This window comes from Triticum urartu, chromosome 6 (genome assembly GCF_003073215.2).
Source record: "Triticum urartu cultivar G1812 chromosome 6, Tu2.1, whole genome shotgun sequence".
Taxonomy (NCBI): domain Eukaryota; kingdom Viridiplantae; phylum Streptophyta; class Magnoliopsida; order Poales; family Poaceae; genus Triticum; species Triticum urartu.
The window spans coordinates 83,767,730-83,839,818 of NC_053027.1; the positions used below are offsets into that span (position 1 = coordinate 83,767,730).

The 72,089-nt window shown below is 45.2% G+C and overlaps 2 protein-coding genes and 1 pseudogene across 4 annotated transcripts in view; all 3 read left to right on the forward strand.

Annotated features, from left to right (window-relative positions):
- The first annotated feature begins 23,242 nt into the window (after positions 1-23,242).
- Positions 23,243-59,672, forward strand: LOC125516588 (annotated as a pseudogene).
- A 3,774-nt stretch (positions 59,673-63,446) lies between these two features.
- On the forward strand, positions 63,447-69,170 carry LOC125514265 (splicing factor 3B subunit 1-like). Of its 3 annotated transcripts, none has more exons than XM_048679569.1 (4): positions 63,447-67,393; positions 68,132-68,187; positions 68,556-68,628; positions 68,719-69,170. In XM_048679569.1, the coding sequence occupies exon 1, from the start codon at positions 63,540-63,542 to the stop codon at positions 67,386-67,388; it is 3,849 nt and encodes a 1,282-aa protein (XP_048535526.1). In that variant the 5' UTR covers positions 63,447-63,539; the 3' UTR covers positions 67,389-67,393; positions 68,132-68,187; positions 68,556-68,628; positions 68,719-69,170. The 3 variants fall into 3 exon arrangements, with proteins under 3 accessions (XP_048535526.1, XP_048535525.1, XP_048535524.1); XM_048679568.1 differs by having other exon boundaries at positions 68,556-68,625; XM_048679567.1 differs by lacking the exon at positions 68,556-68,628 and having other exon boundaries at positions 63,448-67,393; positions 68,845-69,170.
- Positions 69,171-69,585: 415 nt separating this feature from the next.
- Positions 69,586-72,089, forward strand: part of LOC125516589 (dolichol kinase EVAN-like) — a gene marked incomplete at its 3' end in the record, with an annotated part of 2,833 nt that continues 329 nt past the window's right edge. The window contains exons 1-7 of the mRNA XM_048681973.1: positions 69,586-69,936; positions 70,534-70,646; positions 70,801-70,989; positions 71,105-71,209; positions 71,521-71,591; positions 71,679-71,753; positions 71,916-72,089. The exon at positions 71,916-72,089 is cut by the window's right edge and continues 53 nt beyond it. Of these exons, the coding sequence (XP_048537930.1) occupies positions 69,743-69,936; positions 70,534-70,646; positions 70,801-70,989; positions 71,105-71,209; positions 71,521-71,591; positions 71,679-71,753; positions 71,916-72,089 (921 nt within the window). The remainder of the gene's footprint in view (positions 69,937-70,533; positions 70,647-70,800; positions 70,990-71,104; positions 71,210-71,520; positions 71,592-71,678; positions 71,754-71,915) is intronic.

The window sequence follows — 72,089 nt, forward strand, 5'->3', positions numbered from 1 at the left end:
ATAAGGATCAATTACGACACCACTCCGGTTGGAAATGGAAGGCATAGAATATGCACTTGGCAAAATTAAAGTAGTTGGATGAGACTCCGGTTAGAAGAGGAATGATAGACACAACACACCGGTTAAAACAAGATAGAGAAGGAATAAGAATGATATAATTTGGGCAGCACTCCGACTGAAAATGGAAGGAATTGAACATGAACTTGACAAGATGAGAAGATACTTGATGAAATCAACAAAACACTACCTCTGGAACTATTGGAAGGAAGGCACAAGGGGTGAGAAAGATTTTAGACAGCACTCCGGTTGAGAAGGGAGGCAAAAGTTGATAAAATGGGAAGAACTTGAATGGAGGACACGACACTCCGGTTGAATGGATTATCAAAGGAAAGAACATGATCTTTGACAAAAATGGCATGATGGGTCGAAGAGTGAAACATCACAAAGCCTCCGGAAGAAATAAAAGAATGGAGAAGAAAACAACATCTTCTACCTCAAATGACCTTGAAAAAGCATCTTTAGGAGAAGGTTTGAATGGAGTTGTTGGAAAACCAACAACGAAAAGAGTAAGCTTACCGTGGGCTTATGGGAAACATCTCAAAACTATGAGGTGAAATTCTGCCACTATGGAAACAAAAGATTGGATTGATATCCCCAAGGAGACGGCAGACTATTTCACCAGGAGGATAAATGAAGAACTTGGATCATTTATAAGCACCATAGATAGCAACAATCCTTAGGGAAAGCTTTAGGTGAAATATAACCCAAGATGACTCCAATGAAGAGATTGATGGGTTAAGAAGGGCTCATGCTCGAAGAAATTGATGGGTTTAACTATCTCATTCTTGATAACTGTTGAAACATGACACACGAAGGAAAATTGTCAAGAGTGACATCGCACCACCTCAAAAGATAAGGTAGAAAGAATTGCACTTCGGAACGCAAGATGAAGAAAGCTTGAGCTCCTCAAACAAAACATTTGTTGGGCACCATGTTTATTTTAGATTATATCTTGGCGGATCTTAGCTCCGAGAGAAATCTTGAAGAACAATTGAAGAATGAAAAAAATCCTTGATGGACCACCATGTAGTCTCCATGAAGAACTCCGGTAATAAAAGAATGAACAAAAGAAGTGAAGGATGAAAAGAATAAGATTTGAAGCCTTGCAATGATTGGATGGATCTTTGCGATGAGATAAAGTGGAAACTTGGAACTCCGGAAGAAAAGATAAAGCATCTTGAACCGAGAATGTGAAATGATGAACCACTCCGGAAAGAAGAGATTAGATCACTTGGGTGAAACAAGAATAAGAATTATGTTATGTGTATCCTTCACCAATTAAATTGATGACAAGCAACGGATTGCATACAACTTATTCTTGTAGAAAGGATTAAGATAGATATAGCGCAAACTTGAGAAGGTCTTCAACGATCCACCGGTAGGATTTGGAAAGAACAAATGAATAGCTACAATTACAACGAAAGAGAATTCTTGAATGAACCACCATAAGAATTGAAAAATGAACGAAGAAAAGATAAAGAAACACCGGGAAGAATTAGCAAATGAACAAAGATGCTTGCTAGGATTTAGATACATGAGAACGGAGAGATCATGAACTGATTAGAGGATATTTAAATGATGCACCGGTAAGATTTAGAGAAAGAGAGCTGAAAGCTGAGAATGAATAATTCTGAGATGATGGCCTCCGGATAATCAAACTGAAAAATACTCCTGAATTGCTCCGGATGGGTGAAAAAAATTATCACAATTGAAAACAATTATGAGAGGATGGCATAAAGCTAGCACCATGAATCTTGAAGAGAATGGAGAAAGATTTAGGGGAAACAGTTCTTCTTTGGTCTTCAAATGCAGATAATGACGGTGAGAAAGACCACCATGAATTGTTGAGATATTTCGGGATGAAAATTAGAAAGGTTGAACTAAAGATGAAAAGAATGTGACAGATCTTGGAGAAGGCATTTGACTGATGATAACTCATTCTTATGTCAAACTTGGAAAAGAATTTGAGAAGCTTTGGGAAAATTAGAAGAGTCAGGTAAGATCCTGGGAAAAGACCTGTGGGTTAGGGCCCACTCAAAAGAAACACCGTTGAACAATTTAAAAGAGAGATTGCGCCGGTTGAAATAAATGGCTTGAATGAGGTAACATCCTCGCAAAAGTTGAAAGCAGAGTGGAAACACGAATCTTCGAGATATCTTGAGCACTCCGGAACAATTGAATAGCGAGAAGTGGATGATTACGAGGTGCACCAGCATGAGAAAGCATTAGAAACAAGGAAAAGGGATATGATCAACACCAAAAGCTTGATTTGAATCCACCGAAAAAGAAAAGGAACGGAGAATGACAACTTGAAGCTCCGTTAGGATCTTCCTAAGAATCACCGGATAAGAACATTGACGGAACTGAATGGAGAGACTTCCCATCAATAAAAGGATACTTGATTAAGAAATCCGAGTCCTCGAAGAAAAAGGGTGGGAGGGTGGAAAAAACAAAGACAACTTGGGATGGATGAAACAAACACCGATGAGAATTGAGGGAGTCCTGGATTAGGGGGTGTTCGGGTAGCCGGACTATACCTTCAGCCGGACTCCAGGACTATGAAGATACAAGATTGAAGACTTCGTCCCGTGTTCGGATGGGACTTTCCTTGGCATGGAAGGCAAGCTTGGCGATGCGGATATTCAATATCTCCTACCATTGTAACTGACTCTATGTAACCCTAACCCTATCCGGTGTCTATATAAACCGGAGGGTTGTAGTCCGTAGGCAATCAACTCCATATGCAACAATCATACCATAGGCTAGCTTCTAGGGTTTAACCTCCTTGATCTCGTGGTAGATCTACTCTTGTACTACCCATATCATCAATATTAATCAAGCAGGACGTAGGGTTTTACCTCCATCAAGAGGGCCCAAACCTGGATAAAACATCATGTTCCCTGCCTCCTGTTACCATCCGGCCTAGACGCACAGTTCGGGACCCACTACCCGAGATCCGCCGGTTTTGACACCGACAAGAATACTTAGAGTTGAACTTGCAGATGTTGAAAATGATCGGATCCACTTGAAGAGAAACAAGCCGGTTGAAAAGGATTGACATGACAATCTCGATTATCATGAGGATTAGTATTCACATAGGAACATGAGAACACCGCTTAGGAAAGGTATGGAATCAACACTTGACTTCGAAGCAAACTCGAATACCACAACTGAAAACAAAACAAAGGATTGGCTTGCAGAATAAGCCGGAACAAACATATGATAGAGATTTCGTCCGAAGTTTTCGTGGTGAGGCCCACACGGGCTCGATCGTACAACACCATCATGTACAAGGCAGTGCACATGACATACGAAGCGTCCCCGAGTCAGCATAGCCAAGGACTTTTTAAGACACAACGAGACCACAGCAAAACCAACCGTGGAATAGGCGGACCAATAGACGTCGAACCCCAATCTCATATCATGCATCTATCGGAAAGATATCCTAAGAGCTACTTGAATTCCCACTCATAAACTCCTGAAACTTTCCGGTTATGCAATCAGGTGTTGGGGATACAGGGGAAGCATAATATCTCACCCAAAACTAACAAATCCTACATCCAGTTGTATCCATCCTTCAACACATTACCAAGAAATCTTCAGAAATCATTTACCTCAACCTTCGAAAAGCATCCGTTATACGAGGCATGGCAGTACTCCCGAACTCCCGCCCCAGTACTGGTGGCATCGAGGTTATCTCACCAACAACTGCATAAAGGAGATTTTCGATGTCGGCGAAACTCAGGTATTCCAGAATTGCAACGATAAAATTGTGATGACAACACCTCGGAGCTCAACTCCCCGGGACACTGCCACAACCCCTAAATGTCAGGAGGCACCAAGAACAATGTTCTCGTCACAAAACCATCGGAACGATTCCAAGATACCCGCGTGATCCTAAAAAAAGATTTAGTGAAATTTGAGAAGAGAAAAGTCAAAACTCTACGTCAGGATGCCTCACCAGAGCGACGAAGGGACTGAGGAGTAAAAAGAATCCTACTCTCCAATATATATAATCCTAAATGACTCAAAACATTTTTCTAGACTCAACAACGCGAACGATTCGATCAAGCAGGGGGCTCCTAAGTCAGGGAAGGCTCTGATTACCAACTTGTAACACCCACGATGCGGCTATATCTCCCACATGTTGGAGCACGACTTAGAGGCATAACCGCATTGTAGGCATGTCGCAAGAATGGTAATCTTTACACATCCCATGTACTGAATAAGAAAGAGGTACAGAGTTGGCTTACAATCGCCACTTCAAACAATACATAAATATAGCATTACATCAACCAAATACAATCAAGGTCTGACTACGGAACCAAAATAAAAGAAGACTACCCCTAATGCAAAAGATCCCCGATTTCCCCGACTGGGCTCCACTACTGATCAACTGAAACGAAACAACACGATGAACAAGATCTTCATCGAGCTCCTTCTTGAGCTCGGTTGAGTCACCTGCACGGTATCATCGTCACCTGCAAACTGGTTTTGGAAGTAATTTGTGAGTTACGGGGACTCAGCAATCTCACACCCTCGCGATCAAGAGTATTTCAGCTTATGGGTAGGTAAAAGGTATGTGAGGTGGAGCTGCAGCAAGCACTAGCATATATGGTGGCTAACTTACGCAAATGAGAGCGAGAAGAGAAGGCAAAGCACGTTCGAGAATCTATGATCAAGAAGTGATCCTGAAACTACTTACGTTCAAGCATAACTCCAACACCGTGTTCACTTCCCGGACTCCGCCGGAAAGAGACCATCACGGCTACACACGCGATTAATGCATTTTAATTAAGTTAAGTTTCAAGTTCTCTACAACCAGACATTAACAAATTCCCATCTGCCCATAGCTGCGGGCACGGCTTTCGAAAGTTCAAAACCCTGCATGGGTGTCCCAACTTAGCCCATCACAAGCTCTCACAGTCAATGAAGGATATTCCTTCTCCCAGGAAGACCCGATCAGGCTCGGAATCCCGGTTACAAGATATTTCGACAATGGTAAAAGAAGAGCAGCAAAGCCGCCCGATGTGCCGACAAATCCCGATAGGAGTCGCACGTATCTCGTTCTCAGGGCACACCGGATAGGTCAAGCTACAAGTAAAACCAACCCTCGAGTTGCCCCGAGGTGGCCCCGCAGGCTGCCCGTTTCGGACCAACACTCAGAGGAGCACTGGCCCGGGGGGGTTAAAATAAAGATGACCCTCGGGAGCGCGACTCCCAAGGGAAAAGTAGGTGGTGGTGAGGCAAATGGTAAAACCAAGGTTGGGCCTTGCTGGAGGAGTTTTATTCAAAGCGAACTGTCAAGGGGTCCCCATAACACCCAACCGTGTAAGGAACGCAAAATCAAGGAACATAAGGCCGGTATGACGGAAACTAGGGCGGCAAGAGTGGAACAAAACACCAGGCATAAGGCCCCTTTACCAAGTATATAGATGCATTAATTAAAATAAGAGATATTGTGATATCCCAACAAATATCCATGTTCCAACATGGAACAAACTCCATCTTCACCTGCAACTAGCAACACTATAAGAGGGGCTGAGCAAAGCGGTAACATAGCCAGATAACGGTTTGCTAGGACAAGGTGGGTTAGAGGTTTGACATGTCAATATGGGAGGCATGATAAAGCATGTGGTAGGTATCACGGCATAGGCATAGCAATATAGCGGGCAACTAGCAAGCAAAGATAGAAGTGATTTCGAGGGTATGGTCATCTTGCCTGAGATCCCGCAAGGAAGAAGAACGAGTCCATGAAGAAGACAAACGGACGAAGTCGAACGAATCCTCACAAACACGACATTATCGGAACCAACCCGGAGAAGCAACACCGGAAAGAAGCAAACAACATAGTAAACAACCACCACATGAACATGGCATGATGCACAACCAAGTATGATGCATGTCCGGTTTAATGAGGCATGGCATGGCAAAGTGCACAAGCAATTCTACAAATTAAGTGGAGATCAATATGCAACGAGTTGCATATTAACGAAACACCACAACAAGTTATTTAGTTCGATCTCGTTTATGTACCCAACAATATTAAATGTTGATTAACATGGCAAGGGGTGAAGCAAAAGAAAACTACCTATCTAGGCAAGTTTAAATGAGGTCGGATCAACAAGCAACAAGTCCGGAAACTCCTCATGTGCAAATTTTAAGGTTTGGTACTGTTCTGCCCTAAACACAATTTTAAAGTTGTTAAACATGCAAAGTAAGGTCACCATGACAAACTAGGCATTTTTCTACCCCATTTACATATAAAGTTTGTTAGGTTTGGAGCTACGGTTAATTAGTTATGAAATAAAGCATTTTAACGAGTTGTTTAAGCAAATTTAAACAAACAACATTTTAAACATAGATGAAAGTGGCAAATTATTAATCTACACAAAATTCTAAGCAAGTTTCATATTTAAAGTTTTTACATATGATGCACCGTTTGTGAGTAATGAAATGCATGAAGTTTAGGGGCTGATCTGCAAAAGTGCAATTCCCTGGAAATTGATAAAATAGCAGCTAAGGAAAAAAACCGATGCAGGCTGAAAACGTTGGGCGATGGGCTTTGGGTGGCTCACCATGGGCTTTGGCCCAGCTGGAGAGGGGGGAGGCCAAGCAGGCCGGATCTGGCGCGACTGGGCCTTGCGCGGCACTGGCCCACGTGCGTGCGAGCAGAGGAGGGGCCGGCAGGGGAGCTGGGCCTGCGGGGCACAGTCATCAGAGGCGAGGCGCTGGGCCTGGAATCGGGATGAGGCCGGCAAGGTCTACGCGAGAAGTCAACGCGGGGAGCGCGAGCTGCTCTGCTCGTTCTGAAGGAAAATGCAGCGACAGGTTCAGGGACTTGGCGAGGCGAAGGAGGCAGGGCTTGCCGGCGGCATGGCCTGCGGAGGTCCGCCTGCTGCGGTGGATCGAGGAAGAGATGACGGAGGGGTGCGGCTCCAGGAGCAGGACGGCGAGGCGAGGGACTTGGCGAGGCGGCGACCTGCGGGATTCACCGGCGTCTGCACTCGCGGCAACAGGGCGACGCAGGCGCGGCAACAGGGAGGCCGGCGGGACTTGCCGCAGCAGGACCGGCCGGAGGAGGGACTTGGCGCATCAGGGCTTCACGGGAGGGCGGAGGAGGACCGGACCCGTGGCCGGGGATGCAGTATCCGGTGAAGAACAACGGCGAACGGCAACGACCGAGGAAGGTGGTGCGACGCTCCACTTCTCCTGTGCTCGTGAACAGAGAGAGAGATATGAGAAAGAGTAGGGGAAAACGAACATCAGCGGACGGGAGGGAAGCAGGGCGCGAGGAGCTGGTGTTGCTGAACGGCCCAGCCGTTTGGCAATGGCGACTAGGTGCTCAGGGACGCGGGGTGATGGCGGCGCAGGAACAACGGGGAGGCGAAGGTTGAGGCAGGGGGCTGCGCTGGTGTTGCTGCTGCGGCCGGCTCAAGGAGAGATGCTGATCTCAGGCGCGTGAGGAGGGAGGAGGGAGGGCGTGGAATGGATCGAGGGGAAGGTGGAGGTTGGTTGGGGGGAACTGGCAGGGGAGATCCCAAGGGGGGATTTTGTGTAGTGGCGGCGGCGGCGATGGGTGGATGGGACATGAGGCCTAAAATTTAGGGTTAGGTCCTAAATTAGACTAGGGAGTCTATATATATAGGGAAAGATGGGAGTTTGGATCATCTGATTGAAATCCGACGGTCAAGAATAAATGGGTTAGGAAATCCAAATGAGAAAATGGTGATGTTTTGTAGATGTTTGGGGATGTTCTGAGTCCAACGGTGACAACTCCCCGGGTCGGGTTCGGGACAACTTCCGGACACGCGCAAGGGGTTCGATGCACTGCGCAGAGAGGGTTTTTTCGGACCGTGCGATCGCATCGGACGACTCCGGACGCGAAGAGGGGTAGGTGGATGGACTAGGTGGGCTGTGGCGAGGCTGAGAGGAGAGAAGAGAGAGAGGGCCCGGCAGCAGTTTTCGGAGACCAAAAACGTCCAACATTTGACCGGCTATATTGCCGCTATAGCTTAACGGTTGGGCTATCAAACAGACTCCGAAAGCGATGAAACTTGGCAGGCGGCCTACCTACACTAAAATAAGACCGCACGCCAACTCTCATCCCACTCTGAGAACATTTTCCGGCCACTTATAAAAATAATATTTCGGACGTGCCACGGGCGCGTGCAAGTGTGTCTGGGCTCAGAACGGACAACAGACGGAAATGGGGGAAACACGGACAGATGCAGGTTTTGGAAACATGATGATGCAATGCGGATGATGACATGGCAAGATGCAACACGCAAGCAAATGACAAGGCAACAACAGCGAATGACTGGACGACACCTGGCGCAAAGGTCTCAGGGCGTTACATGTGTCTTAAGGTGTTATTCTAGTACGAACTCTATGATAGATCGATCAGAAAGGATAACTTTGAGGTGGTTTCGTACCCTATCATAATCTCTTCGTTTTTTTCCGCTAATAGTGACTTTGGAGTGACTCTTTGTTGCATGTTGAGGGATAGTTATATGATCCAATTTATGTTATTATTGTTGAGAGAACTTGCACTAGTGAAAGTATGAACCCTAGGCCTTGTTTCCTAGCATTGCAATACCATTTATGCTCACTTTTATCACTTGTTACCTTGCTGTTTTTATATTTTCATATTACAAAAACCTTTATCTACTATCCATATTGCACTTGTATCACCATCTCTTCGCCTACTAGTGCACCTATACAATTTACCATTGTATTGGGTGTGTTGGGGACACAAGAGACTCTTTGTTATTTGGTTGCAGGGTTGCTTGAGAGAGACCATCTTCATCCTACTCCTCCTACGGATTGATAAACCTTAGGTCATCCACTTGAGGGAAATTTTCTACTTTCCTACAAACCTCTGCACTTGGAGGCTCAACAACGTCTACAAGAAGAAGGTTGTGTAGTAGACATCAAGCTCTTTTCTGGCGCCGTTGCCGGGGAGGTGGGTGCTTGAAGGTATATCTTTAGATCTTGCAATCGAATCTTTTTGTTTCTTATTTTATCACTAGTTTATTTTATAAAAGAAAAAATGGAATTGAGTTTGCCTCTATGCTTCATCTTTTTAATATCTTTCGTGAGAATGATGGAAAGGAAAATTGTGCTCAAGTGCTAGAAGAAGAATTCTATAAAACGTTTGGCACTAAATCTTTGAATGATGAGCATGATTGCAATGTTGTTAGTATGAACTCCTTGAATATTCATAGTACTAATGATGATTGCACTAGACATAATGAAAATGTCTCTTATAAGCATGTCAATTTTTATGGAGTGCATAGAGTTTGCAAGTACACACCAAATAGGGAAGATAGATTTTGCAAGAGGCATAAGTATTTGGAAACTAAATGGTTGCAAAAAAGGCTAGGTGTTTTTGCTGAAAATTTAAAATTTCTTCACCATGCTTGTGAACTTTGCAATGAACATGGTCATTTAAATCTCAAATGCAAATTGTTTCATGATCGTATCGTGTCCAAAAATTGTGATGATTTGATTTCCCTTGCACATCATAATGAACTTAGTTTGCTTTTGGGTTATGAAGAAATGAAACGTATAACTAAGCATATTCCAGAATATAACCTTGAGAAATTCCTCGATATTGATCTAGAAGAAATTTTATGTATTGTGGGGTGAATTGCATTGAAAATCCTTATATTGCTAATTATAAAGAAAACAAATAGAAGATGAAGAGAATACTAATGAAAGGGAGGAGACTTCCCAATATCTTCCTATTATTTTTTATAATGAATCAGGTAACGAGGAGGAGCCTTCTATTCAACCAATCTCATCAATAAGGAGCTCCGAAAAGACGATTAAACCCACACATAATGAGAAGAAGAAAAAGAAAAGATGGAGAAACAAAGGTAAAAAGGTATCTGTCTCAAATGATGTTGCTCCTATTACTCCTTGTGATGATGATAATTGCTATACTATTGGTGCTATCCATACTATTAATGATGAGAGTGATTATGCTTATGATATGAAAAGGCCCAAGCTTGGAGATGCTATGTTTGATGAGAATGACATGTTTGAGAATGTATTTGCTGCAATTAATGTTTGTCCCAAGCTTGGGGGTGCTATGTTTAATGAATATGATATTTCTAGCCTCCCAAGTTTTGATATTCTCCTACAAAGGAAGCAAGACTAGGACTCCACTTGTAATAGAGTAATCCTAATCCTAATAGTACAGGTCATGTAACCCGCCCCTTCAACATATATAAGGAGGGGCAGGGCATCCCAAGAGGGGGAGAAAAATAATCTTAAGGCTAGACACAACTAGGAGAGTCGGTTTACGGCGACTTCCTCATGAGCATAATGAGACCTAGCCACAAACAGCATGTAGGGTTATTACCGGATGATGTTTCCTGGGGCCCGAAGCTGTCTAAATCCTTGTCTTGTGTGTTGCGTCTCTCGACTCCGATCAACCCCTCTCAAGCTACCACATAGATGCGTTGGTCTCACGACTAAGTTCTCACACTAGGACATCTGCCGTGACAATTCCACAACAATCTCCAAATTCAAGAACGAGAACCCCGCCAAGAAACAACACAGTGCCTTTGTAAAAAGAAAATGATATTGTGGCGTTGTCGCCGTCCGGTCCAACAAGCCGGACCTAGGGCTCCCCGGATGATGGAAAACGGCACAGATATGGGTCATGATAGCGCCTCCAAGAAGGGGACGACACCCCTAGGTTTCGCTGTTGCAAGCATCCAACACACTCGCGCGCATTCATCTCAGCATGCATACTTTCCTCTCAAGAGGCGCGCAAGTGTCTTTTCCTCACGAGAGCTTCCCGCAAGCGAGGGCTGGGACTGTGTATGTGTATGGGTCGCTACTGTACAATGTACACAACACCTCGCCAAGTCCTTTGGCGTAGGTCTCCTCACGAGATGCTCATGTAGGAACAGACAAACGCGCTCCGTTGTAAAAAATACGAATGATTGCAGGCGAGTACATCCCTCCGGAGCAAGTACATAACCCTCCACGAGGAAACCAAGGAGATCCTCCACAAGAATCCTGAAAGATTCCCCCAAGGAGCAACAAGAAGTCCTCCACGAGGGACATAAGCAAAGTTTCTCGAGAGATCCCCCACAGGCACTACCTCGGCTAGATTTGAACTCTCATCAGTTTGCATATTAACTAGATTTGGACTGTCATCTACAAGAGGTTGCTCCTCCCCATATTCTTTTGCATTTTCAGCAATAGATTCAGCAGTAATTTCAGCGCTTAAAGTTGAACCGATCCGCTTGAAAAAGAATTCCATTTCCCTTTTCCTATCTCTTCATTCTTTTAGCACGTCAAATTGATAAAAGATAGAAATTAATAACTAATCCATTCATTTGCCGAACACCAACGCACACAGCAGTAGGGAGGCAGAATTACCTTCATGAGTTCAGGTGTCCCGGAGCAGACGACAGAACGACGGCGAGCAGCGAGCACCCTAGCCAGATGCTCAGATGAGGAGACCTGGAGACGAAGAGGCAGACAATGCGTAACTTCCAATCGATTAATTTGCCGCTTGGTCTACCTACTCCACGGTGCAAACCCTATTTATCGCCCGTTGCGAGTCGTAACTCGGACTCGCCCGCTTACGAGTTCGAAGCAGGTCGACCCATTAGTTTTTCTTTAAAGAGAAAAGATAAGAAAACATGATGGAAATGAGGGATTTGAACTTCGGATCTCGGCATCGAGGTCATAGGGGCACAGCGACTGGGCTACGATGCGTTCATGTCCAACTTTCTTTTTTAATCTTTTTATTGTCTACTTTTTTGTTTTCATTTTTTCCCATTTTCTTCTCTATTTATGTTTTTCTTTTCTGTTTTTCTTTTCCGTTTTATTCCTTCTTTTTTTTTTCTTTTTCTGTTTTATTTTTTTTTTTTAGTTTTATTTTTTCTTTATGTGAAAATATTCGTTTTTAAAATCTTAAAAATCTGAATCATTTTTTCGTTTCTATTTAACTGAACTATTTTCAAATGTGGAACTATTTTAAAAATTGAACCATTTTCAGTTTGGAACCATTTTTAAAAATTCAACCATTTTCAGTTTGGAACCATTTTTAAAAATTCAACCATTTTCAGTTTGGAACCATTTTTAAAAATTAGAACCATTTTGGTTCACCGAAAATTTTGGTTCACTACTTTTTTTGGTTGATCGGCATTTTTGGTGCACCGAAAATTTTGGTTCACTATTATTTTTGGTTCACCAAATTTGTTTGGTTCACTATTAGTTCTGGTTTCCATAAATTTTGGTTCACTATTATTTGGTTCACCATTATTTTGGTGCATCCGCATTCTCTGTTCAGTATTATTTGTGATTGACCGAAAATTTTGGTTCGCTATTATTTTTGGTTCATCGACATTTGTGGGGCACTGATGGTTTCACTATATTTTTGGGGTTCACCAAAAATTTTGGTTCACTATTTTTTTGGTTCATCCGCATTTTTGGTTCACTATTAAATTTGTTTCACTATTTGTTTGGTCCGAAAGTTTTGGTTCGCTATGTTTTTGGTTCATCAGCATTTTTGGTTCACCGAGGATTTTGGGTCACTATTATTTTTGGTGCATCGGTATTTTTGGGTCACTATAATTTTTTGTATCTGAATTTTAGTTCATTTCGAAGTACCGACTCGCCCACAGGGATCAACTAGGTGGGTTGGCCCATCATCAGGTTCGTCCTTTTTTCTCCATTTCTTTTTCGTTCTATTTTTCTATTTCTTTTTACACCTTTTCTAAGTTCTTGTTGTCTTTCATCTTTTTTCTTTTTCCATATTTTGAAAATCTGAACCATTTTCGTTTTCAGTTTTTCCTAAACCTTTTTAAATGTGAACCATTTTCGATAAGGATAACTTTTTAAAAATCTGAACCATTTTGAAAAAATAAATCTATACATTTAAAAAATGGTAGAAAGGTCGGAATTATTTTTTCTCACGCACTGACTAGTTTTTTGTTTGAAGAAGGCACTAACTAGTGTGGCGATCTAACTTCCTTAATAAAAGTATGTGCATCGTTACATAGCTGTGGACGTGCACCAGAGAATGATGGGCCGAACCTTCCAGCTCGCAGAAGGCGATAGGTAGGGTATCCCCTCCACGGTGGCCTAAGCCTGGTACGTGGGCTTGTATGTAGTGTATTGGGCCTGTATGCAATGCCCAATGGGCCAATGGATTTTTTTCCAATGAAATAATTATTAACAATAGGCTAATTTAGTGACCTGCCTAGTATTACCTACTGAAAATTGTGTGGGTGGGTGGGTGTGTGTGTGTGTGGGGGGGGGGGGGGGGGGGGGGGGGTCTGAACCAATAATGCTAAACATACAAAGAGTTACACATAATTACACGCTGACTAGAATTCTTTCTTTCTAACTAACCACTTCCCCCTGATTTTCATGGGGGTGGGGCCCTCCTCCCCCTTAACCTTCAATCACAACTCACCTGTTTGTAAAACCCATGTAAACTTATGTATATGTAGCATTACTCGGGTCTGACCCCTGCTAGCATCCCCGGATCCGCCCCTGGTTAATACGGTACCAGGATTATCCGAGACGCTAAAAGTCCACATGATTGTATATATCTCAAATAACTAAACTTCAGTGCATGTTGTGTTCCGTTAGTCATTAGTTCTTGCTAGTTGATGGCTGGTACCAGACAATTCTCAGTTTTTTTTAAAACAACAGTATTCCAATAATGAGGTATTTGAGTGATTGGGCAACGAATATTTCAATTTTATATAATACTTCAGTTTACAGAAAAAGTAGTCTGGATTGAAGTTTTTATTATGGCAAAAAAACTTCTGTTTTTATACCATACCTTAGTTTATAAAACACAATATTTATTGGATCCAAACGCTATGAAGTATTTCAATATTTTAAAGAAACTGAAGTATTACAAAGTTCTTGAAAAAAAGGGAGCTCCCAAACGGACCCTACAATGATACCGGAAAGGTGAGACAGCAGTCCAGTTTTTTAACATATGTACATTACAGGATATAAAATGTAGGCATAAGAATATACCTATCAAGTATCAACTAGCTTACAAACGAACAATCAAACCTATACAATATCAATTAACGGCTAGTCTATAGTAGTTTTCGGGCAAACGTACAGTGGCCGTCCATCGACTTAGTTTGTGTCGATCAAGGGTTATACGTAAGTATCAAGTTGATATTAGTACAACCGGCATCTGTAGTAACACAATATCAAATCAAAGTACGTCAAAACAATCGATACTTTACACAACTAAATTATTTAAAAAGAATAAAGACATGTTGAAAAAAAATCCATCTAACAAAAAGTATCGGCAGAAACCATCACTTAACAACACAATAACCGTGAGATGGTTTTTCAAAAGTAACGCATACAGAAAGAGAACGATGAGGAAGCGACATCATCGTTTGATGCAACCATGAAAGGCTAGAACTGTCGGCTGGTCTAGCTACCCACGGCTAGGGGTGGGCGTTCGGTTCCCCCGAACCGAAAGGTTCGGTACTTCGGTGATTTACATTTATCGGTTCCTGAAAAACGAGCACCAATCGGTCTTCAGGAATTAGTGGAACCGAGCCTTCGGTGGACCGATCGATCGGTTCGATACTCGGTTATGTACCGAAGAGACCAAAGTGGGCTCTGGGCTGGCACCTGGGCACAGCAGCGCTGCGTTGGGCTGTGTTGGCCGGCTGCTTGTCTGGGCTGGTTTGTGTGGGCTATAGAACAGGGCTTCTACAGACCAGGTTAGCGATCAAAGCTGCCTGGGCCGGTCGGGGTCAGGACGTCGCTAGCTGCCCTGTTCTGCGAGCTGTGAGATGTGGAAAGGAGGAGATAGTGGAGGGCCTCGACGGTTTTCGGTCTGTTCGGTTGACCGAGCATGGGGACCGAAACTACCGAAACAAATTCGGTTTCTACAAATCACTAACCGATCTCAGTACCGAAAAAATCGGTGTCGGTCACTTCAGCTTCGGTCCAGGTCAAAACGGTTCGGTCCTTCGGTTTCCGGTTTATATGCCCACCCCTACCCATGGCTTCTCCAGTGATCAACGTAAACATGAGCACACGATCGATGAGCCAACTCGTTTCAGTTTGTTGTATACATATAATAGCTAGGCGACAATGGATCAGTTACTCATTACTTAACCTACATTTTGGTGGATAATGAAGCAAGTAAAATTGGTCCTCTATTGTCTTTTGTGGAGGGCAAGAAAGAGTACAAGTGAGCGGGGGGGGGGGGTGTTGAGGAACGTAGTAATTTCAAAAAAAATCCTACGCACACGCAAGATCATGGTAATGCGTAGCAACGAGAGGGGAGAGTGTTGTCTACGTACCCTCATAGACCGGCAACGGAAGTGTTGACACAACGTAGAGGAAGTAGTCGTACGTCTTCCCGATCCGACCGATCCAAGTACCGAACGTACGGCACCTCCGAGTTCTGCACACGTTCAAATCGGTGACGTCCCTCGAGCTCCGATCCAGCCGAGTGTTGAGGGAGAGTTTCGTCAACACGACGGTGTGATGACGGTGATGATGTTCTACCGTCGCAGGGCTTCGCCTAAGCACCTCTACGATATGACTGAGATGGAATATGGTGGAAAGGGGCACCGCACACGGCTAAGGAACGATCACGAAGATCAACTTGTTTGTCATGGGGTGCCCCCTTGCCCCCGTATATAAAGGAGGGAGAGGGGGAGGTGCGGCCAGCCCTAGGGGTGCGCCTGGAGGAGTCCTACTCCCACCGGGAGTAGGACTCCCCCCTCTTGCCTTGTTGGAGAAGGAAAGGGGAAGGGGGAAAGAGGAAAGGGGGGCGCCCCCCCCCCCCTTCCTTGTCCTATTCGGACTAGGGGGGAGGGGGCGCGCGGCCTGCCCTGGCCGACCCTCCTCTTCTCCCTTAGGGCCCATGTAGGCCCATTAACCCCCCGGGGGGGTTCCGGTAACCCCCGGTATTCCGGTAAATTCTCGATTTCACCCGGAACGTTTCCGATATCCAAATATAGGCTTCCAATATATCAATATTTATGTCTCGACCATTTCGAGACTCCTCGTCATGTCCATGATCACATCCGGGACTCCGAACAACCTTCGGTACATCAAAACACAAAAACCCTAATTACGATCGTCACCGAACTTTAAGCGTGCGGACCCTACGGGTTCAAGAAGTATGTAGACATGACTGAGACACGTCTCCAGTCAATAACCAATAGCGGAACCTGGATGCTCATATTGGCTCCTACATATTCTACGAAGATCTTTATCGGTCAGACCGCATAACAACATGCGTTGTTCCCTTTGTCATCGGTATGTTACTTCCCGAGATTCGATCGTCGGTATATCAAATACCTAGTTCAATCTCGTTACCGGCAAGTCTCTTTACTCGTTCCGTAATACATCATCCCGCAACTAACTTATTAGTTGCAATGCTTGCAAGGCTTGAGTGATGTGCATTACCGAGAGGGCCCAGAGATACCTCTCCGACAACCGGAGTGACAAATCCTAATCTTGAAATACGCCAACCCAACAAGTACCTTTGGAGAAACCTTTAGAGCACCTTTATAATCACCCAGTTATGTTGTGACGTTTGGTAGCACACAAAGTGTTCCTCCAGTAAACGGGAGTTGCATAATCTCATAGTCATAGGAACATGTATAAGTTATGAAGAAAGCAATAGCAACAAACTAAACGATCAAGTGCTAAGCTAATGGAATGGGTCAAGTCAATCACATCATTCTCCTAATGATGTGATCCCGTTAATCAAAGGACAACTCATGTCTATGGCTAGGAAACATAACCATCTTTGATCAACGAGCTATTCAAGTAGAGGCATACTAGTGACACGCTGTTTGTCTATGTATTCACACATGTATTATGTTTTCGGTTAATACAATTCTAGCATGAATAATAAACATTTATCATGATATAAGGAAATAAATAATAACTTTTATTATTGCCTCTAGGGCATATTTCCTTCAGTCTCCCACTTGCACTAGAGTCAATAATCTAGATTACACAGTAATGATTCTAACACCCATGGAGCCTTGGTGTTGATCATGTTTTGCTCGTGGAAGAGGCTTAGTCAGCGGGTCTGCAACATTCAGATCCGTATGTATCTTGCAAATTTCTATGTCTCCCACTTGGACTAAATCCCGAATGGAATTGAAGCATCTCTTGATGTGCTTGGTTCTCTTGTGAAATCTGGATTCCTTTGCCAAGGCAATTGCACCAGTGTTGTCACAAAAAAATTCATTGAACCCGATGCACTAGGTATGACACCTAGATCGGATACGAACTCCTTGATCCAGACTCCTTCATTTGATGCTTCCGAAGCAGCTATGTACTCCGCTTCACATGTAGATCCCGCCACGATGCTTTATTTAGAACTGCACCAACTGACAACTCCACTATTCAATGTAAACACGTATCCGGTTTGCGATTTAGAATTGTCCGGATCAGTGTCAAAGCTTGCATCAACGTAACCATTTACGATGAGCTCTTTGTCACCTCCATATACGAGAAACATATCCTTAGCCCTTTTCAGGTATTTCAGGATGTTCTTGACCGCTGTCCAGTGATCCACTCCTGGATTACTTTGGTACCTCCCTGCTAGACTTATAGCAAGGCACACATCAGGTCTGGTGCACAGCATTGCATACATGATAGAGCCTATGGCTGAAGCATAGGGAACATCTTTCATTTTCTCTCTATCTTCTGCGGTGGTCGGACATTGAGTCTTACTCAACTTCACACCTTGTAACACAGGCAAGAACCCTTTCTTTGCTTGATCCATTTTGAACTTCTTCAAAATTTTGTCAAGGTATGTGCTTTGTGAAAGTCCAATTAAGCGTCTTGATCTATCTCTATAGATCTTAATGCCCAATATGTAAGCAGCTTCACCGAGGTATTTCATTGAAAAACTCTTATTCAAGTATCCCTTTATGCTATCCAGAAATTCTATATCATTTCCAATCAATAATATGTCATCCACATATAATATCAGAAATACTACAGAGCTCCTACTCACTTTCTTGTAAATACAGACTTCTCCAAAAGTCTTTACAAAACCAAATGCTTTGATCACACTATCAAAGCGTTTATTCCAACTCCGAGAGGCTTGCACCAGTCCATAAATGGATCGCTGGAGCTTGCACACTTTGTTAGCTCCCTTTGGATCGACAAAACCTTCTGGTTGCATCATATACAACTCTTCTTCCAGAAATCCATTCAGGAATGTAGTTTTGACATCCATCTACCAAATTTCATAATCATAAAATGCGGCAATCGCTAACATGATTCGGACAGACTTAAGCATCGCTATGGGTGAGAAGGTCTCATCGTAGCCAATCCCTTGAACTTGTCGAAAACCTTTCGCAACAAGTCGAGCTTTGTAGACAGTAACATTACCGTCAGCGTCAGTCTTCTTCTTGAAGATCCATTTATTCTCAATTGCTTGCCGATCAACGGGCAAGTCAACCAAAGTCCACACTTTGTTCTCATACATGGATCCCATCTCAGATTTCATGGCTTCTAGCCATTTTGCGGAATCTGGGCTCACCATCGCTTCTTCATAGTTCGTAGGTTCATCATGATCTAGTAGCATGACTTCTAGAACAGGATTACCATACCACTCTGGTGCGGATCTTACTCTGGTTGATCTACGAGGTTCAGTAGTAACTTGATCTGAAGTTTCATGATCATTATCATTAGCTTCCTTACTAATTGGTATAGGTGTCACAGAAACCGGTTTCTGTGATGTACTACTTTTCAATAAGGGAGCAGGTACAGTTACCTCATCTAGTTCTACTTTCCTCCCACTCACTTCTTTCGAGAGAAACTCCTTCTCTAGAAAAACTCCGAATTTAGCAACAAAAGTCTTGCCTTCGGATCTGTGATAGAAGGTGTACCCAACAGTCTCCTTTGGGTATCCTATGAAGACACATTTCTCTGATTTGGGTTCGAGCTTATCAGGTTGAAGATTTTTCACATAAGCATCGCAGCCCCAAACTTTCAGAAACAACAACTTTGGTTTCTTGCCAAACCACAGTTCATAAGGCGTCGTCTCAACGGATTTTGATGGTGCCCTATTTAACGTGAATGCGGCCATCTCTAAAGCATAACCCCAAAACGATAGCGGTAAATCTGTAAGAGACATCATAGATCGCACCATATCTAGTAAAGTACGATTATGACGTTCGGACACACCATTACGTTGTGGTGTTCCGGGTGGCGTGAGTTGCGAAACTATTCCGCTTTGTTTCAAATGTAGACCAAACTCGTAACTCAAATATTCTCCTCCACGATTAGATCGTAGAAACTTTATTTTCTTGTTACGATGATTTTCAAATTCACTCTGAAATTCTTTGAACTTTTCAAATGTTTCAGACTTATGCTTCATTAAGTAGATATACCCATATCTGCTTAAATCATCTGTGAAGGTGACAAAATAACGATATCCGCCACGAGCCTCAACATTCATTGGACCACATACATCTGTATGTATGATTTCCAACAAATCTGTTGCTCTCTCCATAGTACCGAATAACGGCGTTTTAGTCATCTTGCCCATGAGGTACGGTTCGCAAGTACCAAGTGATTCATAATCAAGTGGTTCCAAAAGTCCATCAGTATGGAGTTTCTTCATGCGCTTTACACCGATATGACCTAAACGGCAGTGCCACAAATAAGTTGCACTATCATTATCAACTCTACATCTTTTGTTTCAACATTATGAATATGTGTATCACTACTATCGATATTCATAAAAAATAGGCCACTCTTCAAGGGTGCATGACCATAAAATATATTACTCATATAAATAGAACAACCATTATTCTCTGATTTAAATGAATAACCGTCTCGCATCAAACAAGATCAAGACATAATGTTCATGCTCAACGCTGGCACCAACTAACAATTATTTAGGTCTAATACTAATCCCGAAGGTAGATGTAGAGGTAGCATGCCGACCACGATCACATCGACTTTGGAACCATTTCCCACACGCATCGTCACCTCGTCCTTAGCCAATCTTCGCTTAATCCGTAGCCCCTGTTTCGAGTTGCAAATGTTAGCAACAGAACCAGTATCAAATACCCAGGTGCTACTGCGAGCATTAGTAAGGTACACATCAATAACATGTATATCACATATACCTTTGTTCACTTTGCCATCCTTCTTATCCGCCAAATACTTGGGGCAGTTCCGCTTCCAGTGACCAGTTTGCTTGTAGTAGAAGCACTCAGTCTCACGCTTAGGTCCAGACTTGGGTTTCTTCTCCTGAGCAGCAGCTTGTTTGCTGTTCTTCTTGAAGTTCCCCTTCTTCTTCCCTTTGCCCTTTTTCTTGAAACTGGTGGTCTTATTGACCATCAACACTTGATGCTCCTTCTTGATTTCTACCTCCGCGGCTTTTAGCATCGCGAAGAGCTCGGGAATAGTCTTATTCATCCCTTGTATATTATAGTTCATCACGAAGCTTTTGTAGCTTGGTGGCAGTGATTGAAGAACTCTGTCAATGACACTATCAACAGGAAGATTAACTCCCAGTTGAGTCAAGTGATTATGATACCTAGACATTTTGAGTATATGTTCACTGACAGAACTATTCTCCTCCATCTTGCAGCTATAGAACTTATTGGAGACTTCATATCTCTCAATCTGGGCATTTGCTTGAAATATTAACTTCAACTCCTGAAACATCTCATATGCTCCATGACGTTCAAAACATCGTTGAAGACCCGGTTCTAAGCCGTAAAGCATGGCACACTGAACTATCGAGTAGTCATCAGCTTTGCTCTACCAGACGTTCATAACATCTGGTGTTGCTCCTGCAACAGGCTTGGCACTTAGCGGTGCTTCCAGGACGTAATTCTTTTGTGCAACAATGAGGATAATCCTCAAGTTACGGACCCAGTCCGTGTAATTGCTACCATCATCTTTCAACTTTGCTTTCTCAAGGAACGCATTAAAATTCAACGGAACAACAACACGGGCCATCTATCTACAATCAAACATAAACAAGAAAGATACTATCAGGTACTAAGTTCATGATAAATTTAAGTTCAATTAATCATATTACTTAAGAACTCCCACTTAGAAAGATATCCCTCTAATCCTCTAAGTGATCACGTGATCCAAATCAACTAAACCATGTCCGATCATCACGTGAGATGGAGTAGTATCAATGGTGAACATCACTATGTTGATCATATCTACTATATGATTCACGCTCGACCTTTCGGTCTCCGTGTTCCGAGGCTATATCTGTTATATGCTAGGCTCGTCAAGTTTTAACCTGAGTATTCCGCGTGTGCAACTGTTTTGCACCTGTTGTATTTGAACATAGAGCCTATCACACCCGATCATCACGTGGTGTCTCAGCGCGAAGAACTTTCACAACGGTGCATACTCAGAGAGAACACTTATACTTTGATAATTTAGTGAGGGATCATCTTATAATGCTACCGTCAATCAAAGCAAGATAAGATGCATAAAAGATAAACATCACATGCAATCAATATAAGTGATATGATATGGCCATCATCATCTTGTACTTGTGATCTCCATCTCCGAAGTACCGTTATGATCACCATCGTCACCGGCGCGACACCTTGATCTCCATCGTAGTATCGTTGTCATCTCGCCAATCTTATGCTTCCACGACTATCGCTATCGCTTAGTGATAAAGTAATGCATTACAGCGCGATTGCATTGCATACAATAAAGCAACAACCATATGGCTCCTGCCAGTTGCCGATAACTCGGTTACAAAACATGATCATCTCATACAATAAAATTTAGCATCATGTCTTGACCATATCACATCACAACATGCCCTGCAAAAACAAGTTAGACGTCCTCTACTTTGTTGTTGCAAGTTTTACGTGGCTGCTACGGGCTTAGAAAGAACCGTCCTTACCTACGCATCAAAACCACAACGATAGTTTGTCAAGTTGGTGCTGTTTTAACCTTCGCAAGGACCGGGCGTAGCCACACTCGGTTCAACTAAAGTTGGAGAAACTGACACCCACCAGCCACCTGTGTGTAAAGCACGTCGATAGAACCAGTCTCGCGTAAGAGTACGCGTAATGTCGGTCCGGGCCGCTTCATCCAACAATACCGCCGAACCAAAGTATGACATGCTGGTAAGCAGTATGACTTATATTGCCCACAACTCGTGTTCTACTTGTGCATAACATCAACGCATAAAACCTGGCTCTGATACCACTGTTGGGGAACGTAGTAATTTCAAAAAAATCCTACGCACACGCAAGATCATGGTAATGCATAGCAACGAGAGGGGAGAGTGTTGTCTACGTACCCTCGTAGACCGGCAATAGAAGCGTTGACACAACGTAGAGGAAGTAGTCGTACGTCTTCCCGATCCGACCGATCCAAGTACCGAACGTACGACACCTCCGAGTTCTGCACACGTTCAACTCGGTGACGTCCCTCGAGCTCCGATCCAGCCGAGTGTTGAGGGAGAGTTTCGTCAACACGACGGTGTGATTATGGTGATGACGTTCTACCGTCGCAGGGCTTCGCCTAAGCACTGCTACGATATGACTGAGGTGGAATATGGTGGAAAGGGGCACCGCACACGGCTAAGGAACGATCATGAAGATCAACTTGTTTGTCATGGGGTGCCCCCTTGCCCCCGTATATAAAGAAGGGAGAGGGGAGGTGCTGCCGGCCCTAGGGGTGCGCCTGGAGGAGTCCTACTCCCACCGGGAGTAGGACTCCCCCCTCTTGCCTTGTTGGAGAAGGAAAGGGGAAGGGGGAAAGAGGAAAGGGGGGCGCCCCCCCCTTCCTTGTCCTATTCGGACTAGGGGGGAGGGGGCGCATGGCCTGCCCTGGCCGGCCCTCCTCTTCTCCCTTAGGGCCCAGGTAGGCCCATTAACCCCCGGGGGGGTCCAGTAACCCCCTATATTCCGGTAAATTCTCGATTTCACCCGGAACATTTCTGATATCCAAATATAGGCTTCCAATATATCAATCTTTATGTCTCGACCATTTCGAGACTCCTCGTCATATCCGTGATCACATCCGAGACTCCGAACAACCTTCGGTACATCAAAACACAAAAACCTTAATTACGATCGTCACCGAACTTTAAGCGTGCGGACCCTACGGGTTCGAGAAGTATGTAGACATGACCGAGACACGTCTCCGGTCAATAAACAATAGCGGAACCTGGATGCTCATATTGGTAGCATTCTATGGTGTTGTGCTTGAAGGACCTAGTGGTTCTGTTGCGACAGTAACAGAATACATCAAGGATGGTTCCCTTCGACAAGTTCTGCAAGGAAAGGGGAAGTAAGTTTCAAACACACCAACACTCAATTAGTTCAGACATCAATTTCATCTTGGATTTTTTTTGTCTGTAGGATGAATTAGCATAGACGGCTGCTTGTGGCAATGGCCATTGCAATCTCTATGGAATATCTGCACGCAAAAAAATCGTGCACTTTGATTTGAAGAGTGACAACCTTCTGCTCAATCTGAGAGACCCATTGTTAGGGATCGTTGCAGAAATTAAAATTTTCTACGCATCACCAAGATCAATCTATGGAGAGACTAGCAACGAGAGAGAGGGGAGTGTATCTTCATAACCTTGAAGATCGCAAAACGGAAGCTTTACAAGAACGCGGATGAGGGAGTCGTACTCGTGGCGATTTAGATCGCGGTTGATTCCGATCCAAGTGCCGAACAATGACAGCTCCGCCTTCAACACGCATGCAGCCCGATGGCGCCTCCCACGCCTTGATCCAGCAAGGAGAGAGGGAGAGGTTGGGGAAGACAACTCCAGCAGCAGCACGACGGCATGGTGGTGTTGGAGCAGCGTGGTACTCCGGCAGGGCTTCGCCAAGCATTGCGGGAGGAGGAGGAGGTGTTGGGGAGGGGGAGGGCTGCGCCTTGGATGTGGTGCGGCTGCCCTCCCACCTCCCCTCTATTTATAGGGGCAAGGGAGAGGGAGGCCGGCCCCCTCCAGATGGATCTAGAGGGGGGCAGCGGCCAAGGGGGGGATGCTTGCCCCCCAAGTCAAGGGGGGCGCCCCCTTTAGGGTTCCCCCAAACCCTAGGCGCATGTGCCCTAGGGGGTTTCACGCTCGGCCCACCTAGGGGCTGGTCCCCCTCCATATTCAGCCCATATGGCCCTCCGGGGCAGGTGGACCCTCTCGGTGGACCCCTGAAACCCTTTCGGTGGTCCCGGTACAATACTGATAAACCCCCGAACACTTCCGGCGACCGAATAAGGACTTCCAATATATAAATCTTTGTCTCCGGACCATTCCGAAACTCCTCGTTATGTCTGAGATCTCATCCGGGACTCCGAACAACATTCGGTAACCACTTACAGACTTTCCCTATAACCCTAGCATCATCGAACCTTAAGTGTGTAGACCCTACGGGTTCGGGAATCATGCACACATGACCGAGACATCTCTCCAGCCAATAACCAACAGCGGGATCTGGATACCCATGTTGGCTCCCACATGTTCAACGATGATCTCATCGGATGAACCATGATGTCGTGGATTCAATCAATCCCGTATAAAATTCCCTTTGTCAATCGGTATGTTACTTGCCCGAGATTCGATCATCGGTATCCCATACCTCATTCAATCTCGTTATCGGCAAGTCACTTTACTCGTTCTGTAACACATTGATGAACCACAAGTATAGGGGATCTATCATAGTCCTTTCGATAAGTAAGAGTGTCGAACCCAACAAGGAGCAGAAGGAAATGATAAGCGGTTTTCAGCAAGGTATTCTCTGCAAGCACTGAAATTATAGGTACCAGATAGTTTTGTGATAAGGTAATTTGTAACGAGAAACAAATGACAAAAGTAAATAAAGTGCAGCAAGGTGGCCCAATCCTTTTTGTAGCAAAGGACAAGCCTAGCCAAACTCTTATATAGGGAAAAGCGCTCCCGAGGACACATGGGAATTATCGTCAAGCTAGGTTTTATCACGATCATATGATTCGCGTTCGGTACTTTGATAATTTGATATGTGGGTGGACCGGTGCTTGGGTACTGCCCTTACTTGGACAAGTATCCCACTTATGATTAACCTCTATTGCAAGCATCCGCAACTACAACAAAAGTATTAAGGCAAACCTAACCATAGCATGAAACATGTGGATCCAAATTAACCCCTTACGAAGCAACGCATAAACTAGGGTTTAAGCTTCTGTCACTCTAGCAACCCATCATCTACTTAATACTTCTCAATGCCTTCCTCTAGGCCCAAATAATGGTGAAGTGTCATGTAGTCGACGTTCACATAACACCACTAGAGGAGAGACAACATACATCTCATCAAAATATCGAAAGAATACCAAATTCACATGACTACTAATAGCAAGACTTCTCCCATGTCCTCAGGAACAAACGTAACTACTCACAAAGCATATCCATGTTCATAATCATAGGGGTATTAATATGCATATAGGATTGATACGTCTCCAACGTATCTATAATTTTTGATTGCTCCATGCTATCTTATCTACTATTTTGGACATTATTGGGCTTTATTATCCACTTTTATATTATTTTTGGGACTAACCTATTAACCGGAGGCCCAGCCTAGAATTGCTGGTTTTTGCCCGTTTTAGGGTTTCAAAAAAAGGATTATCAAACGGAGTCCAAACAGAATGAAACCTTCGGGAACGTGATTTTCTCAACGAACAAGACCACGGAGACTTGGACCCTACATCAAGAAAGAAAAGAGGAGGCCACGAGGTAGGGGGCGCGCCTACCCCCCCCCCCCCCGACGCGCCCTCCACCCTCGTGGGCCCCATGTTGCTCCACCGACGTACTCCTTCCTCCTATATATACCTACGTACCCCCAAACGATCAGATACGGAGCCAAAACCCTAATTCCACCGCTGCAACTTTCTGTATCCACGAGATCCCATCTTGGGGCCTGTTCCGGAGCTCCGCCGGAGGGGGCATCGATCATGGAGGGCTTCTACATCAACACCATAGCCCCTTTGATGAAGTGCGAGTAGTTTACCTCAGACCTACGGGTCCATAGTTAGTAGCTAGATGGCTTCTTCTCTCTTTTTGGATCTCAATACAATGTTCTCCCCCTCTCTTGTGGAGAACTATTCGATGTAATCTCCTTTTTGCGGTGTGTTCGTTGAGACCGATGAATTGTGGGTTTATGATCAAGTCTATCTATGAATAATATTTGAATCTTCTCTGAATTCTTTTATGTATGATTGGTTATCTTTGCAAGTCTCTTCGAAATATCAGTTTGGTTTGGCCTACTAGATTGATCTTTCTTGCAATGGGAGAAGTGCTTAGTTTTGGGTTCAATCTTGCGGTGTCCTTTCCCAGTGACAGTAGGGGCAGCAAGGCACACATTGTATTGTTGCCATCGAGGATAACAAGATGGGGTTTTCTTCATATTGCATGAGTCTATCCCTCTACATCATGTCATCTTGCTTAAGGCGTTACTCTGTTTTTAACTTAATACTCTAGATGCATGCTGGATAGCGGTCGATGAGTGGAGTAATAGTAGTAGATGCAGGCAAGAGTCGGTCTACTTGTCTCGGACGTGATGCCTATATACATGATCATACCTAGATATTCTCATAACTATGCTCAATTCTGTCACTTGCTCAACAGTAATTTGTTCACCCACCGTAGAATACTTATGCTCTCGAGAGAAGCCACTAGTGAAACCTATGGCCCCCGGGTCTATCTTTATCATATTAATCTCCTACTACTTAGTTATTTCCTTTGCTATTTACTTTGCCTTTATTTTACTTTGCATCTTTATCATAAAAATACAAAAAATATTATCTTATCATATCTATCAAATCTCACTCTTGTAAGTGGCCTTATAGGGATTGACAACCCCTATTTGCATTGGTTGCGAGGATTTATTTGTTTTGTGCAGGTACGAGGGACTCAGGCGTAGCCTCCTACTGGATTGATACCTTGGTTCTCTAAAACTGAGGGAAATACTTACGCTACTTTGTTGCATCATCCCTTCCTCTTCGGGGAAAACCAACGCAGTGCTCAAGAGGTAGCAAGAAGGATTTCTGGCGCCGTTGCTGGGGAGGTCTACGCAAAAGTCAACATACCAAGTACACATCACATACCCTTATCTAATGCATTACATTATTTGCCATTTGCCTCTCGTTTCCCTCTCCCCTACTTCACCCTTGCCATTTTATTCGCCCTCTCTCTCTCTCTATCCTCCCTCTCTTTCTCTATTTGCCTCTTTTTTCCGCTTGCTTTTTGTTTGCTTGCTTGTCACGATGGCTTAAGATAATACTAAATTGTGTGACTTCACCAATACCAACAACAATGATTTTATTAGCACTCAGATTGCTCCTCTTACCGATGCTGAATCTTGTGAAATTAATACTGCTTTGCTGATCTTGTCATGAAAGGTCCGTTTTCCGGCCTTCCTAGTGAAGATGCCACTACCCATCTAAATAGCTTCATTGATTTGTGTGACATGCAAAAGAAGAAAGATGTGGATAATGATATTGTTAAATTGAAGCTATTTCCTTTTTCGCTTAGAGAGTGTGCTAAAGCTTGGTTTTCGTCTTTGCCTAAAAATAGTATTGATTCATGGAATAAGTGCAAAGATGATTTTATCTCTAAGTATTTTCCTCCCGCTAAGATCATCTCTCTTAGAAACGATATTATGAATTTTAAGCAACTTGATCATGAACATGTTGCACAAGCTTGGGAGAGAATGAAATTAATGATACGTAATTGACCTACTCATGGTTTAAATTTGTGGATGATTGTTCAGAATTTTTATGCCGGATTGAATTTTGCTTCTAGAAATCTTTTAGATTCGGCCGCGGGAGGCACTTTATGGAAATCATTTTAGGAGAAGCTACTAAACTCCTAGATAATATTATGGTTAATTATTCTTAATGTCACACTGAAAGATCTACTAATAAAAAGGTGCATGCGATAGAAGAAATTAATATTTTGAGTGGAAAGATGGATGAACTTATGAAATTATTTGCTAATAAGAGTGTTTCTTCTGATCCTAATGATATGCCCTTGTCTACTTTGATTGAGAATAATAATGAATCTATGGATGTGAATTTTGTTGGTAGGAACAATTTTGGTTACAACGCGTATAGAGGAAATTTTAGTCCTAGGCCTTATCCTAGTAATCCCTCTAATAATTATGGTAATTCCTACAACAATTCTTATGGAAATTATAATAAGATTCCCTCTGATTTTGAATCTAATATTAAAGAATTTATTACTTCGCAAAAGAATTTTAATGCTTTGATTGAAGAAAAATTGCTTAAGATTGATGATTTGGCTAGGAATGTTGATAGAATTGCTCTTGATGTTGATTCTTTGAAACTTAGATCTATTCCACCTAAGCATGATATCAATGAGTCTCTCAAAGCCATGAGAATTTCCATTGATGAGTGCAAAGAAAGAACCGCTAGGATGCGTGCTAAGAAATATGCCTTTATAAGAGCGTGTTCTTCTAGTTCCTCTGAAAATAAAGATGAAGATCTAAAAGTTATTGATGTGTCCCCTATTGAATCTTTGTTTTGAAATATGAATCTTCATAATGATGGGACTGAATATGATCCACCTTTACCTAGAAGGCGTTCCAAGAATTCGGAATTTGTTGATCTTGATGCTAAAATTGATAAAAGTCGGATTGAAGAAATTAAAACCCTAGATGTTGCTAAACCCACTATTATGGATTTCAAGGAATTTAACTATGAAAATTGCTCTTTGATTGATTGTATTTCCTTGTTGCAATCCGTGCTAAATTCTCCTCACGCTTATAGTCAAAATAAAGCATTTTCTAAACATATCGTTGATGCCTTGATGCAATCTTATGAAGAAAAACTTGAATTGGAAGTTTCTATCCCTAGAAAACTTTATGATGAGTGGGAACCAACTATTAAAATTAAAATTAAAGATCATGAATGCTATGCTTTATGTGATTTGGGTGCTAGTGTTTCCACGATTCCAAAGACTTTGTGTGATTTGTTAGGTTTCCATGATTTTGATGATTGCTCTCTAAACTTGCACCTTGTGGATTCCACTATTAAGAAACCTATGGGCAGAATTAATGATATTCTTATTGTTGCAAATAGGAATTATGTGCTCGTAGATTTTATTGTTCTTGACATAGATTGCAATCCTTCATGTCCTATTATTCTGGGTAGACCTTTCCTTAGAACAATTGGTGCAATTATTGATATGAAGGAAGGAAATATTAGATTCCAATTTCCATTAAAGAAAGGCATGGAACACTTTCCTATAAAGAAAATTAAATTAGCTTATGAATCTATTATGAGAGCCACTTATGGATTGCCTACCAAAGATGGCAATACCTAGATCTATTCTTGCTTGTTATGCCTAGCTAGGGGCGTTAAACGATAGCGCTTGTTGGGAGGCAACCCAATTTTATTTTTATTCCTTGCTTTTTGCTCCTGTTTAGTAATAAATAATTTATCTAGCCTCTGTTTTGGTTGTGTTTTTTTGTGTTTAATTAGTGTTTGTGCCAAGTAGAACCGTTGGGAAGACTTGGGGAAAGTCTTGTTGAACTTGCTGTAAAAAACAGAAACTTTAGCGCTCGCGAGAACTGCTGTCATTTTTATTTGGAACGTGATATTTAGTTAATTCTTTTTGCAGATGATTAATAGATAAATTCCTCACGTCCAGAAATTTATTTTAGAATTTTTGGGGTTCCAGATCTTGCGCTAGCTACATATTACTACAGACTATTCTGTTTTTGACATATTCTATTTTCCGTGTGTTGTTTGCTTATTTTGATGAATCTATGGCTAGTAAAATAGTTTATAAACCATAGAGAAGTTGGAATACAGTATGTATAACACCAATATAAATAAATAATGAGTTCATTACAGTACCTTGAAGTGGTCTTTTATTTTCTTTCGCTAACGGTGCTCATGAGATTTTCTACTTTAAGTTTTGTGTTGTGAAGTTTTCAAGTTTTGGGTAAAGATTTGATGGATTATGGAGCAAGGAGTGGCAAGAGCCTAAGCTTGGGGATGCCCATTGTCGTGGTTCTAAGTCTGACAGTAATGTAGGGGGGTAGGTATGGAGAGGCAAGATCTTAGCTATGGAGAAGTTGTAAGCACACGAGGTTTACGAGTTCAGACCCTTCTTGGAGGAAGTAATAGCCCTACGTCTCGGAGCCCGGAGGCGGTCGACTAGATTATGCGTGTATGAATTACAGGGGTGCGAACCCTTTACACTGAGGAGGGGGGTGGCTTATATAGAGTTCGCCGGACCCCTCCGGCCCTCAGTTGTGCAGGGTTTTAAATACATTAAGGTCGGGCGTTACTGGTAACGCCTCTAATAAAGTGCTATGATGACCATAAAAGCTACTTAATAACCGACCGTTAGCATGCGGAGTGCCTTTAGGTCTCCTGGCCATCGAGTGGTTGGATCTTGGTCGAGTGATTGCTTCTTGGTCGAGTGTCTTCGAGTCTGCCGAGTGGAACACCTCCAAGTCGATTGAAAGGTGATTTCTTCTTGAGATGTCCTTGGGTAGGGCAGCTGGGACAGGTCCATGACCCTACCCTAGGTACATAGCTTCATCATTAGCCCCCGAATGGATCGAGTTTTGAGTGGGGAAGGAGTTGAGAACTTCTCCGACTCATTCTTCATGCCATGATCATATCTTGTTTCGGATCAATGAACCCGAGTGATGAGAGCAACTTCCTTTTCAATCGCCTTGATCCATTCTTAGTATTTTGTCGAGTGAGTTTCTTTACTTGAAAGGCTCCGAGTGACGGCGTGGAGGAGATCTTCGGTCTGACAAGTTGTTCTGCTGCCCGCAGATTTTGCGGGATCCGAATTTTGGGAAGCGCGCGAGACGGGGGAGGCCGCAGTAATCGGATGGGATAGGGCGGAGCCGCCTCGATCCCCGCGCCACCTTTTTCGCCATGTATCGCGCGCGTGATTGTTACGGGATTTGACAGGACCGCCCGGGCCTACCAGTCAGCCACTTGGAAGCGACCTCATATAAGGCGTCAGACCGGGGTCTCTTGAACAATGCGTTCCCATTCTCTCCTCTCCTCTTCAGGCTTCTTCGTCGCACTCGCTCTCGCCCCAGCGCCACCGCTCCATACGCGTCTCGCCGGTGACGATGGGGAAGGAGAAGACGGCGGCTCTGGAGCGGGCGAAGAAGGTGACGGCAAAGGCGAAGGGGAAGGCGACCAGTTGGGGTGGATCTTCCTCGTGAGCTGGCCTGCCGAAGGGCTGGATCCAGGGCGACTGGATCCGCTCGATGATCACCCAAGAAGACCTCGACGATCTAGCCGAAGGAGGGCTGATCCCCCATGGATCGGCGCGGCTTCTGGGGAAGGAATCTGAGCCGCAACCTCGGGAGGGTGAGCGCGTTCTCCTTGCCACCCACATTGACCGTGGATTTTCCTTGCCTCCTCACCCTTTCTTTCGGGGATTTCTGAATTTCTTTGGGGCACAACTCCACCACTTCACTCCCAACACAATCGTGTATCTCGCTGCTTTCGTGTCTTTGTGTGAGAATTTCCTGGGTTGTCGGCCTCACTGGGGTCTTTTCAAGCACATTTTCACCTGTCTTTCCCAGACGGTGAAAAAGGCCAGTCCGAGTGACGAGAGAACACAAGTGATTCAGATGTGTGGGGGTCTTGGTGTTCAGATGAGAGGAAAAAGTTCCTTTCCAGCCATGATTCTTCCCGACTCGGTTCGCGGATGGCAGTCGACCTGGTTTTACTGCAAAGACCAGTCGACGCCAGGACAGTCGACTGGCCTCCCTCTTTTTACCATGGACCGAGTGAGGAAACCCTCCTCTTTGAAGGTGCTCCCTGAGGAGAAGGCGCAGGTTAGGGTGCTGGTCGAACGAGTGGTCCAGCTTATCCGTGACGGGGTCACCGGTATGGATCTCTTGGAGGTTTTCCTTCAGCGGCGCATCCAGCCTCTTCAAGCCCGAGACTATCCGATGTGGATGTATTTGGGTCTTGACGACTCCACTCGGATTCACCCGGAGGAGGTCGATGACGACACACTGGAGAAGTGGCTGTCGGGCATGACCGGAAACAAGGACAACCCCAGGGGAGCCAGGAGAGTTCCTCCATTCGACCAGTCCCATGTGCCAGAGAAGGTCCGATTCTGAGCTTTGATTGTAATCTGAATTCACTCGCGCAACTGTCCATATTGTGTCGACTGACTTTATTCTTCCTGCTTTCTTTCAGGCCCTTATCGAAATGTATTCAATGCCCAATGGAGAGCAAGAGCAAGATCTGGAAGGAGAGGCGAGCGGCGGTGACAGTGGCGAATGGACTTCTGACGGTGAAGGGGACGAAGAAAGCGATGACCCAAGTGACGAAGAAGAAGTCGAGTCGCCTCCTCGCAGGGAGAGGCGATCCAAGCTTGACCAAGAACGACCGAGCGCCCGTGAAAAGGCGACTGCTCAGGCTGGTCAGTCTTCAAAGCGTCCTCGGACCTCTTCACCAACCCCGACCGAAAAAGCGTCAAAGCATCCCAAAGTTGCAGAGCCGAAGCCTCGAAAGGCATTGCCGAAGATTAAGATTGACATCCCCGTCGCTTCTGCGTGAGTGTCTCCCTTTGTATTCACTCGACGCCCTGTGCTGTTTATTTTTTCTTGATTTAACCGGACGAACTTTGGAACTGGCAGCGCTGCTACTTCCGAGACCTCAGCTTACAGGGACGATGATGAGGTAATGGAGGATGTGGTCACTTCCAATCTGGGTATGATTTCTGCCATTCTGTCTTTATTTGGTCGACTCAACTGCAATGTGTACCATTGGGTGATGTGATTTTGGCGATTGAACTTTGAACAACTCCTAACATTATTGACCTCCCCGATGATGATGATGAAGAGCTCGAGAGGCCTTTGATGAGGAAAAATAGGCAAGCTCCTACAAGCAAGGTGTCACAGTCGACGCCGAGGGCGGAACCAGTCGTTCAGGACGCTGGTGATGCCAATCAGGGTTCTGTTACCTTCGCCGTGCCATTGTCGAGTGCCTTGCCTTCTTCGTCGAATGCTCAGGCCCCTGTCGACCCACCTTCAATTTTTGCGACCCATCATGTCCCAGAGGACGAAGTGAATGCTGCCAAGGAAGCCATACGCTAGGCGGGCATTATGATGGAGAAGATGAAGACGGTGCAGGACGCCAGTCAGGCCGCCTACGACGCCAGCTCGGCTCTCCAAAGCAACATTCAGGTTAGTTGGTTGCCGCTTGTTCTGTTAGGATATGCTATTTGAAGTCTCTCTTTCCGAAAATCTTTGCATCTGTACACCCACTGGGTGCGTCGATTGAATTTTTGAACTAGTGGGGGCACGCTGAGTGCACCCACTGGGTGTAGTCCCCGAGACTACGGTGGACTGCGGGCAGTCGACTGTAGTCTTTGTATTTTGATTCTTTCGCTCGCTGTGGTTTGGCCGCGTCGAGTGTAAACCGAACTGGTAGTTTGTCTCTTCTGCTCGGTCTGGTCGAGTGGGATCAGAACCGGTGGGGGCACGCAAAGTGCACCCACTGGGTGTAGTCCCCGAGACCGCGGTCAGCTGCTGGCAGTCGACTGTGGTCTGAGTTCTATGGTCTGAGTTCTTCTTTCTCTCCCTTTTTTACTCCCTGCACTCGACTCCGGCGGGCCGGTCGAGTGGGATCATAACCGGTGGGGGCACGCAAAGTGCACCCACTGGGTGTAGTCCCCGAGACTATGGTGGACTGCGGGTAGTCGACCGTAGTCCTAGTATTTATTGTCTTTGTCGTTTTTCGCTGTAAAATAACTTCTCCTCCCTGATTGCAGAAATCTTGTGATCTTGGAGCTCGCTTTGCTGACTTGGAGAAACAGCAGATCCAGCTGAACCTTGACTCGGAATTGGCCAAGACAGAGCTGCAGAAGGCCAAGGATGACGCCAATGGTAAGACGAGTTTGTCGACTGGTTTGTCTTAGGCTTGAGTACCCTTCTGCTCTTTTTGAATCAAGCACCATTTCTTTGTAGAGAAACTGAGAGAAGCTCTGGAGAAGAAGGATCAGGATTTGGCTGCTGCTCAAAAGGAAGCTGACGACAGAACCGCTCTGGCTGAACAGAAACTGGCTTCGGTCGGCCAGTTGGAAGAAGAGAACACCAAGATGAAATCTACTCTGAACAAAGCCAACAAGGAGTGCACACGCTTGAAGAAGGACAATCTCACCCTGTACGAGAAGATGGAAGGCATCGCTCGCAGGAGGGACGATCCGGAGAGCTATCTGAGGAGCCTTGCCAAGAAGTTGTTCATCAAGCTTGAAGGTACACATTTTGTTCCGACTGATTTTTTTTTGTGTCGACTCAGCGTACGAAAATTGACTTATCCCTGGATCGTGAATGCAGAGCTTTGCCAGAACTTCGAGGAGGAGACTGGGCGGATTGAGCCAGGTTTGGACCCAATCAATTCTCCCGTGAAAGATGAAACTGCCATGAATCTGCTCCGACTGGAATCCCGCATTGACGGTGTTGTGGACTACTTGGCTCGACTGAAGGTCGCCACGTCACGGATCGACCCGGCACTTTGGCCAGAGGCCACGCTCCGGAATGATCTTGAGTCCCAGATGACTCGACTTAACGAGATCCCTGATCGAGTGCAGGAGTGGAAGAAATCTTCTGCCCGGTGCGGTGCTGATGTGGTTCGTGTCCACTACAAGGAGGTGCGCCAAGATAAGCTGGCAGCAATCAAGGTCGCCAACACCCAGAAGCATGACTTCCGATCTTTTATGGAGACTTTCATTGCTGCAGCCACTCGGATCGCCGATGGCGTCGACCTGGACAAGTTCGTCGAGCCTGCCAGTCCTCCTCCTGTAGAGTGAACAAACTTTTATGCCCCACCTTAAATTTGCCTCGGAATGCCGAGTGGTTTTTGTAACCGTTAAACTCTTTCGGGCTGAATGCCCGAGCACTTCGATCTGTGGTCCGGAACCTTTAGGATTTATCTGAACTTGGTTTATCGTTGATTATCTTCATGAATCCTCCGTCGAGTGGAACTTGTTCTTCACTCGAGACAACTTTTGTATTTGTGGCGCAGCTCCGAAGGAGAAGGTAGCAGTCGACCTGCACCTCGTCGTCCTTGCGGGTCGGCGATGGAGCGCACGTTGTATTTGTGGCGAAGCTCCCAAGGAGAAGGTGGCAGTCGACCTGCACCTCGTCGTCCTTGCAGAGTGGGATGGAGCGCATGTTATATTTGTGGCGAAGCTCCCAAGGAGAAGGTAGCAGTCGACCTGCACCTCGTCGTCCTTGCAGAGTGGGATGGAGCGCACGATGTATTTGTGGCGAAGCTCCCAAGGAGAAGGTGGCAGTCGACCTGCACCTCGTCGTCCTTGAGGATTGAGACGTGTTTCGTACTTAGGCGAGTACTGGACTGCAGCTAAGCCCCCGAGTGGGAGGCTGGCCCACCACTCGGTAGGATTTTCAAATACTTAGGCGAGTACTGGACTGCAGCTAAGCCCCCGAGTGGGAGGGTCGCTCACCACTCGGTAGGATTTTCGAATACTTAGGCGAGTACTGGACTGCAGCTAAGCCCCCGAGTGGGAGGGTCGCTCACCACTCGGTAGGATTTTTCAAATACTTAGGCGAGTACTGGACTGCAGCTAAGCCCCCGAGTGGGAGGGTCGCTCACCACTCGATAGGATTTTTCAAATACTTAGGCGAGTACTGGACTGCAGCTAAGCCCCCGAGTGGGAGGGTCGCTCACCACTCGATAGGATTTTTCAAATACTTAGGCGAGTACTGGACTGCAGCTAAGCCCCCGAGTGGGAGGGTCGCTCACCACTCAGTAGGATTTTCAAATACTTAGGCGAGTGCGGGACTGCAGCTAAGCCCCCGAGTGGGAGGGTCACTCACCACTCGGTAGGATTTTTCAAATACTTAGGCGAGTACTGGACTGCAGCTAAGCCCCCGAGTGGGAGGCTGGCTCACCACTCGGTAGGATTTTTCAAATACTTAGGCGAGTGCCGGACTGCAGCTAAGCCCCCGAGTGGGAGGGTCGCTCACCACTCGGTAGGATTTTTCAAATACTTAGGCGAGTACTGGACCGCAGCTAAGCCCCCAAGTGGGAGGGTCGCTCACCACTCGGTAGGTTTTTCAAATACTTAGGCGAGTACTGGACTGCAGCTAAGCCCCCGAGTGGGAGGCTGGCTCACCACTCGGTAGGATTTTCGAATACTTAGGCGAGTACTGGACTGGAGCTAAGCCCCCGAGTGGGAGGCTGACTCACCACTCGATAGGATTTTCAAATACTTAGGCGAGTACTGGACTGCAGCTAAGACCCCGAGTGGGAGGCTGGCTCACCACTCGGTAGGATTTTCAAATACTTAGGCGAGTACTGGACTGCAGCTAAGCCCCCGAGTGGGAGGCTGGCTCACCACTCAGTAGGATTTTCAAATACTTAGGCGAAACGGGTTCGCAGCTAAGCCCCCGAGTGGGAGGCTGACTCACCACTCGGTAGGATTTTCAAATACTTAGGCGAGTACTGGACTGCAGCTAAGCCCCCGAGTGGGAGGCTGGCTCACCACTCGGTAGGATTTTCAAATACTTAGGCGAGTACTGGACTGCAGCTAAGCCCCCGAGTGGGAGCCTGGCTCACCACTCAATAGGATTTTCAAATACTTAGGCGAAACGGGTTCGCAGCTAAGCCCCCGAGTGGAAGGCTGGCTCACCACTCAGTAGAAAATTATTTTTACAAACTTAGGCGAAACGGATTCGCAGCTAAGCCACCCACTGGGGGATTTCCCACGCAAACAAAAACAATAACAATCACTGGGAAAATTATAACGCTCTTGTCTTTGATAAATAAACTACAGAAGTTTTTCTTATTACATCTCATCCGAGTGAGAATTCAAGTATAAAAGGGGCAGAGCAGCTCCGCATTCCAAGCTCGTGGCTCATCAATCTGGCGATCGACATTATAAAGGTGGTATGCTCCATTGTGGAGGACTCTGGTGACTATGAAGGGACCTTCCCAAGTAGGAGCGAGTTTGTGTGGTTTCTGTTGATCCACTCGGAGGACCAAGTCTCCTTCTCGGAAGGCTCGACTCTTCACATTTCTGGCATGGAATCGACGCAAGTCTTGCTGATAGATGGTCGATCGGATCATGGCCATTTCTCTTTCTTCTTCCAGGAGGTCGACTGCGTCCTGCCGGGCTTGTTCTGCTTCATCTTCAGAGTAGAGCTCGACTCGGGGTGCATTGTGAAGCAGGTCACTCGGCAAAACTGCTTTGGCCCCGTAGACCAGAAAGAATGGGGTTCTTCCAGTCGATCGGTTCGGGGTTGTCCTCAATCCCCAAAGAACTGATGGAAGCTCGTCGACCCATGCACCTGCCGCGTGCTTGAGATCGCGCATCAATCGAGGTTTCAGTCCTTTGAGAATTAAGCCGTTTGCTCTTTCCACTTGTCCATTCGACTGGGGGTGGGCGACCGAAGCGTAGTCGACTCGTGTGCCCTGAGAGGTGCAAAAGGCCCTGAATTTGTCGGAATCGAAGTTTGACCCATTGTCAGTGATGATGCTGTGCAGAACTCCATATCTGAATATCAACTCTCTGATGAAACTGATAGCAGTGCAAGCATTAAGATTCTTGATAGGCTTAGCTTCAATCCATTTGGTGAACTTGTCGGCTGCTACTAGCACATGAGTGAAGCCGCTCCTGCCCGTTCTCAGTGGTCCAACCATGTCCAGCTCCCAAACAATGAAGGGCCGGACGAGTGGAATGGTTTTCAGGGCTGACGCGGGCTTGTGCGACATATTGGAGTAATACTGACATCCTTCACATTTGTCGACTATCTCTTTCGCCATTTCATTCGCTCTTGGCTAGTAGAATCCCGCTCGGTATGCTTTAGCCACAATGGTCCGAGAGGACGCATGATGACCACAGGTCCCCGAGTGGATATCATCAAGGATCATCTGACCTTCTTCTGGTGTTATACACTTCTAACTGACCCCAGTCGCGCTTTCTTTATACAACTGTCCCTTTATGACTATAAAGGCCTTGGATCGACGGACGATCTGTCGAGCCTCTTCTTCGTCCTCTGGGAGTTCTTTCCTTAGGATGTACGCGATGTACGGTATTGTCCAGTCGGGAGTGATGACCAAGACTTCCATGACCAGGTCGACCACAGCTGGAACTTCAACTTCAGTCGGATCCATGGCACTTTTTGGCTGCGGGGCTTCTTCAGTGAAGGGATCCTCCTGAACTGATGGTGTGTGGATGTGTTCCAAAAACACATTGCTGGGAATGGCTTCTCTTTTGGAACCTATTTTCGCCAAATCATCGGCTGCTTGATTTTTCAGTCGGGGTATGTGATGAAGTTCTAACCCCTCGAATTTCTTCTCCAGCTTTCTCACTGCATTGCAATAACTAGTCATGGCTGGACTCCTGACGTCCCACTCCTTCATCACCTGATTAACCACCAAATCTGAGTCGCCATAGACCATGAGGCGACGGACGCCGAGTGAAATGGCCATGCGCAACCCATATAAAAGTGCTTCATATTCTACCTCGTTATTGGAGGAATCAAAGTGGATTTGAAGAACATATCTGAGCTTATCTCCTCGGGGGGAGACCAACACCACCCCGGCACCGGAACCATTCAGCATTTTGGAACCGTCGAAGAACATGGTCCAATGCTCCGAGTGAACCTGAGTCGGCAGTTGCTGTTCAATCCACTCGGCGATGAAATCTGCTATTGCCTGGGACTTGATAGCTTTCTTTGTCTCAAACTTGATATCTAGAGGAAGGAGTTCAATCGCCCATTTTGCCACTCGACCAGTTGCATCTCTGTTATGCAGGATCTCTGACAATGGAGCATCGCTGACGACTGTAATGGAATGATCAGAGAAGTAGTGAGCAACCTTCTTTGTGGTCATATAAATCCCATATACAAGCTTCTGATAATGAGGATATCTTTGCTTCGATGGGGTCAAAACTTCAGAAATATAATATACAAGGCTCCTTGCTGATTGGGGCAGCAAGCACCGGCTGGGTGGAGAGCAGAGCTTTGAGCTCTGCAAACGTTGCATCAGCTTCAGGAGTCCACTCGAACTTGTCGGACTTCTTCATCAATTGGTAAAGAGGTAATGCCTTTTCACCGAGATGAGATATGAATCAACTTAAAGCGGCCAAGCAACCAGTAAGCTTCTGGACGTCGTGCACTCGCACAGGATTTTTCATTCGGAGTATAGTACCGACTTTTTCTGGATTGGCGTCGATTCCCCGTTCGGAAACGAGAAAACAGAGTAACTTTCCGCCAGGAACTCCAAATGTGCACTTTGATGGATTAAGCTTGATATCATACCTCCTGAGGTTGGCAAAGGTTTCAGCAAGGTCAGTCAGCAGGTCGGAACCCTTCCGTAACTTGACCACAATATCATCCATGTATGCTTCCACATTCCGACTGATTTGAGTGAGCAAACACTTCTGAATCATCCTCATGAATGTGGCTCCGGCATTCTTGAGGCCGAACGGCATGGTAACATAACAGAAGCACCCGAATGGAGTGATGAAAGCTGTTTTGATCTCGTCAGGTCCATACAGACGGATCTGATGGTACCCGGAATAGGCGTCTAAAAAAGACAGTCGCTCACATCCCGCAGTCGAGTCGACTATCTGGTCGATGCGGGGAGAGGAAAATGATCTTTCGGGATATGTTTAAAGTCAATGCACATGCGAAGTGACTTGTCCTTCTTGGGGACCATGACAACGTTGGCGAGCCACTCGGAGTGGTAGATCTCTCGGATGAACTCTGCTGCTAAGAGCCGAGCCACCTCCTCGCCAATAGCCTTTCTCTCCTGGACGGCGGACCGTCGAAGATGTTCTTTGACAGGTTTTACTTTTGAGTCGACTCTTAGGTGGTGCTCAACCAGCTCCCTGGGAACACCCGGCATGTCAGAAGGCTTCCATGCGAAAATGTCCCAGTTCTCACGGAGGAACTGGATGAGCGCTTCTTCCTATTTGGAGTCGAGTGTTGTTGAGATATGAGTCGGAGCAGCACTGGGATCGGTCGGGTGGATGTGAGCCGGTTTCGTTTCGCCAGACGACTGAAAAGCTGATTCTGTAGCGGGCTTCTTGGCTCGCAACAAATCACTCGGGTCTGCAGTCTTCTGGTATTCCTGCAGCTCCACCACTACCATTTGAGCATCAGCGATCTTTGAACCTTTCTGAAAACACTCTTCTGCTTTCTTCCGATTGCCTGTAACAGTGATCACACCTTTGGGGCCAGGCATCTTTAATTTGAGATACACATAACATGGTCGAGCCATGAAGCGTGCATAAGCCGGCCTGCCCAAAATAGCATGATACGCACTCTGGAAATCTACAACTTCAAACGTCAACTTTTCTTTGCGGTAATTCTAGGAATCACCGAAAACCACATCAAGAGCAATCTGGCCGAGTGACTCAGCCTTCTTTCCAGGAATGACTCCATGAAAACTCATGTTGCTGGCACTGAGTCTGGACATCGGAATGCCCATCCCTTTCAACGTCTCAGCATACAGTATGTTCAAACCACTGCCACCATCCATCAAGACTTTGGTCAGTCGAGTGCCTTCAACAACTGGGTCGACCACCAAAGCTTGCCTCCAGGGGTGGCAATGTGCGTTGGGTGATCGGGCTGGTCGAATGTGATGGAAGTCTGAGACCACTTCAGATAACTGGGTGTTGCCGGAGCAACCATATTCACCTCACGGTTGATAACTTCCAGTCGACTTTTGCTTTCAACATCAGCAAAAATCATCAGGGTGGAATTGACCTGGGGGTACCCATCATCGCTGTCTTCCTTGTCCTCGACTTTGTCTGACTCCTTTTCCTTATCTTTGGGCTGCTTGCCCTGGAACTGCTGGATCAAGAGCCGACACTGTCGAGTGGTATGTTTCGGGTAAATGAACTTACCCTCTTCATCTTTCTTGGTGTGGATGTGACATGGCAAATCCAACACATCATTTCCGTCTTGGTCTTTAACTTTCTTGGGGTTCCAAGGTCCTTTGGGTTTCCCCTTAAACTTTCCTTGAGTTACAGCCAACGCTTCCCCAGGAGCAGTTGGCTCGGCTTTCCGCTTCTGTTTCCGATTGGAATTTCCTTCGGTTTCTTGAGCGACTGGCTTGAGCTTGCCACTCCTGAGTCGATCCTCATCTTCACCATTGGCGTACTTGGTGGCAATCTCCATCATCCGATTCAGAGACATGTCTCCGGTTCGACCGAATTTCAGATTCAGTTCTCTGTACTTGACGCCTTCTTTGAAGGAACAGACTGCTTGGTGGTCAGGCACATTCTCTACCGTGTGATGTAACGTGATCCATCTCTGGATGTAATCCCTCAAAGTTTCATTCGGCTTCTGCACGCAAGACCGCAGTTCCGTCAGCCCTGCCGGTCGCTTGCATGTTCCTTCAAATGTGGCGACAAACACTCGGGCGAGATCTTCCCAAGTGTAAATGCTACTGGGTGCTAACTGATTCAGCCACGCTCTGGCCGAGCCCTCCAACATGAGAGGCAGGTGCTTCATGGCCACTTCATCATTGCCACCGCCAATCTGGACGGCCACTCGGTAGTCTTCAAGCAAAGTATCAGGCTTGGACTCACCAGTGAACTTACTGACTCTAGTCGCCAACCTGAAGTTGGGAGGAATCTCAGCGGCCCTGATGGCTCTACTAAAGCACTCTGGCCCTGAAACATGTACTCTGCTGCTGGTAGGTGCATCTCTGTCGTGACCTTCTCGGCGAGCTCTGTTCCTGTCGACCAAACCTTGAACGAGAACGGATCTCGCATCAAAGCCTGGTTCCCTGGGGTCGACTGGAATCCTTCGCCCAACACTATGAGGGCGCCTGTCATCCTGCTGTCGAGGCACATACGACCCGCTCCTCGGGGGAGGGGTGGGCACTCGACGTCGATCGTCACGATCGAATCGGTGATCATACTGCTCACGGCTCCCGTACTGATTACGTCAGTCCCCACGTCCCTCACGCCTCGGGGGCGATCTTGGGCTATGAGCCGACTGGATTGTGTCTGTAGCAATGGATCTGCTATGAATCCTGTTCCGCGACTGAGAAACAGCAGAGTTCTGGTCTCCTACTGCCCGGAGTAACGCTCTGATCTGCAACAAGCCTCTGCTGGCCTCCGACTGGGAAGGCTGAATCGACTCTGCTATACGGGCTGCAGCTGCTAAATTCTGAATTGGAGTTCGATATACCTGTGGGGGCGGAAAGAGCTGCCGCCGACTGGATTCTGGAACCCGTTGTCGTGCACGCTCGTCGAGTGCTCGCTGGAGGTTCTCCAGTCGAGTGCGCTCGGCCAAGTTTGCCAGGCGCGCGTCCTCCAAGGCGCGAGCCTCGGGGGTTTCTCCAACAATAGGAGTGTGCAGTGCATCCATGTTTCGGCGATGAAGTTCTTCTTTCTGCAGTGACGTGAGAGGCTCGGGGAGATATTCCTCATGGGGACGCGATGGGTCGCCTCCACCCACGCCTCCGTCGGTGCGGGGAAAACCGGGAGGACTGGGCGGTCCATCGACCATCAGAACCTTCGCCGCCGGATCACTGCTGTCGCACTCAGATGCGATCTCCGCGGAGCCAGTCGAACAGGCCGTAGAGGGATTCGTCGGGCTCGGTCGCCGCGACTTGAGGGGTGGCCGACTGGCGTGCCACCGCATGTCTCACCCACCGCTGAAGTCTCGACCGACCGGAGCGCTTGCGCCGGCGGGAAACAGGAAGGGAGGACAACACAGGAACCGACCGATAGTGGGTCGACGGTTGCCGCAAGAGGACGCCGCGGACACACGCGCGAAAGTGCGTTGCCCCGCGGACAGGGAGTGTGTCCACGTCGAGCGGAGCCTCCTGAAGACAAGTGGAGTCGTCGGCGATGAACGTGAGCGCGCCGAGACGGATCTCGCGGCCCTCCACCAAAACTCCGCCAGAAACCATGATGATTTGGATCGAAAAAGATCGCAACTCCTCCAACAAATCGCTAAAACACCTGCCCCACGGTGGGCGCCAACTGTCGTGGTTCTAAGTCTGACAGTAATGTAGGGGGGTAGGTATGGAGAGGCAAGATCTTAGCTATGGAGAAGTTGTAAGCACATGAGGTTTACGAGTTCAGGCCCTTCTCGGAGGAAGTAATAGCCCTACGTCTCAGAGCCCGGAGGCGGTCGACTGGATTATGCGTGTATGAATTACAGGGGTGCGAACCCTTTACACTTAGGAGGGGGTGGCTTATATAGAGTTCGCCGGACCACTCCGGCCCTCAGTTGTGCAGGGTTTTAAATACATTAAGGTCGGGCGTTACTGGTAACGCCTCTAATAAAGTGCTATGATGACCATAAAAGCTACTTAATAACCGACCGTTAGCATGCGGAGTGCCTTTAGGTCTCCTGGCCGTTGAGTGGTTGGATCTTGGTGGAGTGATTGCTTCTTGGTCGAGTGTCTTCGAGTCTGCCGAGTGGAACACCTCCAAGTCGATTGAAAGGTGATTTCTTCTTGAGATGTCCTTGGGTAGGGCAGCTGGGACAGGTCCATGACCCTACCCTAGGTACATAGCTTCATCACCCATGGCACCGCCAAGATAATCTAAGGACACCTAAAAGCCAAAGCTTGGGGATGCCCCGGAAGGCATCCCCTCTTTCGTCTACTTCTATCGGTAACTTTACTTGGAGCTATATTTTTATTCGCCACATGATATGTGTTTTGCTTGGAGCGTCTTGTATTATTTGAGTCTTTGCTTGTTAGTTTACCACAATCATCCTTGCTGTACACACCTTTTGAGAGAGCCATACATGATTTGGAATTTGTTAGAATACTCTATGTGCTTCGCTTATATCTTTTTGAGTTATATAATTTTTCTCTAGTACTTCACTTATATATTTTAGATCACGGTGGTGGATTTGTTTTATAGAAACTATTGATCTCTCATGCTTCACTTAGATTATTTTGAGAGTCTTAATAGCATGGTAATTTGCTTAAAATCCTAATATGCTTGGTAATACTATGATAAGTTATATAAGATTAATAATAAAACTTTCTTATGAATGTGTTGAATACTATGATAAGTTTGATACTTGATAATTGTTTTGAGATATAAAGATGGTGATATTAAAGTCATGCTAGTTGAGTCGTTGTGAATTTGAGAAATACTTGTGCTGAAGTTTGTGATTCCTGTAGCATGCACGTATGGTGAACCGTTATGTGAAGAAGTCGGAGCATGATTTATTTATTGATTGTCTTCCTTATGAGTGGCGGTCAGGGACGAGCGATGGTCTTTTCCTACCAATCTATCCCCCTAGGAGCATGCACGTAATACTTTGCTTTGATAACTTGTAGATTTTTGCAATAATTATATGAGTTCTTTATGACTAATGTTGAGTCCATGGATTATACGCACTCTCACCCTTCCACTTCTGCTAGCCTCTCTAATACCGCGCACCTTTCGTCGGTATCATACACCCACCATATACCTTCCTCAAAACAGCCACCATACCTACCTATTATGGCATTTCCATAGCCATTCCGAGATATATTGCCATGCAACTTTCCACCTTTCCGTTTATTATGACACACTCCATCATTGTCATATTGCTTAGCATGATCATGTAGTTGACATCGTATTTGTGGCAAAGCCACCATTCATAATTCTTTCATACATGTCACTCATGCATCATTGCATATCCTGGTACACCGCTGGAGGCATTCACATAGAGTCATATTTTGTTCTAAGTATCGAGTTGTAAATGTTGAGTTGTAAGAAAAATAAAAGTGTGATGATCATCATTATTAGAGCATTGTCCCAGTGAGGAAAGGATGATGGAGACTATGATTCCCCCACAAGTCGGGATGAGACTCCGGATGAAAAATAAAAAAAGAGAAAGAAAAGAGGCCATAAAAAAAAGAGAAAAGGCCCAAATAAAAAAATAAAAAAATGAGAGAAAAAGCGAGAAGGGACAATGTTACTATCCTTTTACCACACTTGTGCTTCAAAGTAGCACCATGATCTTCATAGTAGAGAGTCTCACATGTTATCACTTTCATATACTAGTGGGAATCTTTCATTATAGAACTTGGCTTGTATATTCCAATGATGGGCTTCCTCCAAATGCCCTAGGTCTTCATGAGCAAGCAAGTTGGATGCACACCCACTTAGTTTCTTTTTGAGCTTTCATATACTCATAGCTCTAGTGCATCTGTTGCATGGCAATCCCTACTCACTCACATTGATATCTATTGATGGGCATCTCCATAGCCCGTTGATACGCCTAGTTGATGTGAGACTATCTTCTCCCTTTTTGTCTTCTCCACAACCACCACTCTATTCCACCTATAGTGCTGTATCCATGGCTCACGCTCATGTATTGCGTGAAGATTGAAAAGGTTTTGAGAATGTCAAAAGTATGAAACAATTGCTTGGCTTATCATCGGGGTTGTGCATGATTTAAATATTTTGTGTGGTGAAGATAGAGCATAGCCAGACCATATGATTTTGTAGGGATAACTTTCTTTAGCCATGTTATTTTGAGAAGACATAATTGCTTTGTTAGTATGCTTGAAATATTATTATTTTTATGTCAATATGAACTTTTGTCTTGAATCTTTCGGATCTGAATATTCATACCACAATTAAGAAGAATTACATTAAAATTATGCCAAGTAGCACTCCGCATCAAAAATTCTGTTTTTATCATTTACCTACTCGAGGACGAGTAGGAATTAAGCTTGGGGATGCTTGATACGTCTCCAACGTATCTATAATTTTTGATTGCTCCATGCTATATTATCTACTATTTTGGACATTATTGGGCTTTATTATCCACTTTTATATTATTTTTGGGACTAACCTATTAACCGGAGGCCCAGCCCAGAATTGTTGTTTTTTGCCTGTTTTAGGGTTTCGAAGAAAAGGAATATCAAATGGAGTCCAAACGGAATGAAACCTTCGGGGACGTGATTTTCTCAACGAACAAGACCAGGGAGACTTGGACCCTACGTCAAGAAAGAAAAGAGGAGGCCATGAGGTAGGGGGCGCGCCTACCCCCCCCCCCCCAGGCGCGCCCTCCACCCTCGTGGGCCCCCTGTTGCTCCACTGACGTACTCCTTCCTCCTATATATACCTACGTACCCCCAAACGATCAGATACGGAGCCAAAACCCCAATTCCACTGCCGCAACTTTCTGTATCCACGAGATCCCATCTTGGGGCCTATTCCGAAGCTCCGCCGGAGGGGGCATCATCACGGAGGGCTTCTACATCAACACCATAGCCCCTCCGATGAAGTGTGAGTAGTTTACCTCAGACCTACGGGTCCATAGTTAGTAGCTAGATGGCTTCTTCTCTCTTTTTGGATCTCAATACAATGTTCTCCCCCTCTCTTGTGGAGAACTATTCGATGTAATCTCCTTTTTGCAGTGTGTTTGTTGAGACCGATGAATTGTGGGTTTATGATCAAGTCTATCTATGAATAATATTTGAATCTTCTCTGAATTCTTTTATGTATGATTGGTTATCTTTGCAAGTCTCTTCGAATTATCAGTTTGGTTTAGCCTACTAGATTGATCTTTCTTGTAATGGGAGAAGTGCTTAGCTTTGGGTTCAATCTTGCGGTGTCCTTTCCCAGTGACAGTAGGGGCAGCAAGGCACGCATTGTATTGTTGCCATCGAGGATAACAAGATGGGGTTTTCTTCATATTGCATGAGTCTATCCCTCTACATCATGTCATCTTGCTTAAGGCGTTACTTGTTTTTAACTTAATACTCTAGATGCATGCTGGATAGCGGGCGATGAGGGGAGTAATAGAAGTAGATGCAGGCAGGAGTCGGTCTACTTGTCTCGGACGTGATGCCTATATACATGATCATACCTAGATATTCTCATAACTATGCTCAATTCTGTCACTTGCTCAACAGTAATTTGTTCACCCACCGTAGAATACTTATGCTCTCGAGAGAAGCCACTAGTGAAACCTATGGCCCCCGGGTCTATCTTTATCATATTAATCTCCTACTACTTAGTTATTTCCTTTGCTATTTACTTTGCCTTTATTTTACTTTGCATCTTTATCATAAAAATACAAAAAATATTATCTTATCATATCTATCAAATCTCACTCTCGTAAGTGGCCTTATAGGGATTGACAACCCCTATTTGCGTTGGTTGTGAGGATTTATTTGTTTTGTGCAGGTATGAGGGACTCGCGCGTAGCCTCCTACTGGATTGATACCTTGGTTCTCAAAAACCGAGGGAAATACTTACGCTACTTTGCTGCATCATCCCTTCCTCTTCGGGGAAAACCAATGCGGTGCTCAAGAGGTAGCAAGGATCTGAACATATGATCTTCCACCAAATAAACCAACTAGCATCAACTACAAGGAGTAATCAACACTACTAGCAACCCATAGGTACCAATCCCACACTTGGAGACAAGAATTGGATACAAGAGACGAACTAGGGTTTGAGAGGAGATGGTGCTGGTGAAGATGTTGATGGAGATTGACCCCCTCCCGATGAGAGGATCGTTGGTGATGACGATGGCGATGATTTCCCCCTCCCGGAGGGAAGTTTCCCCAGCAGAACAGCTCCGCCGGAGCCCTAAATTGATTTCGCCAAGGTTCCGCCTCGTGGCGGCGGAGTCTCGTCCGAAAAGATGGCTTATGATTTTTTTCCTCATCGAAAGACTCCATATAGCAGAAGATGGACATCGGAGGGCCACCAGGGGGCCCACGAGGTAGGGGGCACGCCCATGGGGTAGGGCGCGCCCCCACCCTCGTGGGCAGGGTGTGGCCCCCCTTCGGAACTTCTTGCGCTCAGTATTTTTTATATATTCTGAAAATGACTTCCGTGAAGTTTCAGGACTTTTGGAGCTGTGCAGAATAGGTCTCTAATATTTGCTCCTTTTCCAGCCCAGAATCCCAGCTGTCGGCATTCTCCCTCTTTATGTAAACCTTGTAAAATAAGAGAGAATAGGCATACATATTGTGACATAATGTGTAATAACAACCCATAATGCAATAAATATCGATATAAAAGCATGATGCAAAATGGACGTATCAACTCCCCCAAGCTTAGACCTCGCTTGTCCTCAAGCGAAAGCCGAAATCGAAAAATATGTCCACATGCTTAGAGATAGAGGTGTCGATAAAAATAAAATACGGACATGAGGGCATCATGATCATTCTTAGAACAGCAACTTATATAATTCTTGTCATGTGATCTCTTATTCTAGAGTAACAATTCAATCACAATTTCAAGTATGAATCATAAACTTCATTGAAAACTAACAAACTATAATCTCAATCATTGGAGCAATTGCAATTTATCATAACATAGGAAAGAGTCAATATAAGAGCTTTTCAGCAAGTCCACATACTCAACTATCATATAGTCTTTCACAATTGCTGACACTCACGCAATACTTATGGGTATGGAGTTTTAATCGGACACAAAGAAATATGGGGGCTTATAATTTTGCCTCCCAACGTTTTACCTCAAGGGTAATGTCAACAATAATGGTTCATGAAAACTCACATCCAATTAGCCATATATACCAGGATCTTTCCAACATATTGTGCTGGCCAAAAGATAAAATGTAAAAAGGAGGGGTGAAGATAACCATGACTCTTTTTATAGATAGGATATAAAAGTAAATGATAGGCCCTTCGCAGAGGGAAGCAGAGGTTGTCATGTGCTTTTATGGTTGGATGCACAAAATCTTAATGCGAAAGAACATCACTTTATATTGCCACTTGTGATATGGACCTTTATTATGCAGTCCGTCGCTTTTATTTCTTCCATATCACACGATCGTATAAAGCTTATTTTCTCCCACACTAATAAGTCATACATATTTAGAGAGCAATTTTTATTGCTTGCACTGATGACAACTTACTTGGAGGATCTTACTCAATTCATAGGTAGGTATGGTGGACTCTCATGGCAAAACTGGTTTAAGGGTGTTTGGAAGCACAAGTAGTATCTCTACTTAGTGCAAAGAATTTGGCTAGCATGAGGGGGAAAGGCAAGCTCAATCATGTTGGATGATCCAAGACAATATAATTTATCTCAGATGCAAGAGAACATAACCCATTATGTTGTCTTCCTTGTCCAACGTCAACTATTTAGCATGTCATATTTTAATGAGTGCTCACAATTATAAAAGATGTACAAGATAGTATATTTATATGTGAAGACCTCTCTTTCTTTATTAGTTCCTATTAATTGCAACGATGACCAAAACTATGTTTGTCAACTCTCAACAACTTTTATTCATCATACTTTTTATATGTGAGCTCATTACTCTCCATAAGATCCATATGATCTCTTTTATTTCCTTTTTATTCTTTCTCTTTTCTTTTATTCCCTCAAGATCATAGCAAGATAATCAAGCCCTGGACTCAACACTAATCTTTATTATATATAGCTCATGGACTCGATTACATAGAAGGATCATAAAGCAAAACTCACAACTAGATCAAACTAAGAACTTTTATTCTACTAGATCAAAATATTATCAAAAGGATCAAACTAAGAAAAGCGGTAAAGATAAAAGTGATGGTGATACGATACCGGGGCACCTCCCCCAAGCTTGGCAGTTGCCAAGGGGAGTGCCCATACCAGATACTCAGTTCTTCTTTGGGTGAAGAAGGTGATGGTTTTGTTGATGGCGTAGGCTTCTTCCTTAATTTGCGCTTGAGGACAAAATTTTGGTCCCTTAGGTCCTCGATCTCCTGCTCCATGCTCAGTATCTTTTTGCATAGTTCCTGCTTGTTTTCCTGCAAGAGGCGAAAATGGATAAACTTGATCTTAGGTTTCTTTACTCTATCTGGGAGGCTTGATTTTTTGAACTCCACATGCATGTCCCCAGGTTGAGGTAATGTGACTTCATCTTCTTTTGAGCTCGTCTCCTCCCTTCCCTTGGGTTCATAGTCCTCTTCTTCTTCCATAGTCCAACCACCATGCTCCACATCCCCATAGACCTTAGGATTTGCAAGGTAGTCAGCCACATAGCTTTCTCCTTCCGAATCCTGGGATGACATGTTGCTCTAATCTGCAACAGGACAGCTCGAAACAAAGACAGGAGATTTTTGCGTGATACAGGAGTCAAAACCTCCGGGAGATTATATAATGAATTTTTACCGACCAAAATAGATATCGTGCAAGAAAACGGAGTCCGGAGAGCACACGAGGTGCCCACGAGGTAGGGGGCGCACCCAGGGGGGTAGGGCGCGCCCTCCACCCTCGTGGAACCCTCGTGTCCTTCCCGGACTGCTTCTTATTTTTCTATTTTTCTAAATATTCCAAAACGGAAGAAAATTGCCATTAGAACTGTTTTGGAGTCGGTTTACTTACCGTACCACATACCTATTCCTTTTTGGAGTCTGAAACGTTCCGGAAAGTGTCCCTTATGTATTCCTCTGGGGTTACGGTTTCAATAACATTGGTTTCAACATTTATAGGATTACCTGGGATATAATGTTTAATTCTTTGACCATTCACCACCTTTGGATTTGTGCCTTCGAAGTTGTTGATTTTTATGGCACCGGAATGATAGACCTCCTCGATAACGTAAGGACCTTCCCATTTAGAGAGAAGTTTTCCTGCAAAAAATCTTAAATGAGAGTTGTATAGCAATACATAATCACCTACATTAAACTCACGCTTTTGTATTCTTTTGTCATGCCATCTTTTAACTTTTTCTTTAAACAATTTGGCATTCTCATAGGCTTGGGTTCTCCATTCATCGAGTGAGCTAATGTCAAATAACATCTTCCCACCGGCAATTTTGAAATCATAATTGAGTTCTTTAATAGCCCAATAAGCCTTATGTTCTAGTTCGAGAGGTAAGTGACATGCTTTTCCATAAACCATTTTATACGGAGACATACCCATAGGATTTTTATATGCAGTTCTATAGGCCCATAATGCATCATCAAGTTTCTTGGACCAATTCTTTCTAGATCTATTAACAGTATTTTGCAAAATTAATTTGAGTTCTCTATTACTCAATTCTACTTGACCACTAGACTGTGGGTGATAAGGAGATGCAATTCTATGATTAACATCATACTTAGCAAGCATCTTACGAAAAGCACCATGAATAAAATGTGAACCACCATCAGTCATTAAATATCTAGGGACTCCAAACCTCGGAAAAACAACTTTTTAAGCATCTTAATAGAGGTGTTATGATCAGCACTACTAGTTGGAATAGCTTCTACCCACTTAGTAACGTAATCAACAGCAACTAAAATATGTGTGTATCCATTGGAGGCAGGAAAAGGTCCCATATAATCAAAGCCCCAAACATCAAATGGTTCAATAACAAGTGAATAATTCATAGGCCTTTCTTGACGTCTACTAATATTACCAAATCCTTAACATTCATCACAAGATACAACAAACTTACGGGCATCCTTAAAGAGAGTAGGCCAATAAAAACCGGATTGCAATATCTATCTCCAGCGTGGTGTCCTCCATAAGCTTCGGAGTGATGCTTTCTCCTTCGCGAGGCCAAAAATTATATATGTAATTACGATCACGATGAACAAGATGCATAGGATAAAACTTCTGATGAAATTCCAATTTCAATCGTTTGTAGTTCCATGATCCCATATCATCACATAGCCTATACCATGCCAATGCATCTCCCTTCAAAGATAAAGGGAAGACCTTCTTCTTAATAACATCATCGGGCACACCTGCAAGCTTAAATAATCCACAAACTTCATCCACATATATTAGGTGCTCATCAGGATGCATTGTTCCGTCTCCTGCAAAAGGATTAGCTAGCAGTTTTTCTATCATACCCGAAGGAATCTCAAAATAGACATTTTCATTTTCAGTAGGTTCAGTAGGTTGAGGAGCAACTCTTTGCTCTTCTGGTCGGGGTGAAGATACCCCGAACAAGCCCCTCAGAGGATTACTTTCCATAGCAACAAGTGACAGTAAATTTCATCACACTATATAAATTTTTCCTTACTAAATTCCACCTATCAAAGGCGCTTCACTCCCCGGCAACGGCGCCAGAAAAGAGTCTTGATGACCCACAAGTACAGTGGATCTATCATAGTCCTTTCGATAAGTAAGAGTGTCGAACCCAACGAGGAGCAGAAGGAAATGATAAGCGGTTTTCGGCAAGGTATTCTCTGCAAGCACTAAAATTATAGGTAACAGATATTTTTGTGATGAGGTAATTTGTAACGAGCAACAAATAACAAAAGTAAATAAAGTGCAGCAAGGTGGCCCAATCCTTTTTGTAGCAAAGGACAAGCCTGGACAAACTCTTATACAGAGAAAGCGCTCTCGAGGACACATGGGAATTATCGTCAAGCTAGGTTTCATCACGATCATATGATTCGCGTTCGGTACTTTGATAATTTGATATGTGGTGGACCGGTGCTTGGGTACTGCTCTTACTTGGACAAGTATCCCACTTATGATTAACCTCTATTGCAAGCATCCGCAACTACAACAAAAGTATTAAGGTAAACCTAACCATAGCATGAAACATGTGGATCCAAATTAGCCCCTTACGAAGCAACACATAAACTAGGGTTTAAGCTTCTGTCACTCTAGCAACCCATCATCTACTTATTACTTCCCAATGCCTTCCTCTAGGCCCAAATAATGGTGAAGTGTCATGTAGTCGAAGTTCACATAACACCACTAGAGGAGAGACAACATACATCTCATCAAAATATCGAACGAATACCAAATTCACATGACTACTAATAGCAAGACTTCTCCCATGTCCTCAGGAACAAACGTAACTACTCACAAAGCATATTCATGTTCATAATCAGAGGGGTATTAATATGCATATAGGATCTGAACATATGATCTTCCACCAAATAAACCAACTAGCATCAACTACAAGGAGTAATCAACACTACTAGCAACCCACAGGTACCAATCCCAGACTTGGAGAGAAGAATTGGATACAAGAGATGAACTAGGGTTTGAGAGGAGATGGTGCTGGTGAATATGTTGATGGAGATTGAACCCCTCCCGATGAGAGGGTCGTTGGTGATGACGATGGCGATGATTTCCCCCTCCCGGAGGGAAGTTTCCCCGACAGAACAGTTTCGCCGGAGCCCTAAATTGATTCCGCCAAGGTTCCGCCTCGTGGCGGCGGAGTCTCGTCCGGAAAGCTGGCTTATGATTTTTGTCCTCATCGAAAGACTCCATATAGCAGAAGATGGACATCGGAGGGCCACCAGGGGGCCCACGAGGTAGGGGGGCGCGCCCAGGGGGGTAGGACGTGCCCCCCACCCTCGTGGGCAGGGTGTGGCCCCCCTTCGGAACTTCTTGCGCTCAGTATTTTTTATATATTCTGAAAATGACTTCCATGAAGTTTCAGGACTTTTGGAGCTGTGCAGAATAGGTCTCTAATATTTGCTCCTTTTCCATCCCAGAATCCCAGCTGCCGGCATTCTCCCTCTTTATGTAAACCTTGTAAAATGAGAGAGAATAGGCATAAATATTGTGACATAATGTGTAATAACAGCCCATAATGTAATAAATATCGATATAAAAGCATGATGCAAAATGGACGTATCACACATCATCCCATGACCAACCCCTTAGTCACATTGAGCTCATTACGATGATGTCTTACCGAGTGGCCCAGAGATACCTCTCTGTCATACGGAGTGACAAATCCCAGTCTCGATTCGTGCCAACCCAACAAATACTTTCGGAGATACCCGTAGTGCACCTTTATAGCCACCCAGTTACGTTGTGACGTTTGGCACACCCGATGCATTCCTACGGTATCCGGGAGTTGCACAATCTCATGGTCTTAGGAAAAGATACTTGACATTAGAAAAGCTTTAGCAGACGAACTACACGATCTTGCGCTATGCTTAGGATTGGTTCTTGTCCATCACATCATTCTCCTAATGATGTGATCCCGTTATCAATTACATCCAATGCCCATGGTCAGGAAACCGTAACCATCTATTGATCAACGAGCTAGTCAACTAGAGGCTTACTAGGGACATGTTGTGGTCTATGTATTCACACATGTATTACGATTTCCGGATAACACAATTATAGCATGAATAATAGACAATTATCATGAACAAGGAAATATAATAATAACCATTTTATTATTGCCTCTAGGGCATATTTCCAACAGTCTCCACTTGCACTAGAGTCAATAATCTAGTTACATTGTGATGAATCGAACACCCATAGAGTTCTGGTGTTGATCATGTTTTGCTCGTGGAAGAGGTTTAGTCAACGGATCTGCGACATTCAGGTCCGTATGCACTTTACAAATATCTATGTCTCCATTTTGAATATTTTCACGAATGGAGTTGAAGCGACGCTTGATATGCCTGGTCTTGTTGTGAAACCTGGGCTCCTTGGCAAGGGCAATGGCTCCAGTGTTGTCACAGAAGAGAGTCATCGGCCCGGACACATTGGGAATAACTCCTAGGCCGGTAAGAGATATCATAGATCGCGCCATATCCAATAGAGTGTGATTGCGATGTTCGGACACACCATTATGCTGAGGTGTTCCAGGCGGCGTGAGTTGTGAAATAATTCCACATTTCCTTAAGTGCGTGCCAAATTCGTGACTCAAATATTCTCCCCCATGATCTGATCATAAGAACTTTATTTTCCTGTCACGTTGATTCTCAACCTCACTCTGAAATTCCTTGAATTTTTCAAAGGTCTCAGACTTGTGTTTCATTAAATAGACATACATATATCTACTTAAGTCATCAGTGAGGGTGAGAACATAAGGATAACCACCGCGAGACTCAACGCTCATTGAACCGCACACATCAGTATGTATGATTTCCAATAAGTTGGTTGCTCGCTCCATTGTTCTGGAGAATGGAGTCTTGGTCATTTTGCCCATGAGGCATGGTTCGCATGTGTCAAATGATTCATAATCAAGAGACTCCAAAAGTCCATCTTCATGGAGTTTCTTCATGCATTTGACACCAATGTGACCAAGGCGGCAGTGCCACAAGTATGTGGGACTATCATTATTAACCTTACATCTTTTGGCATTCACACTATGAATATGTGTACCATTACGTTCGAGATTAAATAAGAATAAACCATTGACCAGTGGGGCATGACCATAAAACATATCTCTCATATAAATAGAACAACCATTATTCTCAGATTTAAATGAGTAGCCATATCGCATTAAGCGAGATCCATATACAATGTTCATGCTCAAAGCTGGCACTAAATAACAATTATTGAGGTTTAAAACTAATCCCGTAGGTAAATGTAGAGGTAGCGTGCCGACGGCGATCACATTGACCTTGGAACCATTCCCGACGCGCATCGTCACCTCGTCCTTCGCCAGTCTCCGCTTATTCCACAGCTCCTGTTTTGAGTTACAAATATGAGCAACCGCACCGGTATCTAATACCCAGGAGCTACTACGAGCGCTGGTTAGGTACACATCAATAACATGTATATCACATATACCTTTGGTATTGCCAGCCTTCTTATCCGCTAAGCACTTGGGGTAGTTCCGCTTCCAGTGACCATTTCCCTTGCAATAAAAGCACTCAGTCTCAGGCTTGGGTCCATTCTTTGGCTTCTTTCCGGCAGCTTGCTTACCGGGCGTGGCAACTCCCTTGCCGTCCTTCTTAAAGTTCTTTTTACCCTTGCCTTTCTTGAACTTAGTGGTTTTATTCACCATCAACACTTGATGTTCCTTTTTGATCTCCACCTCCGCTGATTTCAGCATTGAATATACCTCAGGGATGGTCGTTTCCATCCCCTGCATATTGAAGTTCATCACAAAGCTCTTGTAGCTAGGTGGAAGCGACTGAAGGATTATGTCAACGACCGCGTCATCCGGGAGATTGACTCCCAGCTGAGACAAGCGGTTGTGCAACCCAGACATTTTGAGTATGTGCTCGCTGACAGAACTGTTCTCCTCCATCTTACAACTGTAGAACTTGTCGGAGACTTCATATCTCTGAACTCGGGCATGAGCTTGGAAAACCATTTTCAGCTCTTGGAACATCTCATATGCTCCGTGTTCCTCAAAACGCTTTTGGAGCCCCGGTTCTAAGCTGTAAAGCATGCCGCACTGAACCAGGGAGTAATCATCACTACGCGACTGCCATGCGTTCATAACGTCTTGAGTTGCTGGGAAAACAGGTGCGTCACCTAGCGGTGCTTCAAGGACATATTCTTTCTTGGTAGCTATGAGGATAATCCTCAGGTTACGGACCCAGTCCGTGTAGTTGCTGCCATCGTCTTTCAGCTTGGTTTTCTCTAGGAACGCGTTGAAGTTGAGGGCAACATTAGCATGGGCCATTTGATCTACAAGACATATTGCAAAGTTCTAGACTATGTTCATGATAATTAAGTTCATCTAATCAAATTATTTAATGAACTCCCACTCAGATTGACATCCCTCTAGTCATCTAAGTGATACATGATCCGAGTCAACTAGGCCGTGTCCGATCATCATGTGTGACGGACTAGTCATCATCGGTGAACATCTTCATGTTGATCGTATCTTCTACACGACTCATGTTCGACCTTTCGGTCTTCCGTGTTCCGAGGCCATGTCTGTACATGCTAGGCTCATCAAGTCAACCTAAGTGTATTGCGTGTGTAAATCTAGCTTACACCCGTTGTATGCGAATGTTAGAACCTATCACACCTGATCATCACGTGGTGCTTCGGAACAACGGACCTTAGCAACGGTGCACAGTTAGGGGGAACACTTTCTTGAAATTATTGCGAGGGATCATCTTATTTATGCTACCGTCGTTCTAAGCAAATAAGATGTAAAACATGATAAACATCACATGCAATCAAATAGTGACATGATATGGCCAATATCATTTTGCTCCTTTTGATCTCCATCTTCGGGGCACCATGATCATCACTGTTACCGGCATGACACCATGATCTCCATCATCGTGTCTTCATGAAGTTGTCTCGCCAACTATTACTTCTACTACTATGGCTAATGGTTAGCAATAAAGTAAAGTAATTACAAGGCGTTTTCAGTGACACGCAGGTCATAAATAATTTAGACAACTCCTATGGCTCCTGCTGGTTGTCATACTCATCAACATGCAAGTCGTGATTCCTATTACAAGAACATGATCAATCTCATACATCACATATATCATTCATCACATTCTTTTGGCCATATCACATCACATAGCATACCCTGCAAAAACAAGTTAGACGTCCTCTAATTGTTGTTGCATGTTTTTACGTGGTTGCTATGGGTTTCTAGCAAGAAAGTTTCTTACCTACGCAAAACCACAACGTGATATGCCAATTTCTATTTACCCTTCATAAGGACCCTTTTCATAGAATCCGATCCGACTAAAGTGGGAGAGACAGACACCCGCTAGCCACCTTATGCAACTAGTGCATGTCAGTCGGTGGAACCTGTCTCACGTAAGCGTACGTGTAAGGTCGGTCCGGGCCGCTTCATCCCACGATGCCGCCGAATCAAGATAAGACTAGTAACGACAAGTAAATTGACAAAATCAACGCCCACAACGACTTGTGTTCTACTCATGCATAGAAACTACGCATAGACCTGACTCATGATGCCACTGTTGGGGATCGTTGCAGGAATTAAAATTTTCTACGCATCACCAAGATCAATCTATGGAGAGACTAGCAACAAGAGAGAGGGGAGTGTATCTTCATACCCTTGAAGATCGCAAAATGGAAGCGTTACAAGAACACGGATGAGGGAATCGTACTCGTGGCGATTCAGATCGCGGTTGATTCCGATCCAAGCGCCGAACAACGGCGCCTCCGCGTTCAACACACGTGCAGCCCGATGACGTCTCCCACGCCTTGATCCAACAAGGAGAGAGGGAGAGGTTGGGGAAGACAACTCCAGCAGCAGCACGACGACATGGTGGTGTTGGAGCAGCGTGGTACTCCGGCAGGGCTTCGCCAAGCGTTGCGGGAGGAGGGGGAGGGCTGTGCCTTGGATGTGGTGCGGCTGCCCTCCCACCTCCCCTCTATTTATAGGGGCAAGGGAGAGCCCCCCCCCCTCCAGATGGATCTAGAGGGGGGCAACAGCCAAGGGGGGGATGCTTGCCCCCCACCCCCCCCCAAGTTAAGGGGGCGCCCCCTTTAGGGTTCCCCCAAACCCTAGCCACATGGGCCCTAGGGGGTTTCGCCCTCAGCCCACCTAGGGGCTGGTTCCCCCTCCATATTCAACCCATATGGCCCTCCGGGGCAGGTGGACCCTCCCGGTGGACCCCCGGAACCCTTTCGGTGGTCCTGGTACAATACCGATAAACCCCCGAACACTTCCGGCGACCGAATAAGGACTTCCCATATATAAATCTTTGTCTCCGGACCATTCTGGAACTCCTCGTTATGTCCAGGATCTCATCCGGGACTCCGAACAACATTTGGTAACCACTTACAAACTTTCCCTATAACCCTAGCGTCATCGAACCTTAAGTGTGTAGACCCTACGGGCTCGGGAATCATGCAGACATGACCGAGACATCTCTCTAGCCAATAAACAACCGCGGGATCTGGATACCCATGTTGGCTCCCACATGTTCCACGATGATCTCATCGGATGAACCACGATGTCGAGGATTCAATCAATCCCGTATACAATTCCCTTTGTCAATCGGTATGTTACTTGCCCGAGATTTGATCATCGGTATCCCAATACCTCGTTCAATCTCGTTACCGGCAAGTCACTTTACTCATTCCGTAACACATCATCCCGTGACCAACCCCTTAGTCACATTGAGCTCATTACGATGATGTCTTACCAAGTGGGCCCAGAGATACCTCTCCGTCATACAGAGTGACAAATCCCAATCTCGATTCGTGCCAATCCAACAAATACTTTCGGAGATACCCGTAGTGCACCTTTATAGCCACCCAGTTATGTTGTGACGTTTGGCACACCCAAAGCATTCCTACGGTACCCGGGAGTTGCACAATCTCATGGTCTAAGGAAAAGATACTTGACATTAGAAAAGCTTTAGCAGACGAACTACACGATCTTGAGCTATGCTTAGGATTGGGTCTTGTCCATCACATCATTCTCCTAATGATGTGATCCCGTTATCAATGACATCCAATGCCCATGGTCAGGAAACCGTAACCATCTATTGATCAACGAGCTAGTCAACTAGAGGCTTACTAGGGACATGTTGTGGTGTATGTATTTACACATGTATTACGATTTCCGCATAACACAATTATAGCATGAACAATAGACAATTATCATGAACAAAGAAATATAATAATAACCATTTTATTATTGCCTCTAGGGCATATTTCCAACACCCACGACGCCCCATATGCAAGGTATGCGATCTGGGCCTCGCAAAGGTAAAATGTCGAACATTTGTTTCAGGGGGGGTGCATGGCACCCGAGCTCATGGATGGGAGCAAAGTTTCAGAGAAGGTTTGTTTGGTTCCTCACTTTGGAAATGTGATGTGGTTCCCCTCTCTGAAAAACCTCCATCTATTATGATTCATGTTTTTTAATCAAAGAAGGGCTTTCCCCTTCCGATTTTCATTACTGATGTTGTGATTCATGTAGGTGGATGTGTACTCGTTCGGCATCGTCATGTGGGAGCTTATAACAGGGAAAGAGTCGTATTCTGATTTGCACTACATGCAGATCATAGGTTAGTTCTTCTCAGTATACACGCAAGAATTAGAATACCTATTTTCTGTATACTGTTTAGTTCTGTACACTAATCATTTTTTTCCAGCCAGCAGGAGTACACACGCGGCAGGCCCTGGGACGAACTTCACCAATGGGCACAACAAAGAAAAATCCGATTCTATACATGAATGAAAATCTAAATAAAGATATAAACGGTGAGACCCCTTGGAGGCTCCTTAGCGATTTGGGCTTTCTGGCCGTCCAATTCTCCCCGCTCCGTGCCTCCGCTCGCTGCCGGCTCCTCGAGTCGGAATGAACAGGGATTCGCAAAGTCGCTAATTGTACCAGCCTTATTGCACCCACTCTCGCTGGCATCCTACGTGGATCGTCCTTGTAGCCCGAGGGCCCGCCCGTCAGCCTCACAGTTCGTGTTTAATAAGTGTGGCGGACTGTCTAGATTCGCACAACGTTCCTCCCATTGGTCGATTTTGTTCATTTACCGTAGTGGGTACGTATTATGGAATGCGTTGCATGCCCCTCTGAGAGACCTTTCTTCATACGTCCTTTCAGCCCCCTCCTTCTCGCTAACGATGGGCCCCGTCCCTTACGTGGCCCGCATGTCGGTTGCTCAGGACCCGATGTTTCCCTTCGACGTGTCGCTGTTGCGTATTTTCTACAGTATGTCAGGGCAAGCTGGGTATTTCACTCGATCGTCGGGTACGTTGCACTGTTCTTGATGTCAGGGAGAATTCGGGCCCGATTTCTCCATTCGAGCTGGCCTCTCTCCATTCGTCGGCAGGTACGTTGCAATGTGCCGGTCGTCAGAAGGCATGATTTCGTTGTTGCTGGCGGCTCACCATTGGTTCATTAAGACGATAGCGGGTACGTTGCACTATGCTGGTAGTTAGAACGAATTTGGGCCCGATTTCGGTGTTGCTGGTGGCTCGCCATTGGTTCCGAGTGGTTATCGACTTAATGGAGTTGTCGTGTACACCATGCTGGGGAACGGGGAGTTCTGGATCAGATGGTTATTGCAGCTCTCATTTCCCCTCTTTTCTTCTTCCTCTTTGTTCTTGCTCCACCGTGTTTTCTCGAGCTCTGGCCCCTGTTATTTCTTCCTCGGTGTTCTTGCTCCGTCGGCCGGTTAGCTCCGGGTTGGGTTGTTTTTGGGTTCTTTTGTTTGTTCTTCACTGTGCTTTCTGGTTTGCTGCTGTTCTGTTCGATTTGTTTGTTTCTTGTTTTCGTTTTTGTTTTCAACGTGCTATTGTTTGATTTTTTTGTTTTTAATGGGTTTTGTTGTCCATGTGCTTACTCTCATGTTGTTTTTTGTGTTCCTTTTCTATTTACATGTCATTCTTTTACTTCGTTCCTAGTTTTTCAATCGTTTCCGAGTTTTGCTTAAAAAGGGTTTCTAATGTTATTCTCCATTTTTATCTGTGCAGGTCGTCATATTGCTCGATCTCTCTTGGTTGGGCACGCGTTATTCGACGTGTTCTGTTTGGGCAGGTGTGCTTCCGGTGAGTTTTGGTGCTATGTATTTCGTATGGTTAATCGTTTACTATTTTCCTTGGTTTTCTTTAGAGTTTTGTTTGTTTTCTTTTTTGATTTTCTTATTCAAGTCGATATCTTTGTACAGATCTACGATCTTGGTGTTTAGGCGTGTTTTTTCTGTGTCTACAATCTTCCCCATTATTTGTGAGTTTTAACGTTTCATGTTTTTTCTATGGTTTTATTATCCTCGGGTTTTTTAGTGGGTTTATTATGTGTGTTTATATTTTTAATATTCATATGCGTCGTTGTTTTCGTGTTTTGGTTTGTTTGATTCTGTTTATTTTTCATGTTTTTATATGTTGTTAATCATTGGGGTTTAAGGTACGGCTCTTTTTACGATGTGTCTGACTTTCGTGTATACATGTATTGTTTTTTCCCGTGAATTTGATTTTTAATTGTCTGGTGATTCCTCATGCATATGTTTCTTACGTGTTCCTCTTCTATTTTTTTCATTTATGGATTATTTGTTTTTTGTGGATGTGTATGCTCTTGGTTTTTTTGGTTTGATGACCCTGTATTTTTCGTTCTTTATCGTTCTTGCCTTTCGATTGTTTTGGGCTTTGATCCTTTTCTTTTGTATCCTCGCTGTGTTTGTAATTTGTCCGGTTCAATTTTCGTATGCTTTCTATTGTTGTTCGTTGTATTGATCTTTATCTATTTTCTTGTGTTCGATTCATTTTTCACCCGGCTGTGAAAGCGTGTTGGAGTCGATCACCTGAGCCGTCCGAGAGTATCTTTACTTGTTGCTGGCTTAGTTTTTTAGATCATCTTCTCCCGTACAATAGGGTTGTTTCGGCTGTTACAATAGGTTTGATTGATTACACGGTTTTGGCTGTGATGATGGGCTAGTCGTTCAGTAGTGGTGTTGTTGATTAGCTTTACTTTTGTGTACATTAGGCTCTGTAGGCTGTTATTAGTGTCCATGTCCTTTTGTGGGTCTGATGTGCTAAGTAGATCTGCGAGTGACAAGATTGGTTTTTTTCTTTTGAATCGCGTGTGTTCTATAGTCGTGTGTCACGTCGTACCGCATTAGTTTGTGCTTCTGTTATGGTATTCCTTCACGTGTTCGTCAGGTTGTGCTTTCTTCTTTTAGCCATGATAGTGTTTTCAACCTTGAGCCTTGTTTTGACGACACGCCTTACCCATTGCCGACTCCCTAGAGTCGGTTTCAACTTACATCCATTTACCCATCCATCGCCGCCTCACCCTCCATTAGCATCGGCGTGGCCGCCACGACCGCGTCTGGATCCGCCTGCCATGGATCTACCATCGACAACGAAAAAGAAGAGGGGAGGCGCAGCTAATTGCTCGCCAGAGTGCTTTAAACCTAGTGGCGGAGGAGACGTTTCACAATGGAGGGGATCCGATTTGCTAACCCCAAAAGCCCCCTGACCCCATACATATAGCAACGGAGAGGCGCATATGCGGGTCGCCTCATAAATTTTTATGGGCCGTCAACTTTTAGTAGATTTGTCCGGGCCGAAAAAAGCCAAAACCCGCATGACAGATGGAATTTTACACGTCGACGAGCTATTAGCGAATCTGCTAGAGATGCTTTTATGCCCCAACTCATCGGTAGAGTGGGGGAGATGAAGGAGGGGGCGGGGTGTTCGAGAGAAGAGAGCAGCACAACATGACTATGGGAGTTGATATCATTGACTGAGGTGATGTATGAAAAAAGAGATTTTTTTGCTACATGAACATGACCTCAATGGCGAGATGTAGTGCAATGGAATAAGGCGAAGTATTAGATGAAAATAGGTGCTCACTGAAAATCTGGATTTTCGCATGGTCTATCAGATCTATAATGAACAACACTGATCAAAAGGTGGGATCACTAATGATCCACTTAAACACAATTAGCAGAAAAACCCCTGACTCGTTCACCATTAAGGATGAAAAATCTTATACGCCTCAATCTTATATGCCGCCACGTTTCATGGGCCATGATGGAATTTTCAGGTTTTCACTGAATACCTATTTTCACTGGATACTTTGCCAGGAAATAAAGTTATCCATATCCCAAAAATATGTTACTCCTAATTTATTCCTTGAATTCACCCGCAAAATAATAATAATAATAATTTCTTGATTTTTTTGTTTGATTTTAAGTCGGTTCACTCCGTCCTAAAAAAAAGCCGGTCATATTCCGTGCCCCAGAAAAGAAGGCGGTTCCTTTTTTTGCCAGATCAATCAACGGCCCAGAGGCCAGACTTCTCTGCGATCTACTCGTACTTTGCCAGATCCCAAACTTCCCAAGTCCAAACCATCCCTTCCACCCAATCCCCCCCCGCGTCCCCCCACCCCTCTCTCGCGAAACCCTAGCCCCGCGCCGCCGCCATGGACGGGATCGACGCGGAGCTCGCGCGCGCGCAGGACGAGCGCCGGAAGCTGGAGGAGGCCCTGGCGGCCGGCGCGCCCATGGCCGTCTCCTCCGTCACCTTCGACAAGGACCTCTACGGCGGGGGCGGCTCCGGCTCCGACCGCTTCGCCGGCTACGACACCTCCATCCCGGCCTCCGAGGACGACGCGCCCGAGGACGACAGCGCCGAGCCCTCCGCCGCCAACCCCGCGGTGCGCCGCCTCGCGTCCTACACGGGCCACGCCGTCGCCGCCGCCGACATCCCCCGCTCGGAGGACGACGACGGGATGCCCGCCAAGAGGTCCCAGCGCATCATCGACCGCGAGGACGACTACCGCCGCCGCCGCCTCGACCGCATCATCTCGCCCGAGCGCCACGACGCCTTCGCGTCCGGGGAGGCCACCCCGGACCCCTCCGTCCGAACCTACGCCGATGCCATGCGCGAGAGCAAGGTGCAGCAGGAGAAGGAGCACGTGCTGCGGGAAATCGCCAAGAAGAAGAAGGAGGAGGAGGAGAAGGCCAAGGAGAAGAAGGCTGCGCCTCAGCCACAGCCAGCCGCGACCAAACGGCGCAATAGGTGGGATCAGTCGCAGGACGGCGATGCTGCTGCTGGGGCCAAGAAGTCCAAGACCTCAGACTGGGATGCCCCTGATGCAACTCCTGGGATTGGGCGCTGGGACGCCACTCCTGGCCGTGTTGGAGATGCAACGCCCTCTGTGAGGAGGAATAGGTGGGATGAGACTCCAACTCCAGGGAGGATGGCTGACGCAGATGCAACTCCTGCAGCCGGTGGCATTACTCCAGGAGCCACCCCTTCTGGGGCATGGGATGCTACTCCTAAGCTGCCTGGTGGGCTTGTCACACCAACACCCAAGAAGCAGAGATCTAGGTGGGATGAGACACCAGCAAGTATGGGGAGTGCAACACCTGGTGGTACAGCAGCGACACCTGCTGGGTTCAACACTCCTGGGCAAACACCATTCGGAGCAGAGAACCTTGCCACGCCAACACCTGGTCACCTTGCTGCTCGTGGCCCGATGACTCCGGAGCAGTACCAGCTCTTGCGGTGGGAGCGGGACATTGAGGAGCGGAACAGGCCTCTCACTGATGAGGAGCTTGACTCCATGTTCCCGCAGGAGGGATACAAGATTCTTGAGCCTCCAGCTTCATACCAGCCCATACGTACCCCAGCAAGGAAGCTGCTTGCTACGCCAACACCTCTGGGCACACCAATGTATGCTATTCCAGAGGAGAACCGTGGACAGCATTTTGATGTGCCCAAGGACTTGGGTCCTGGTTTGCCCCTCATGAAGCCAGAGGACTACCAGTACTTTGGGACGTTGCTGAATGAGGACGAGGAGGAGCAGCTAACGCCAGAGGAGCAGAAGGAGAGAAAAATCATGAAGCTCCTGCTCAAGGTAAAGAACGGCACACCCCCACAGCGGAAGACAGCACTCCGGCAGCTCACGGACAAAGCACGCGAGTTTGGTGCTGGCCCATTGTTCAACAAAATCCTGCCATTGCTCATGCAGCCAACACTTGAGGACCAGGAGCGGCATCTCCTGGTGAAGGTCATTGATAGGGTGCTGTATAAGCTGGATGAGCTGGTCCGTCCATTTGTGCACAAGATTCTTGTTGTTATCGAGCCACTTTTGATTGATGAGGATTACTATGCTCGTGTTGAGGGCAGGGAGATTATCTCAAATCTTAGCAAAGCTGCCGGTCTTGCTACTATGATTGCTGCCATGAGACCGGATATTGATAACATTGACGAGTATGTGAGGAATACGACTGCTAGGGCATTCAGTGTGGTGGCTTCTGCTTTGGGTATCCCGGCCCTCCTCCCATTTTTGAAGGCTGTTTGTCAGAGTAAGAAGTCCTGGCAAGCTCGGCACACTGGTATCAAGATTGTTCAGCAGATTGCTATTCTCATGGGCTGCGCTGTTCTGCCTCACCTTAAGAACCTAGTTGAGATCATTGAGCATGGTCTAAGCGACGAGAACCAGAAAGTGCGGACAATCACTGCCCTATCTCTTGCTGCACTTGCTGAAGCTGCCGCACCCTACGGTATTGAAAGTTTTGATAGTGTGTTGAAACCTCTCTGGAAGGGTATCAGATCTCACCGTGGAAAGGTCCTTGCTGCCTTCTTGAAGGCTATTGGTTTCATCATCCCTCTTATGGATGCTCTGTATGCCAGTTACTACACGAAGGAGGTGATGCAAGTCCTGATTAGAGAGTTCCAGTCACCAGATGAAGAGATGAAGAAGATTGTCCTGAAGGTTGTTAAGCAGTGTGTCAGTACAGAGGGTGTGGAGGCTGATTATATCCGGAGTGACATCCTTCCAGACTTCTTCAAACACTTCTGGGTTAGGAGAATGGCCCTAGATCGTAGGAACTATAAGCAACTTGTGGAAACAACAGTAGAGATGGCAAACAAGGTGGGAGTTACTGGTATCGTTGGGAAGATTGTTGAGGATCTGAAAGATGAAAGTGAGCCTTATAGGAGAATGGTGATGGAAACAATTGAGAAGGTGGTGGCCAACTTGGGTGCCTCGGATATTGATCCTCGTCTGGAGGAGCTGCTTATTGATGGCATCCTGTATGCTTTCCAAGAGCAGACAAGTGATGATGCAAATGTCATGCTTAATGGTTTTGGAGCTGTTGTGAATGCGCTCGGCCAGAGGGTCAAGCCTTACCTTCCTCAGATATGTGGTACCATTAAGTGGCGGTTGAACAACAAGAGTGCGAAAGTTAGGCAGCAAGCTGCTGATCTGATCTCAAGGATAGCTATTGTTATGAAGCAGTGCCAGGAGGAGCAGCTTATGGGTCACCTGGGTGTTGTGCTATATGAGTACCTGGGAGAGGAGTATCCTGAGGTGCTGGGTTCAATTCTCGGAGCATTGAAGGCTATCGTGAATGTTATTGGTATGACTAAGATGACGCCTCCGATCAAGGATCTCCTTCCTCGTCTGACTCCCATCTTGAAGAATAGGCATGAGAAGGTCCAAGAGAACTGCATTGATCTAGTTGGTAGGATTGCTGATCGTGGAGCAGAATTTGTTCCAGCTAGGGAGTGGATGAGGATTTGTTTTGAGTTGTTAGAAATGTTGAAGGCTCACAAGAAGGGTATCAGAAGAGCCACTGTGAACACATTTGGTTATATTGCCAAGGCAATTGGGCCACAGGATGTGTTGGCCACTCTGTTGAATAACTTGAAGGTGCAGGAGCGACAGAACCGTGTCTGCACCACTGTAGCAATTGCTATTGTTGCTGAAACTTGCTCGCCTTTCACAGTTTTGCCCGCCCTCATGAATGAGTACCGAGTTCCGGAGCTAAATGTTCAGAATGGTGTATTGAAGTCTCTCTCTTTCCTCTTTGAGTATATTGGCGAGATGGGCAAAGATTACATATATGCTGTCACTCCCTTGCTCGAAGATGCCCTAATGGACAGGGATCTGGTTCACAGGCAGACTGCTGCATCTGCTGTTAAGCATATGGCTCTGGGAGTTGCTGGCTTGGGTTGTGAGGATGCTCTTGTCCATTTGCTTAACTATATCTGGCCCAACATATTCGAGACATCTCCCCATGTTATAAATGCCGTCATGGAGGCTATTGAGGGGATGCGAGTTGCTCTAGGTGCAGCTGTGGTTCTGAATTATTGCCTCCAAGGCCTTTTCCATCCAGCAAGGAAAGTACGTGAAGTATATTGGAAGATCTATAACTCGCTGTATATTGGTGCACAAGATGCACTTGTTGCCTCTTATCCTGCACTAGGCGATGATGGAGACAATATCTTCAGCCGTCCAGAGCTAGCCATGTTTGTGTGATCAATGTGAGTCTTATTTCTTATTTTGTATTTCTCACTGTAATATCTGTAATGTTTGAGTAGCTACTGAAAAATTCTGCCAAGATATGAAATAAGTTTGTAATATTGGTTGATGCATTTTATGTTTACTAGTTTTGGGTGCTTAATTCAGCAATTCCTTTTGATCCAGACTATACTTGTAGGAGTTAGCTGTTCTTAAGCTTTTGGAGTAATGTTTACTCCAATACGGACAACAACTTTTAACCTGCAGTTATTGAACACTATGCTCAGTAGGTCTCTCCCTAGTATTTCAAGAGAAAAAAAAACTCAGCCAGAAATGGATCGAAACTCTGATAATAGGTTATTATTTAATTTCATTCAGCTCCCTCAGAATTTGCAACTATAGTTTGAAGTGCAAAATCTAGAACAGGAACACATTCAGATCGATTTTACATTGTCAAGACTTGAGCATGAAAATCTTTAAACTCCAAACATGTATGTTGTCCTGTTTAACAAAAGGTGGATGCAGGTAGTAAAACAAATTCTGTTAGTGGGTAGTTGTTTCTTTTCCTCTTCTTTCACATCTACTTTCTTGCCTTTGTATTCAACTGGTGTCAAGATTCTTTGTTTCATGCTCATTTATCTATTTGCGTAGATTCTTAAAATATTACACAGTCTTCTATTGTATTACTTTCAGTTTTACATTAGTCCCGAACTCTTAATAAATATCTAAGATTGGTGTCATTTTGTTGTGTTGTCCTGTAGATTTACATATCCTGCTTTGTGAAGACTTCACATTTTGAGGAGTATCTTATGTCCAGGTAACGAATCTGTATATGATGCTGTACATTCTGCTTGCAGTTCATCATGGACATGTATTTTTGTATGGCATATGCATGTTTTCTGCTAAAATGTATAAATTCTGTCAAGGCAGTAAATTGCTGCTCGGTTAAAGTAGAATCAGCTGTACAGGGAGTAGCACTCTGACCCATTGAGTGTATGTTTAAATAAATAGCTGCTCAGTTTAAGTAGAATCAGCTGTACATGTCATTTTAGCATGTGAGCAGTAGCAGAAGTGGTGTTTAATTTGTGTCGTCGTGTTTCCTTTTGCATTTTCTGTATGTTGTATTTTGTTGCTCTATTACAAATAATACAAAAGCAAGAATCTGATATACAAACGCATTGACAGGCAGGATGTGCATGTCCATGTATCGTCATCCACATGCATCAATGCAGATGCATGTGAAACTTGAACTGGGGTGGTATTTGATTTAGTGCTCACATTTATTTGAACTGGTGCTGTTTGTTCTTGCGAAGTCTGTTTTTATGAAGCTGCATTTTTGTATTTGCAGGCTTGTTGCTTCCTGAAGGGGGTGCAATCTTTAAGAAATACATTTTTTTGTCCTGGTTTACTGTACTGCTTTAACCTACTGCTGGAGTCCTATGGACTAACTGTTGCAGAACTGTTTTGTTTTCAGGGTACTTCTTTCCAAGTGTTACGCCGAAGAGTCTTCTTATCTGGATCTGCGGCCAGGCGACGTAAGGGCAGAACAGCATGTTAATTTCGCCGCAGCTGATAATATGTGAAATCAAGTCGTTAGTAGTGAAGACAATAAAATCACAGTAGCACCAATATCATCTTATTTATCATGTATATTTGGTTATGATGGCCAGCCTCTGCTGTCAAAACTCTGTTTTAGCGATGTTTTGTAACGCTGTAAACCATCAAGCTCTGTACTATGTGTGCTGTGGCATGATTATGTCTGGAATGCTTGCCTAGCTTGCGCTGTTTTACTGTTGATCACCTTTTGTGTTAAACACCTCTGCTGAATCCATGTTTCTCACGGAGTATTCTTGGACTGATGTTCAATTTGCTTGAACCATAGCAAAATGCATCGTGTGTGTATTTATCACTCTTCTGACGATTTCTCAAGCAGTAGTTTAGTTATGATACTCCTTTCGTTCCAAAATAAATGACTCAACTAGTACAATCACTTATTTTGGGACGGAGGGAGTACATTTTAGATAATTTCACCGGATATGTGTGTAGCCCATGCAGTGCCACCACCAGCAAATTCGCGATCTTCAGCGACGCAAACGCCGATATGTCGTGTTTGAGCGGCATGCTGTTGTGGTGGGAAGGAGCGAGCGGCCGTGGTGACCTGGTCTCGCCGACCGCCAATTCTGACCGAGACCGAACCGTGACCCACCGCACCACCCAAAACCAAGCGTCCCAGCCAAACCAAACCAAGCTACCCAGAAACCACGCGCACGCGGCGCGCGAGCGCAACCAACTGCTGGCCAGCCCGCCCATCACCGGCCGTGTCTCCGACGCCACTTCCCTCCCCGCCCGGATCGGGCTCGCCGGCACCGCCCATGGCGTCCTCCTCTGCGCTGCTCACGGGGGAGCGCCTCGTCGTCTTCCTCTTCGCCGCGCGCGTCGCGCTCGCTGCCCCGGCCCGCCTCGCGGCCCCGCTCGCGCTCCTCGCGGGGGCCGCCCTCGCCGTCGAGCTCGCGGTGGACCGCTCCGCCGCGGCCCCTTCCTCCCCGCTCCGCCGGTTCAGGACAAGGTGCGGCCGCTCTCCCTCGCCTCGTTCCTATCCCATCCCACGGGATTAAACAAAATCATCGCGATTCGGCCACCCAGGCGGATTTCCCAGAGTGTAAATTTCGTCTCGTTCGGTTCCTCCGCCAGAAGAATGTGTGCGTATAGATGAGCTCGAATTGCTGGCAGGCGCATGCGGTTCTCCTGCAAAAAAAAAATAAAAAAATCTCTAGTGCGAATTGGTCAAGACGAGCCTCATTTCAATGGGTTGCCAACACGATTGGGGAATAATCGGTGGTGTGGTTAGGGCATTGGCAGATGCGCTGGGGATGATGGTGGTGCAGATAGGAGCTTAATCCTCGGTCGATTCGAGTCATTGATTTAGCATACGCAGTAGAAATGCGGCTTGCCCTTGGCTTAGCGACCATCCCTGAGTAGAATGTAAAAGTTCAGGGGTCTGTTGAAATTTAGTCTAGATCTTATGATGCGCAATCCCAATTGTGCACCTTCACTCTACATCGTGTTTGAGTTATGTGGCTATTTCATTTTATCGCCTCTTTTGTGGCAAGCTACAAAATAAAATTGCACCTAGCGCTTGTTGTCTGATGCATATACCCTCCAGGCCAGGTGCTTCATCAGGCATTCTTCTTGGCGCAACTACTTTGCCTTGTGTTATGCTTGCACGGTTAATCCAGCTTTCGAGGATCTTACCGACAGATCCTAATGGAGCACAAGGTATGTTCCTAAATTTATTGTTTTCATCAACAATTCACAAGTCAGATGCCTTGTGAAGTGCAGTTATCCTCTATTTTATCCATGTGTATTGAACACCTTTTTTTCGTGATGCATACAGTTCACTAACCACATATATTTTGGTTTATGTGGCCAGAATTTGCATACCTCGAAATGCAGTATTGGGCAGTATCCATCAGCTGTGTCAGTGTGCTGGCTTTCTTCCTTTGGCATCTATGTCAGTCTGCCAACAATGAGATTTCTAAAACTTTGAAATATGGTTCATTGATGGTAGTTTTATATCTAGTGACATTCTTGCTGTTCTTCCTAGTGAAGACTGATGGAGGTAACGTGCAAGTATTTATCTGCATTCAATGATAATTACATTGTGTTTTTTAAATCTAATTCAAGTCGAAAGATGAGAAGGATTTGACAAAATAATTGTGTTGAATTTATTGTAGGTCTGTTAGCGATGACCAAAAATGGGTATCTGCTCTGCCATGGCGTGGCTGCTGTGATCTTGATCAAGCACATTCTAGAGAAGTTCCCTTCATGTTCATCTTTTGGTTTGTACCTGAAGTCTAAGATGTAATTAGATCTTTATTTCTATTCTTCTGTTTATATCTGATTGCATATCCTTACATGCATTTATACATTTTTCCAAGATACCTTATGGATTAAGATGAATCCCATGCAGAAATATATATGCACATAAGAACGATTGCAATTGCCCTCACTTTGTTTAGTATCTTTTGCATGTAAGGCCAACTATTTTGTATGGATCTTGTTTAGTAGTGCAATTTATTAGTATATCTCCTCTTCATTTTGACTTGGAAGTGCAACCTTTTTCTTATTCACACTCTTCTGTTTATTCCAGGGGAGGGACTTCTGGTGTCAAGTGGTCTCGTTGTTTACTTCGGTGATATTCTGGCTCGTACTCTTTCAAAGGTGTGAATTGTTCGTAAATCCTAACTATATCTTTGCTATAAAAAAGAGCAAATCTGATGGCCTGTATCATTTTAATTGCACTGGCAGATGGAGTTCTCTGCATCACCAGGGGCATTCATACACACACCTGGAACTCAAAGCGAGATAGCCACCGTTATTCAGGTAGGGTATTTGTTATTTTGATCGTCTGGCTTGAGCTTTATAGCATTTCCATCTCGTACTTCCTTTGGCACGGGTTTTTGCTTGGTCTTTTTCTACTTCCCTGTTATTTCTTACGTCTGGCTTGAGCTTAATAGCATTTACATCTCGTACTTCTTTTGGCAGGGTTTTTTGCTTGGTCTCTTTCTACTTCCCTTGCTGTACAAAAGTTCTCTTCAAGTTTGGGTTTACTGTCGAACATTGGGCAAGCAACGAACACAAGCAATTGAGAAACGAGTAGAAAAAAGAGCAGGCTCTGCTGTATTTTATGTCTCGTTGTTGTTGGTGTTACTGTTCTTA

What these genes read in the sequence shown, in the direction of transcription:
- LOC125514265 (XM_048679569.1), top strand. Translation starts at nt 63,540, where the DNA reads ATGGACGGGATCGACGCGGAGCTCGCGCGCGCGCAGGACGAGCGCCGG.